Source organism: Lissotriton helveticus, chromosome 8 (assembly GCF_964261635.1).
Source record: "Lissotriton helveticus chromosome 8, aLisHel1.1, whole genome shotgun sequence".
In the NCBI taxonomy this organism is placed as follows: Eukaryota; Metazoa; Chordata; class Amphibia; order Caudata; family Salamandridae; genus Lissotriton; species Lissotriton helveticus.
Window position 1 is genome coordinate 1187042547 of NC_136069.1, and position 72089 is coordinate 1187114635.

Here is a 72089-nt window from a genome sequence, read left to right on the forward strand (position 1 = left end):
GATTTTACTGGGGAAGGCAGGGCATTTTCGGATTGTACCATCATTGATTTAACAGGAGAATCAAGGCATTTTTCAAATGTTGCCATCTTTGAATATACAGGGACAGCCAGGACGTTTTTTCAGATTGTACCATCATTGATTTTACCAGAGGAACGAGGGGCACTATCATTGATTTATCAGTGGGAGTATGTCATTTATTGAATTGCACTATCACTGAGTTTACTGCAGGAGTCACAATTATTTTTTAGATCATACCATCATTGGTTTCAAAGGGAGAGGCAGGACATTATTTTCCATTGCACCATCAGTGGTTCGATAGGGGGAGCCTGGGCATTTTTTACATCGCATCATGTGTGCTTATCAATTTGAAGCCAGGGCATTTTCAGATTACGCTATCAATGAATGGGTGGGAGGGCTGGGGTGGCAGCGGCAGACGGACGACTTGTTTCGGGGAGGCGAGGGGGGGATATGGCGGCCAAAGGCCCACTTGTTCGCAAGGGGATGGTGACAGGCACGACTTGCTCAACTCCGCTGCCCCCAAAAACAGTGCCACCCGGCATGGACCGCCCCCCCTTAGCTTCGCCACTGGGTAGGCCACACACTGAGCTCAATGATACACTCCCTTATTCAGGACGCTCCTATTGAGCCTGTGGCCAGGACCTGGAGCCAATCACACCTGCTCAGGTCTGAGGCTGTGTGCTAAGGGCATTGGCCGCACCTTGAGGGTTGGGCATGGGTTCTGGCCGTAGTCCCAGCCCTGCAGTCAAGACCCACTGCGCATGGCCAAAGGCTGTGTGCAGTGCGGTTAGGCTGCTCCACATGCACGGCCTGCTGCTGCTCCCTCTATGCATTGGTGCACTTTTGACTGCCATGCGCACATGCACTCACTTGCGACTGCATATTATCCTGCCCTATTGGTAACTTTCTGTGTTATCAAGAGGCCTAGCACAGTGAGAACTGAAGCGCTCTCAAACCTAAAATGGTAAATGATATTATAGGCCTTAAGTTTTTACAGTAGGCAACTCAGCAAGGGCAACAGTAACAATGCAGCAATCTTTCTCACTCTCTCTTTCTCTTTCTCTCTCTCTGTCTCTTTCTCTTTAGTGGCGGCTCCTTTGATAAGGTGGAGGAGCGTCGCCCCACTGCTCAAAATGAAAAATCAAATGATAATAACGTATCATTATTATTTTATTTTTCCTATTGAGTCAGTGGCTCTCAGGCGGGGCTGGCCAGATCAAGGAGAGGGGTGGTTTACACTCCTTAAGTGCGCATGACTGCTTGGCCGGCCCGAGAACAGTCATCCGTACTTTGCATCTTCCCCACCAAGCTGCTTTAGACAGCCTGGGGAGGAACATGCAATGCCTCCCATTCCCCATCCGCACGCCAATCCACTGCGCTCAGACCAATGCATTGCAGCATTGTGAATGGCTACGGGAACCTGGGAGCCCGGGAGCTTTCTGCTACCGGTGGAGACAGGAAGAAAGGGACAGAGGAAGGAGACGGCGGCTGGCCAGCCCAAGTAAGTGTTTTTTTTTCCTTTATTTTCATTGTTAAACAACTCCCCACCACCACCCTCCCACTCCTGTCCGGCGTACTCTCACTCTCTCTCTCTCTCTCTCTCTCTCTCTCGCTGTCTCTGTCTCAATGGCAAATGAGGGCATTTCGGAATGTTAAGTCGTGACGCGCGCATCTTACATTTCAGAAACCCTGATAGCGCCACCAATCACGCGCCAATCCTTACAGGATTATATCTCTCCAGTGAGGTACTTACTCATGACTGCAATGAGAGTGAGTATTGCTTGTCGGCTCTTGAAATACTAGGAGGGTATCATTTGGCATGTCAGCTGAGTTCTGAACAATGATCCTTTCTGTGACATGTAACCTCTCACAGGCTATTGATTGTTTGCAGTCTGGTATCGATTACTGTGACGTAGCAAGTAATGATTACTGCTGAGAGGTCTTAGCTGTGCGTTCCCTTGGTAGCCGGCTCAAGATGTCGATGTTCTGTGCGCATGACACCCGCCACAAACGTTGGCTCGAGACAAACAGCCATCACTTAATACCACAACACTACAGTAGGGTTTGGGGCATGACATAAGCCTTTTCGGGATGTGGAGACAAAATTTTGAAAATCAAAAACGAGAGCATTCCACAAACATGGGAGTAAGATTATAATTTTACATCGATTTATTTGACAACGCTAATCAATTCAGAAAACACTTAATGCCAATAAAATTAAACTTCTCCACACAGTATCACTTGTGATGATTACATTGCTTTCTGGCAAGGACAGCTAAAACTATTCCTGCAGTGAAATACATAAAAATGTGCTTCCCTCTGTGTTCAGTCTGTCAGCTCTGAAAACCAGGACATGGCATAATTTTACTAACATTTGTCAGCATAGGGGGTGAAAACTGGGACCCCCCCCTGCAAATCTGAGACGCTTGATTATCCTTCTCAAGCCCCCCACCTTTCAAGGGCTCACAATTCAGGCCAACTTCTCTCACCACATTTTCCATTATAACATTGTTTTCAGGTCCACTGGAATTATGCAATTGTGCACCTAATTATAGATTTGCCGCATTTGCCACATAATCCATCATCTGCTGCACCATCTGCAGATTTAACAAAAAACTATTTTGTTTCTAGCTTAAACAGGTCAAAGGTTACCAAAAAGGCAGCGCAACATTTTGCCGCACAGTGAAGGCCTGTTGCAAAGGTTGACTGGTCACCTTTCTATAGCTTTTTACTACATTTGAGTGTTAAACTGGTACTAATGAGGTGCACCCAATGCCCAGACAGTGTAAAAAGTACAAAATAATGAAGCAGTACTATCAGAAAATGTGCTGCCTTGTGTCTCATAATTTGCCTTTTCTTGATGCATACTTTATTCAACCCTGCCGGTTAATTTGGCCCTCCCCTGCTGCATAATTACAGTTGCAATGTGCCGTACTGGGTCCTTGGGATTGTTTATCTAGTCAACATCTCTACTTCTGCTGCAGGACTACAGAAAAGGTACACAATGGTGTGTCCCTTCTGAGGTGTTACAAACAGAGTGAGAAAAGACATGAGCTCCCAATCAGCAAATGTTATTTCACTTATACCTCATAACTGGTCAAGATGACGTCATCTCAGGGTCGCATTCCATCTGGTTCTGAAAGATCCCGGCATCAAATTGCTGGGAGGAGGCTTCAGGTAAAATATTAGGACTTCATTTAGGCCCTAATTTAGGGGGAACCAACCGATTAATTTGTCTCAGTTTAAACAAGAGAAGGCACCGGCACTTGTTTTGGGGGAAAACCAATGATAAATTGTCCTTATCATACTTCGAGCCAGGCAAGAAAATTAAACGTGAGGAGAGAGAAGGAAGAGAAATAAAGGGGAAACACGATAAAAGGAGAAAGCAAGAATAAAAACAGAAACCACAACTCCAAGCATGTCACAGCTGCCAGTGTATTTCTCTTTCAATAACAAACTCTTACGTTGGGAGCTTGTTTTTGATAAATATAAACTTAGCTGGGCGGGTACCTTGAATATGGCACCTGAGCAACACAGGTTCAGTGCCCCCGTGTAGCTGCCATAGCACAGAGGCGTAGTGGTCTCCCCTCGCTTGACAGGGCTCTCCAAATATCAAATATGGTGGGCTGTATTACGTCACGGCAGGAAAGCAGATCCCTCCGCTGACCTGGTGGAACGGCGTAAACCGCCAAACCGTACTTAATTCACTTATGTACAGGGCACAAGTCCTAAAAAAAAGGGGGGTGGGGGCTGTCACCGGAAGTGACGTCGCGACATGAAGTGACGTCACGAAAGGTGCCGAGCTCCTCGTCCCAGAGAGGCCAAAGAGTGAAGTCCAGCTGTTTGGCAGGGGGAACAGCGTCCCCCCGGTTAAATAAGTAAGGGGGACGCCGTCCACCCACGTGGTACCCCGACTCGAGCCCTGCTAGGTACATTAGAATGCCGCTACATACAGAGCCATTTCTCACAAAACACAGAAGCAAACAGCTTCCGTCTTAGTTTGGACACTCTTGTGCACATGAAAAGCCCTACAAAAGTAGTATTTTTAATTTTTGCACAGTTTAAAATAAAGTTCAAATGATGAGGCAAAATGACCGTCACCTTCAGTTCTTCCCCACACTGAATGAATGCCTGTTTTTGCTCACGTATACATTTACGATGCGTTTTTAATGTAACTAGAAGGTTATCTTCTGTAACCCTCTGGTCGCTCCGGGTGACCCCCGTTCCCCCGTTCGCCCTCTGGTGGAGAGACCTCTGAAGCTGCAGGCAGTGTGATATCTCATGACGGCGCCTGCCGCCTTGTAAATGGGGCCTACTTTTATTTACTGATAATTCACTCAGATACGAACGGAGCCTGACCAGAGGGATGTTGAATTAGCTTCATCGTGCCCTTCACTGTCAGGGGGAGGTGAGTTATGAGCGATAAATTACTGCGGCTGAAAGAGTTTCACGAGTTTATCTCCGCGGTCGTACGTCACGAGCCGAGGGCGGGCGGGAGGAAGCTCTCGCGCTTTAAATTGAGTTTTTATTGCGCGTCTCCCACGATAAAGCATTGAGCGCCATAACGATTCCGAAGACCAGGACGCAATTACAAGGATGTGGTAACGAGCGTAAATGACAGCGCTCCTTTTACACTCTTGGCAGATCTGCCCATTAGCGCTTCAACATTGGGGCTTAATTATTCGGTGGCTAGACGCCCTTCGATACATTGAATTGGCACCGCAGCTCGTTGACTTTCGCATTCATTCATCTACTCACTTATCCATTCACTGCGACACTCATTCATTCAACAAGTCACCCACTAAATAAAGCTGTTCAAAGTGGCGAAAACTCGTTGCCCCATAAAACTGTGGGGTACATTGTTTCTGTCGAATAGATAGATATATGTATATAATTTATCATATATATTTATTATCTACATGGCGTCCGCCAGTAGGTAGTTATAGTTAGGACCAGGGCTCGAATCAGGGTACCACGCGGGTGGACGGCGTCCCCCCACTTATTTTACAGGTTGGACGCCGTCCCCCCTGCCAAACAGCTAGACTTCACCTTTTTAGCGTCTTTGGGACGGGATCGGAGCCACATTTCGTGACGCCACTTCCTGTCATAACGTCACTTCCGGTGACAGCGTCCCCCCACTTCTTTTCTATATCTTTGGTGCCATCTGACGAATGTTCACAAAAGTTTCCAAAACAAGTGTGCTGGTGATTCTAGTTGTGCATGCAAGGTGTAAGGGTGATCTGTCAAGTGGGGGCCCAAGAAAAAGGGGGGCCAAAAAAGGTTTGCTACTCATGTTAATTCCCATAGGAATTTTGAGCACGGCTACAGCCCAAAGTGCTCAATGGACTTACATCGAATTTGGCAGAAAGCTAGCTTTTGGTATTCAGATTTTGCTTTTGTTATTTGGTGTAAATCGGTTCAGTAGTTTTCGAGAAATTAAAAGAAATTTAAATTAGTATTCTGTGATCGCAGTGAATTCGCGAATAATGACAAACTCGTACAGGAAAATGCAGAGCTCTGATTGGCTGCCAACACTTCAACCAGGCAATGATGACAGCCATCTTGGGACTCGAGTCCTACAAAAAAAAGTGAAAAAAATAAAGGGGGCAGGGTAGGAATACCTTAACTCCCAAGCCTTGGTCTTGGGGTCCTAAACAGGGCCCAAAATATTTTACTTAAAGAAAATGTTGCCGCAAATTCATGAAATATGCGGCAAAAAAGAACCAAGTGCGGGCTCCTGCACTTGTTATGCGAAGGGCCCCGGGTGGGCCAGGTCCTGGGGGCAGCACGGGGCCTTCCTCCTGAGGTTCTTTAAGCCCCCGAGACCTCCACCTCCTTGGGGCTTATGTTAATATGGTGCAGGGATCCCCCAAATGCCAGGTTCCACCTCTTTCCCTGGGTTTATTTATTTATAAGGAGGGGGGGCCGCAAAACCCCCCTCTGGACCTTTCTCGGCTATGGGAACCACCACCTCCCCGGGACGGTCAGTACAAAGAGAAGGAGGCGGGCCCCCTTCCTGGAGCCATGCATGGCCCTACGAACCAACACCCCCCTCCCTGCCCCCCAGGACCAGCTCCTGCTATGACTCGGGGTGCCCACCCCCAGGACTTAGCTGTTTGTTTTTGCTTGGTGGGAGATTTGAGAACTCCCACCAAGAAAAAGCAAACACTATGGTTGCAGTGGGAGGGAGCTGTCAAAGTACTCCTTCCCATTGGAAGAACAGTTTTAATCTCTTTCCCTGCCTGTAGAAATACAGACAGGTAAAGAGATTAAACGATTGCTCCTGTACGGAGGGCTAGGCATTTCTAGCAGCCCCCTCTGTGTAACAGCAGTGCCAGCTCCTGCATGAGACGGGAAGCCAGCTGGGACCGTTGGGGCTTTGAGACTTCCCCCGTGGTTTCCCCCGTGGTTCCGGGGAAAAGAGGCAAATGAAAGTTGAGAGGCAAGCAGAAAGAGGCAGAAAAAAGGCCAGCAACGAGAAGAAAGAGGCAAGATACAGGTGAGAAATTAACAGAAAGATGTTGAATAAAGGTCAGAAACAAGCAGAAAGAGGCAGAATAAAGGTCAGCAATGAGCAGAAAGAGGCTAAATAAAGATGAGGAAACAAGCAGAAAGAGGCAAAATAAAGGTCAGCAAGAAGCATAAAGAGGCAGAATTAAGGTCAGCAACGAGCCAAAAGAGGCAAAATAAAGTTCCACTATGAGCAGCAAGAGGCAAAATAAAGGTGAGAAACGAGCAGAAAGAGGCAAAAAAAAGGTCAGCAACGAGCAGAAAGGGGCAAAATAACAGTGAGAAATGAGCAGAAAGAGGTCAAATAAAGGTCCACAATGAGCAGAAAGAGGCAAAAAAAGGTGAGAAATGAGCAGAAAGTAGCAGAATAAAAGTCAGAATTGAGCAGAAAGAATCAAAATAACGGTCAGTAGTGAGCATAGAGTCAAAATAAAGGTGAGAAATGAGCGGAAAGCGGCAGAATACCGGTGAGAAATGAGCCGCAACAGGCAAAATAAAGGTGAGAAACAAGCAGCAAGAGGCAGAATAAAGGCCAGAAACAAGCAGAGAGAGGCAAAATAAAGGTGAGGAGTGATCAGAAAGAGGCAAAATAATGGCCAGATAGAGCACCGAGAGGCAAAATAAAGGCGAGGAGTGATCATAAAGAGGCAAAATAATGGTAGAATACGCCGAAAGAGGCAAAATAAACGTCAGAAATGAGCAGCAATAGACAAAATAGAGGTCAGAAATAAGCAGAAAGAGGCAGAATGAAGGTCAGGAGCAAGCAGAAAGAGGCAAAATAAAGGGCAGAATGTGCAGACATAGGCAAAATAGAGGGCAGGAGCGAGCAGAGAAGAGGCAGAAATACAAGCAGAAAATGAGTAGAGGAGGAACAAAACCAAAGGTAGGAGAGGGTAGCGGACTGCAGACAAGCTGGACAAGAAGACTGTCACAGGGGGAGCTGGTATGAGAACCTGTTCCTGCTTGCCCATGCACCCACTCACAGACCCACTCAGAGACTCACACACCCACTGACAGAAACACTCAGACACTCATTCACTCACTCACAGATCCATTCCAGCACTCATTCACCCACTCACAGACCCACTCAGAGACTCACACACCCACTGACAGAAACACTCAGACACTCATTCACTCACTCACAGATCCATTCCAGCACTCATTCACCCACTCACAGACCCACTGTGAGACTCACACACACACTCACAGATCCACACAGAGATTCACACACCCACTCACAGAGCTACTCGGATACTCACACACCCACTCACAGATCCATTCAGACACTCACCTACCCACTCACAGACCCACTCAGAGACTCATGCATGCTCACACTCACAGACCCACTGTGAGACTCACACACACACTCACAGATCCACACAGAGATTCACACACCCACTCACAGAGCTACTCGGATACTCACACACCCACTCACAGATCCATTCAGACACTCACCTACCCACTCACAGACCCACTCAGAGACTCATGCATGCTCACATTCACAGACCCACTCAGTCACTCATCCACCCACTCACTGACTCAGAGACTCATCCATCTACTCACAGACCTTCAAAGACACTGATGCACCCACTCACAGACCCAGACAGAGACTCATGTACCGACTCATAGGCCTACTCAGACACTCATCCACCCACTCACAGATTAACACAAGCACTCCTACAGCCACTTACATAGCCATGTACAAACCCATACAGTAACTCACACACCCACTCATAGACCCATACAGGCACCCACACGCACACTCACCTACCTATAAAGCCACTCACACACCCACTCTCAAAGGTTACAGGTTACAGTTCGGGAATAGCATTTAAAAAAACGTTGAAATTCACTGAAAAAACCAAAGATTAAAGGGAAGTTACAGTTAGGAAATAGATTTAAAAATAAACATAGATATTCAAAAAAGAAAAAGTTGCTGGGAAGCTATAGTTAGGAAATAGAATTTAAAAAACCTTAGAAATTCACTTAAAAAATTAAAGGTTACAGGGACGTTATAGTTAGGCTCAGATTTCACTTGTACAAAACCAGTGAAATTCAGTAGTTATCATTATCTGAGCTAACTATAACTTACGCCTCTGCAAAGCACTGCTTATGACCTCACATATTACATCACTTATGACATGGTCAATGACATCACTGACAACGTCTATTGATATCGCTGATGACATCACTCACACACCCACTCACACACCTGTACAACCTCTCATACACCCATTCACACACCCACAGAACCACTCTCATACCCATTCACAGACCCATACAACTGCTGACACACACTTTCTCACTCATGCAGCCACTCACACAACCACTCACTCACCCATATAGCCACTGACACACCCACAAAACCTCTCACACATCCTTACAGCAATTCACATATCCATTCACACAGCCACTCACACAACCACTCTCTCACCCATTCAGCCACTCACACAACCACTTACTCACCTATACAGGTACTAACAGAGCTACTCCTTCACCCATACAGCCACTCACTCATCCATTCACTCATCCACAAAACCACCTACATACCCATTCACACATCAATATAATCAGTCATGCACCCACTGACTCATCTATACAGCAACTCTCACAAATACTTACTGTGCAAAAACATCCACTTACACACTCACTCACTTTCTCATACACCCAGTCAAACAGCTACTCACTTACCCATACATCCACTTACATACTTCGTCACTCAACCATAGAGCCATTAACACAGCCACTCAGTCTTTCATACAGCCACTCACAAACACACTCATCCACCCATATAGTCACTCACACAGCCACCACAGTCACTGATACAGCCACTCACACATGCATTCACCCACCCATACAGCCACTCACAGTCACTCACTCACACACCCATAGAGCCACTCAGATACCCACTTCCACACTGCTACAAAGTGCCACTATGATGACATACATTAGAAACAACATCACTCATTAGTTGTACAAAAGGAATAGTAATTTAACTTATACAGTAGTTTAGTATATATCTTTGCTTCTCAGAAACTTTTATGAAACACACTCACTGGATGACATCATCAGTGATGTCATTTAGGATGTCATAAATTATGTAATCTGTGCTGTCACTGACCATGTCATGAGTGATGTAATATGTGAGGTCATAAGCAGTGTATTGTTATAGTTAGCTCAGGTAAATATAAATGCTGAATTTCAGTTGTTTTGTATGAGTGAAATCTGAGGCTAACTATAACGTCCCTGGAACCTTTGTTTTTTCATTGTATACACTGAAAAAATCAAAGGTTACAGCGACGTTATAGTAAGGCTCAGATTTCACTCAAGGATGTATGTTTTTACTTTTGCGTTCTGTAGACTTTGCACTGTGTCAGCCTGCATCATATGTTAGAGGGCTTGGGTGGTATTGTTTCTCCTTTTAAGTGTAACTTCTTCTCTGTTAAGCACCAATCTGATGCACATCACACACATTTTATTTCTGAAAACAGAGATATTTAAATTCACCAAAGTCATTGTCACCATTTGAAGTTACACCCCCACTATAGTGCATGTGTTATAGCGAAAGACAATAATATTGCATCCACTGCATTGTCCTAGCAATCTCATCTCAAAGTAAGTCTTAGGTAAGAAGATGTGAAGATAAGAATACTGGCTATATACTTGGCATAGTGTTGTAGTGGTAAGTGATATAGCGGATGCAATGTTGTTCTAGGTCATTATCACTCACTTCGATATACTGCCATACAACCATTAGGACGTGCACACATCTGGTTTAATTCCCTTCATTCCCGCTATGAGGGATGTATGACGTTACAACGCATGCTTTTACCACGCATGCTGTTACAACACAGTTTTTACAACGCAAACCTTTACAACGCATAGCACTTCGGGGTGCTGGATAGTGAATAGTTTAATTTACTATTCCAAAATTCAGTCCCCGTGGACACTAGGGAAGGTGTTGGATAGTAAATTAAATCTATTCCCTGTCCTAGAGCGCCCCCCAGCGCAATGCATTGTAATGGTTTCGTTGTAAAACCTGTGTTGTAAAAGCACTGCGTTGTAAAAGTTTCGTTGTAAAGGATGTTTCCCCGCTATGAGACCTGCACAGATGCTAGGGAACAAGACAACTTAGGGGAAGGAGATGTCTAAGGAGAAAAGGTCACTTATGGATTATGATGGCTCCTGATCAGGGTGCAGCTCAAGGGAAAGGGTCTGCTCAGATGAAGGGACAGGTAAGGGGGCCTATCAGAGGAAGACACTGTAGGTACCATTAGCAGTGGCGTCAATAGAGCTCAATGGAGGTGTCGGCTCATGAGAAGGGGCAACCTGAGGGAAAGAGGTGTTTTTACTGGAAGGACAGAGCTAAGGGAAAGAGGAATTTTGGGGAGGGCACCAGCTCACAGGAAGTAGACGGGTCTGGTCGGGATACGACATCCAGGGAAGGGGTCAGCACAAGGGAAGGGGTCAGCACAAGAGAAGGGGACAGCTAGAAAAGGGGGTAAGTATGCTTTAGGAAATGGAAGAGCTCAGGGAAAGGGGTGCAAGGTGAAACCACTCACGGCCTGGGGTTGCTCACAGAGAATGACAAGATCAGGAAAGAGATGATGGTTCAGGGAAGGAGAATAAGCCAGGGGAGGGGATGATGGCTCAAGGACAAGTACAGGAAGGTTTCAGATTAAGGGCAGGTAGGTGAACAGCTCTGGTGTGTGGGTTACTCAGTGGACAGCACCATTAGGAGGGTGGCCCATGGATAGGGATGTGTAGCAGGGTTAGGACTGGTCAGAGAAAGCAGACCTGACAGAGGAAGAGTACAGATCAGTAAAGGGTTGGATAGACTGGGTAGCTTATTGGATGGGGCTAGCTCTGTAGCTGAGGGATCTGGGCAGATGGATCAAGCAAATCTCTGCATCAGGAATGGTCAAAGGGAAGAGGGCAGCTTTGAGGAAGGGCCAATATAAGGCTTAGACAAAGGTCACGTGCAGGGGACTAGCCGTAGACATCGGGGGATCCATCTGAATCCCAGATGTGTTAGCAATTTATTAAGCAGGATCCGGGCCAGCCTTAGTGAAATGGGAGCACTTGGTCTTGGAGAAATGTGCTGACACAGTGGCAAAATCAGTGGCATTTGTGTTCAAAGCAGCCACTTGCAGTAGTAAGGAAGGTCTCTTACTTCCAGTTCCAGATGGCCCTACACAAATACATCAATTAATGGCCCATCAGCACTCCCTTTGTGCAAGTTTCATCCAGGCTGGGAGCTAGCCGGAGCTGTATCATATTGATGCCAATGCAGTTGAGGAAAAAAAGGCATTCAGCTTGTCACGTTCCAAGTGCTTGAGCTAAACTATGAGTTGGAGGCAGGATTTTCAATGTTCCAAGCGCTGTATGTTAGCGATATGCATTAATTGCAAGAAGGTCAACTATATCTGTGCATTTTACACTAATAACCATTTATATAGCACTTGCTAATAAGCCTTTATTACGACCAAAGGGAACGTTTTAACAACAGTAGAATAATGTAAAATCGTCAAAAAAAACAGAAAGGTCTCAAAATTATGCCTTGCAGTTTGCATGCAGCTCTTTGATGAAGGTTCATAATTCACAGAGATATAGTCCAAGAATGTAGGGGCATATTGCCAACAAATAGCGATAATTATCGCTAAATAGGCTTAGCGACACATTTTTTATTGCTGCCTATCGCTGGATATGTTAGCGGAGAAAACATGCTATTAGCAACGTTTTTCTCCATTGTGCTAAAATATCCAGCGATAGCGTCGAAATGCGTGAATATCGCTGAGAATACAGCGATATTCACGCATTAGCGACGAAATGCTCTTAGCCATGTTATCCACCTCCCATTGGATAACATGGCTAAGAACTGGTCAGAGCAGGCGTTAGTTTTTGGCGATAGCGGGAATATTTCCATCGCTACGTCTGCCTTGCTAATAGGCGATAGCAATGTTAGCGACTGCTTTCAGTCGCTAACAGGTTGGGTACGCCCACTTTGCATGTCATTAGCGATAAATATCGCTGACATGCAAAGCGGGACCCAAACCGCTCTCATTTCTCCTGAAAGCTGTCGCTAACATCAGTTAGCGACATCTTGCTAATAGAGCGGCAGAATTATCGCCGCTTAGCGGCCGAAAAAGGCAGGTAAACCGGCGATAATTGCCTATCGTCACCCTTGGTAATATGCCCCTTAGACTTTTTATTAACAATTCAAGCGGGAATCTCTGCAGCAACAGCAGTAACACACTGAGCTGTCTACATAAAATACAAATCTGTAACCTGCATGTTAAACATTATACTTTATAGAAGACACACTAACCCTCTATGTCAGTGATTCCCAAAATGTTTAGAATGCGACCTAACTTTTAGAATGACAAACTTTCGTGACCCACCTACCTTTAATGCATATGAGGTGGGATGATTTTTGAATGTGACTAAGGCATCGATTGATAGGGCAGTGGTATTTACAGACAGCACATTTTTAATTGAAATGGCCAATAATTTTGCAAAGACACACAATTTACTGATGAAACATTGTAGCATACAAATGATAATGTGTGGACATCAGGTTTCTGTGAATATTTCTCATTGTGCATCACCAAGTAAAGTCTTTTGATTTGTTTTGAGCCTATTAAAATCTTTGAGTCCACCACACTTCAGAATTTCAAAAAGAATTGCTTCATTTTTGCTTTCCTAACTGCTGAATGCATACAGTTCATTTACAGGTATTTATATTTTGCGTGTTGCAAAAATATGGTAGTCTTTCCTTTCACGCTCACTCTACTCCAGCAAAATTGCCACATAATTCACTTTAAAAACTCCTCTCACTTGGCAGTCAGAGAACCAAAGTAAACATCAATCCTCATATTAATTGAATAAGCAGCAATTTGTCAGAAGTTATAGCTCGACATATGATCTCTGTCTTTTAAGCAATGGCAAATGTAACAAGATAAACACACATTTTAAAAGAATCCTAATTTATTGCTCGGACTTTCCCAACCTAGCTCACCACTCACCAGAGGGTTACGACCCACAGTTTGAGAAATGCTGTTCTATGTTATTTTATGATGATTCAAACCTGTGACTAGACTGCCCACAGATTTTCCCACCAAGTGCATTAACCACCTGAGTTACCTTATTGCTATTATACCCTAGGAATTGCTGGGTACACTAGGATCTCCACAGCAGGTGTCTTAATCTGTAAGATATTTTAAAATGCCACCTGCGAGCAAATATATGAGGCAGCACGGATTTGCTATTATATTTTTCCTTGCAGCCAATTGTTTGGAGCAGAGTTTGAAAACATATATATGTAAGTTGACTGTCAGACTCTGCTCCCCATTACAGCCCAGAGCTCCTTGTGACTTAACCACCTTTCTGCTGCCATCCTTTGATCACTAATTTGTAGGGATTCCGGAGTATTTTATTTTCTACTAGCTTACCCGTCGCGCGTTGCTGCGATTTCAGAAGAAAGGAAATTTAAGGAAACTTGTTATGATAACATTCAATTTACATTGTGTCATTTTTATTGAAACTTATTCACTTTAACATGGAAAAATTTTCAAAGTGTTGTTTTAATTCTGTTTTTTTATTCGAGTGCTTGTGGATACACGATATTTTTTGTTTTTCCGTCTGGTGCGTAGACGAATAAATCAGAAGGTTTTCCGACGCGTGAGCTGGCCACATACAGTTGTCCATGTGAGAAGCACGGATTCTCCAAATCTAGTCCACACACTTGCAGCGATTGTCCTTGTGCTTTGTTGATGGTCAGTGCAAAAGCGAGTCGCACCGGAAAGTGTAAACGTTCAGTATTGGAAAGATTATGAGGGCCCTGGGTGGCCGGGGGGGCGATATTTACATTTTTTTTAAAGAAATTTAGCCAGAAACCTTCGCGGGAGTGTACTCAATAACTTCCCAAAGTTTCATGCCGATCGGACGAATGGTGTAGTAATGCATAAAGGACAAACGGACATACTTTGGTTTTTATATATATAGATTATCAGAACCTCTTGGGGCAGATGTGAAACATGAGGGTCAGGACAGTGGCACAAACAAAGTCTAAGATTCAGTGGGACCTCCTTCAGGAATGACAATACTATATTAAGAGAAGTCAGGGCCAGGCATTCAACAAGGAACCTAGCATGGGTCTTGTGAAACCCACCACATTGAAATTACTGCAAACCTCTCCATTATAGCCAAGGCCACTGGAATTGAATGCTTTTGTGGCTGTTCTGTTTCCTCCATAAATAAGAGTTTGCCGCATTTGCCACATTACCCACCATCTGTTGCATAATCTGCTGATTTTAACATACAAAATGTTGTTTCTAGCTCAAAGAGATCACAATTTCCTGCACACTCAGTAGAAGGCCATTTGCAAAAGCTGGCTGGACCCTTTTTAGTTGCTTATCCTGTGTTTGAGTTTTAAACTGGTACTAATGAGGTCCAACCTTTGCGCAGACAGTTTTAACCTGTATAAAAATATCAAAACAGGGAAGTAATATTATTACAAAATGTGCCACCTAGGCTGCATATTTTGCCTTTTCGTGCCACATAATTTAGTCAACCATGCCGCATAATTTGGTCCTCCTCTGCCGCATAATTCTAGAGGCCCTGATTATACCTCACACCCTTAGTTTCTTTTGAAATACCTCTTCTAGAAACTCTCCTTCGCTGTACGCCTGAAATCCTCAAATGTTTCCCCCGACCTCACATCAGTAATATGAAGGACATTAAAATGATATCCATAGATCAATGTGTCCTGCCTTTGAAACCCAGGAGAGTCCATGTGAAACTCTTACTGCCAAAGAAATGCAATTCATTTTACAAGCTGGCCATTTACTGGGTTTTACGCGGCGGTGGGGAATCACTGTAAATTGAAAATGGATGTGAAGATCCCATTTCCCACCCACATAAAACACCAACATCATGCCTTCCTGGCACAATATCTAAATGTACTGCTATGCACTGTACTTTAATAACAGAGCACATTTCTAAAGGTACCCTACGTATTTTGCACTTCTCATGTCACCCCTAGCCTTACCATCCCTCTATGTACATAAACTTTCGTACTTTATCCGTTTTTCTTTAATGAACTATGCATGTCATTAACTGATCCTCTTTGCACTAAAAATAGCTATTATTACCAACATTTAGCCTATCTATAATCAATCCTAGTTTGGCAGATCTGAGAACTAATGCACAGGAAGAACAAGCATTGGCAAAGACAATAGGCCTGCATTGGCTGCCAGCCTTTTTGCCATTCTTGTTTTGTTTTGACATTGTTTTTCTAAAATTTTATTGTTCAGGAAAAATGGCGAAAGACAAAAGCGTTTTTCTGGTCTCGCAAAAGTACACATTACCATGGTACACCCAGCACTGAAGGGAACTACCTTGTGTGTGCATGTGCTCCTTGTGAAAGGGCAATGCCATAACTTCTAGTGAAGTTAGTCAATTTACTGAAGTCAGCTAACATTGCCCCTTGTCTGCTGGCGTGGGCAGAAGAAAATGTGAATGACACAATCACAGACTAATGGATGAAGTCCGAAAATCCCTATATGCATCTATGTTATACATACTTTTAGTAAACTCAAAAGGTCGTCGATAACGCAGACCTAAAAAACAGGCATTTGCAATGCAATAGGTCTCGCATTAGGAACGTTTGAGCTATTGGTATTGTAAATGACAACTTTTTTATTTATGTTTTGTTTTTGAAAATAGCGAAATTAATAGCTTTGTCATTTACAATGCCAATAGTTATAACTTTCTCAAATGTGACACCTATAGCACTTGTAATGCAATATGTGTTGTATTTACGTGTCTTACATGTATTGATATTACAAATAACAATGGCTTTTAATTTTTTTTCAATAATTAATACTTAAATAAAAGTTATTGTAATTTATAATGACAATAGTTTAGAGTTTTGTAAATAACTTTTGTGAAGATTATGTTCAGTTTATTTTATTGTGACGAAAATCCAAGAACAGAAGTGAAATATTAACATCTTTTTGTTACATTTGTAATAAAGCTTGAAACATTGAGAGAACATATTTGAACCAGGTGTTGTTGAATGGTTGCACAGACTGATGCTGTGGTAGCGCTGATTGATGTTGTGATGGCGAACGAGTGGTGCTGTGGCGTTCAGTGATGCTGTGGTAGCGCATAGTGATGTTGTGCTGCCCCTGAGTGATGTTGTGGTGGTGCGGAGTGATGCTGTATGCTATGTTTTGTTTTGCTATCCTATGTTTTGTTTTGTTATGCTATGCTATGTTTTGCTATCCTATGCTTTGATTTGTTATGCTATGCTATGCTGTGTTTTGTTTTGTTATGCTATGCTATGTTTTGGTATGCTATGCTATGTTTTGCTATGTTATGCTTTGTTATGCTATGCTATGTTTTGTTATGCTATGTTTTGTTGTGTTTTATTATGTTATGCTTTGTTTTGCTATGTTTGTTATGCTATGCTATGTTTTGTTGTGTTTGGTATGCTATGTTTTGCTATGCTATTATATGTTTTGTTTTGCTATGCTATGTTTTGTTGTATTTTGCTATGTTTTGTTATGCTATGCGTTGTGTTTTGTTATGCTATGTTTTGTTATGTTATGCTACCTTTTGTTATGCTATGTTTTGTTTTTCTAACCTATGCTTTGTTTTGTTATGCTATGCTATGTTTAGTTTTGCTATCCTATGCTTTGTTTTGTTATGCTATGCTATGTTTTGTTGTGTTTTGCTATGCTATGCTTTGTTATGCTATGCTATGTTTTGTTATGCTATGCTGTGTTTTGTTGTGTTTTATTTTGCTATGCTTTGTTTTGCTATGCTATGTTTTGTCATGCTATGTTTTGTTATGCTATGTTTTGTTATGCTATGCTATGCTTTGTTATGCTATGTTTTGTTATGCTATGCTAAGCTTTGTTATGTTATGCTATGCTATGGTGCGTTTTGTTATGCTATGCTATGTTTTGTTATGCTATGCTATGTTTTGTTATGCTTTGCAATGCTATGTTTTGTTATGTATGCTATGTTTTGTTGTGTTTTGTTATGCTATGCTTTGTTTTATGTTATGTTATGCTATGTTTTGTTATGTTATGCTGTTTTGTTCTGCTATGTTTTGTTGTGTTTTGTTATGCTATGCTATGTTTTGTTATACTATGCTATGTTTTGTTTTGCTATGCTTTGTTATGTTATACTATGCTTTGTTTTGTTATGCATATGTTTTGTTATGCTATGCTATGTTTTGTTATGTTTTGTTATGCTATCCTATGCTTTGTTTTGTTTTGTTATGCTATGTTTTGTTTTGTTATGCTATGTTTTGTTTTGCTATCCTATGCTTTGTTTTGTTATGCTATTCTATGTTTTCTCTATCCTATGCTTTTTTTTGTTATGCTATGCTATGCTGTGTTTTGTTATACTATGCTATGTTTTGTTATGCTATGCTGGTGAGAGTGTGAGTGTGTGTGAGGGTGAGTGAGGGTGAGGGGGTGAGAGTGTGTGAGGGTGAGAGGGTGTGAGGGTGAGGGGGTATGTGAGTGAGGGTGTGTGAGGGTGAGGGTGAGGTGGTGTGAGGGTGAGGTTGTGAGGGTAAGGGGGTGTGAGGGTGTGAAGGTGAGGGGGTGTGAGGGTGAGAGTGTGAGGGTGAGTGAGGTGGTGTGAGGGTGAGAGGGGGTGAAGGGGTGTGAGGGTGAGGGTGTGAAGGTAAGTGAGGGTGTGTGACTGTGAGAGGGTGAGGGTGAGTGAGGGTGTGTGAGGGTGAGTGAGGGTGTGTGAGGGTGTGTGAGGGTGAGGGGGTGTGAGGGGGTGTGAGGGTGAGGGGGTGTGAGGGTGAGGGTGTGTGGGGGTGAGGGGGTGAGTGTGAGAGGGTGTGTGTGTGAGGGGGTGTGAGGGTGGGGGGGTGAGGGTGTGTGAGGGTGTGCGGGTGAGGGGGGTGAGGGTGAGGGGGTGTGAGGGTGAGGGGGAGTGAGGGTGAGGGGTGTGAGGGTGAGGGTGTGTGAGGGTGAGGGGATGTGTGAGGGTGAGGGGTGCGATGGTGTGGGGGTGTGAGGGTGAGGGTGTGTGTGAGGGTGAGGGTGTGTGAGGGTGAGGGGGTGTGAGGGTGAGGGGTGTGAGGGTGAGGGTGGGTGAGGGTGAAAGGGTGTGTGAGGGTGAGAGGGTGTGTGAGGGAGAAAGAGTTTGTGAGGGTGAGAGGGTGGGTGAGGGTGGGTGAGAGAGTGGGTGAGGGGGTGTGTGAGGGGGGTGAGGGTGAGGGGTGTGAGGGTGAGGGGGTGTGAGGGTTAGGGTGTGAGGGAGGGTGAGGGGATGTGAGGGTGAGGGTGAGGGGATGTGAGGGTGAGTGGATGTGAGGGTTAGGGGATGTGAGGGTGCCAGGAGGAGCAGCTGACGAATGGTAAGCAAAGAAGCAAGAATGACGTGGGAATCTACCAATAGTAAATAAAGGAAGTAATGGGCGGGCTCTAAGCTCCCTTTTTAGGATAATTGTTTTCGCTGACAGCGCATGCTCTCTTTAGGTGAAACCTAAAAAAGGGCGAGGCAGCACTGAAGAAGGCTTAAGAGGATAAAGAGAAGGAAAGACAACAGAGGAGGTGCAGAGCACAACAGAGGAAAGAGAGCAGGGAAAGACAATATAAGGGAGAGAGAAACAGGAAGACAACAGGGAGGGAGTAAAATCACCTCGAAGAACAGAGAGCTGGGAGAGAACAGATCCGTAGGAGAGAGAAGGGAAGACAGAGTGGAGCACACCGGAAAGAGGGGGAGGAGAGGCAAGGTGGGCGGTAGAGAGAAGAAAGACTGCAGAGAAGGAATGGAGCTCAGCTAAGGACCCAGAGCTGGGAGAGGGCAGCCCTGTAGGAGACAGAAGGGGTGGACGGAGAAGAAGGGAGAGACATACCTGTAGAAGACAGGGAGGAGGAGACAGCAGGGAAGAACTGAGGGATCTTAGAGGAGAAAAAAAATCAGAGAGAGGTAACATTACGAGGAGAGAGAAAGGAGTGAACAGGCAGAGCGCCACAAAAGACAGAGGACAGGGACAGACAAAACAGCTGGAAATAGAATGAAAGACAGCAGACAAGCAGTGGAGTAACAGATGAGGGAAAGCAAGGAGAGGCTACGTGGGTAGTCAATGCAAGGACGACCGCAAGAAAGACTGCGGCATGAGAGCACTGAGGAAATAAACCGAGAGGAACTGCAAGATTAAGTGAGAAAGGAGAGTCGAAGAACAGAAAAGTGGAAAGAGGAAGACTAAAATAAATGAATAAGGAGGAAAGAATGAGCTAGAGGCGAGGAGATGAAAGGAGTGAGTGACGGACTGAAAATAAAAGTGCAAGGGAGAGAACGGAGAAGTTAGAGAAAGTAGGCAGAGGACGTATGGAAAAGAGAGAGGGGTGATTGAGCGGAAGGTGAGAGAGGAAACAGGAGCAAACATTGTGCAGGAGCAGAAATACTGGCAGTGCTGCACAAATCAACGTTACATACAAGTGTGTCACAAAATTACATAACGTTGTATAATATAACAACATAACATAAACAGCACAACATGGAATGTTAGGAGGAAAGGTGGGGAAAGGAAGCAAGAGAGAGCGGGGGAAGTGAAGACAGAGTAGGAAGAACTTAGAAGGGATTGAGGAGAAATAGGAAACAAGTAAATAAATGCTCACGAGAGCGAGGCCAGCAAGTTCGGGAGCGCATTCCTATGAAGTCTGATGGGGGGGCAGGGGAGCGGGGGAGCGGCTTCCTTTGAAGTCTGATGCCGAGGCTCAGACAAATGGTGGTGTGCGAGCGGCTTCCTTTCAAGTCTGATGAGGGGGCGGGGGAGCAAATGGCGAGCGCGCGCCCGGCGCACATGCACTGGACATAATCCGCATTCCAAAGCCCTCTGGCAGGCTTTCCTGGAGCCCCTACATAATTCTCGCGCATTGGCTCAGCGAGACCTAAAAAACATTGGGCTTGCATTGGCTGTCAGCCTCCCCTTTGAGAAAGAAGGCAAGAAAGAGAGGAAGAAAGGAAGCAAAAAATTAAGCAAGGCAGACAAAAAAAGGAAGAAAGGCAAAAAGGTAGGAAGAAGGGCAAAATGGAAAGACGGGAAGGAGGCAAAAAGGGAAGGAAGGAAGGCAAAAGGAAGATAGGAAAAAAGAAGACAAAAGGAAGGAAGAAGGAGAGAAAAAAAGGAAAGAAGGCAAGAAAGAAAGAAGGAAATAAACAAAGAAAACAAAATAAGTAGAAAGGAAGAAAGAAATAAAGGAAGCAGAGCAAAAAAGAAAGAAAGAAGGAGGGGAAAAAGGAAAGAAGGCCAAAAATAAAACAAAGGAGGAAAGTAAGGAAGAATGAAGCAAAAAAGGCAAAAATGTAAAGAAAGAAGGACAAATTAATAAAGAAGGAAAAAATGAAAGAAATAAGAAAAATCAAAAAGAAAGGAAGAGGGAAAGAAAAAGAAAAGAAGGAAAAAGAAAGATGAAAGGGAAAAAAGGAAAAGATATAAATAAGGTAAGAAAAAGGCAAAGAGGCAAAAATGAAAGTAAGAACATAAGAAAGAAAGAAAGAAAGAAGATAAAAAGAAAAAAAGAAAGTAAGCATGAAAGAAAGAACGAAAGAAAAAAGATAAAACTTAAGAAGGCAATAAATGAAGATGCAAAAAAGGAAAGGAAAGACTAAGGAAAATGGAATGAAAACAAACAATAATGAAAAGAAAGGAGGACAGAGATAAGAAAAGAAGACAAAAAAGAAAGAAAAGGAAAAAAGAAAGTAAGAAGGAAAGAGCAAAAAAGAAGGGAAGACAGAAGGTAAAAAGAAAGAAGGTAAGATAGAAAGATGGAAAGAAGGCAAAAAGAAAGAAAGAAGGAAAGAAAGAAAGAAAGAAAAAAGAAAGAAGGCAATAAATGAAGATGCAAAAAAGGAAAGAAAGAAAAAGAAATGAAGGTAAGAAAGGGAAGAAAGGAAAGAAGTCAAAAACAAAAAAGAAGCGAAGAATGAAAGGAGAGAAAAAGGAAAGTAGAAACAAAAGAAAAAAGAAGGAAAGAAAGAAAAAATGAAAGAAGGCACAAGAGAAAGAGTGAAGGAAAAACGTAGGAAAGAAAGGAGAAAGAAGGAATGATTGAAAATAAAATGGAATGAAAAAGGGCAAGAAGGAAAGAAAGCAAAAAAGTAAGAAAACAAAACAATAGAATAAAGGTAAACAGAAAAAAAAGGAAAGGAAGAAAGAGAAGGAAACAAAAAATGGAAGTAGGCAAAAAAGAAAAAAGAAGGAAAGTAAAAGGAATGGGCAAAAAGAAAGGAAGAAGGAACAAAAGAATGAAAGAGGGCAACAAAAGAAAGCTGTAAAACGAAGGCAACATAGAAAGAAAGAGGGTTCACAGTGTAAAGTATTGCCTATTAATAATCAAATTATTCCCTCACCTATGTTTAAATACAACTGTTACAAGTGTGCTGCAAATTAAACACCATAAGGTTTGTGTTTTTTTCCTGGGTGAAGTTTATTGATGTAATGTAAGGTGGATTTGTAGAGCTCTACTTGTCACCCGTGAGGGTATTCAGGTGCACAGCAGGGCTGGACTGGCCGTAGTGGATATCAGGTTTTTTCCTGGGAGCCTGGAAGGGTGGGGGCCGGTTTTGCAGCTGTGGGGTCCGTCTGTTTGCTACTGGTGGCCCGTTTTGCAGCAGTGATGCAATATCGTCCCCCAGTAACAAAAGCAGCAGTGCTTTACACTTAGTCCCCCCTCCCCCACAAGGGTTCTACAAAAGTGCCAGGGCTGCCTTGGGTTCCCAGGCCTGCCCTGGTGCTGAGTAGGTGAGTAGGTAAGTGTAGGCATGTGCCGAGGCAGGACCTGTGTACAGGCAGTCTTGGTGGTCCCGCAAGATGACTAATTGAAAAGTCAGGTGTTCAGCTTTTTGCAGAATTTAAGAAGCGAAGAGCAGGCCCGATGTGTTTGGGGAGGTCGTTCCAGGATTTGGCGGCTGGATAGGAACATGAACCATTAAAGAACCATTGGTGAAAGAGAGTCCAGGAGAACAATAGTGTATGGTGTGAAATAGCAGCAATCCATTTCAAAAGGGATTTACTACAGCATTGGAAGGTAGGAGACTAAATTCAAATGCGTCCTACTATCACATCAGGCATCACTGGCATAAAGGGAGCTCCTTGTGTGCAGATGTGCCCCTTGTGAAAGGATAACATGCAGTCACTCAAAGTAAGATTAACCAGAGACTTAAGTAGGCTGAACCATTTGAAGATGCTGTATGCTGTAGGGGGTGAAAGCAAAATGGGAATGAAACAGCAATAGACCAATGGGTGAATAGAGGTGGTTGAAAGCCCCTTTAAGTAAGTATTTTATACGTATTATTTTAGTAAAAAGCTCAACGCCAGATCTAAACAATGCTTTGCCCAAGATCACACAATATAGTCATGCAATTGTGCCAGGATCAGAATTCATGTTGTGGGAAGAGGTGCTGTCTAGTGACTAAGTTGCTTACTTTGGAATCCAGAGACCCAGCTTCACATTGGATTGTAAATAAAAATCAAGTGATTCTGTGCAAATCACTTGGAGCCATATCCACCAAGGTTAGGCCGCAAACCAGTTGGTGTTTATTGCACACTGACATGTTTTTGACTTGACCATCATTTTGCGGATATATGACGTTAAAACGCATATTTTTACAACGCATACCGTTACAACGGGACTTTTACAACGCAAATACTATTACAACGCATGTATTTACAACGCTTTTTTTTACAACGCAGGTACCTTTACAACGCATACCATTACAACGTAAGTATTGGTAAGTATATATATATTTTTTAATTGTATATTATTTAAAATTAATATAATTTAATGTAATTGTATTTAATTTAATTTAATTTCATTTAATTAATTTAATTTAAATGTAATTTTATTTTATTTTTACCCTGTACCCCTGTATCCCAAAAACCCAAAACTGACCCTGAACCCTAAAAATACCCCTTTACCCAAAAACTGAAAACTGACCCTAAACCCTAAAAATACCCCTTTACCCAAAAACTGAAAACTGACCCTGAACCCTAAAAATACCCCTTTACCCAAAAACTGAAAACTGACCCTGAACCCTAAAAATACCCCTTTACCCAAAAACCCAAAACTGACCCTGAACCCTAAAAATACCCCTTTACCCAAAAACTGAAAACTGACCCTGAACCCTAAAAATACCCTTTTACCCAAAAACTGAAAACTGACCCTGAACCCTAAAAATACCCCTTTACCCAAAAACTGAAAACTGACCCTGAACCCTAAAAATACCCCTTTACCCAAAAACTGAAAACTGACCCTGAACCCTAAAAATACCCCTTTACCCAAAAACTGAAAACTGACCCTGAACCCTAAAAATACCCCTTTACCCAAAAACTGAAAACTGACCCTGAACGCTAAAAATACCCCTTTACCCAAAAACCCAAAACTGACCCTCAACCCTAAAAATACCCCTTTACCCAAAAACCCAAAACTGACCCTGAACCCTAAAAATACCCCTTTAAAAAAAACCTAACATATAACATTTTAAATATAATTATATACTTACCAATACTTACGTTGTAATGGTATGCGTTGTAAAAGTACCTGCGTTGTAAAAACATGCGTTGTAAATAAATGCGTTGTAATGGTATTTGCGTTGTAAAAGTTCCGTTGTAATGGTAGTGCGTTGTAAAAAATGCGTTGTAATGGGTGTATACCTCATTTTGCACTGCGACTGTTCCAATAATCACTCTAAGTGCAAAATGCCCATTCACATGAGATCATTCAAATTCATGCTTTTTTACAACCATCTGTGAATGGCTGCCTATGATCAACTATTACAAATACTAATTTCCCTAATAGAACATTTTCACTCGAGGCCAAACCTCTGTAGGTTAGACCTAGTGAAACAAACACCTGAGTAGATACATACAAAAAGATATCATCTAATCTAATTCAAAACACAATTTGTTATAATATTATCTTGATCAGGATTTAGGATGCTCTCAATTTTCCTGCTTCAGTTGTCTCTTGAAAGAATATTTTTTATCAGTTCACTTTTTAGGATACATTCCAAAGGATTGTAGTTAAGAAATTTAGGGTTTCATAATTCTTTTTTTACAAATGCTGGCCTTTCATAACTCTCCACAGGGGCTTTGTGGTACAGAAGTGCCCTATATATTTTCATCCATATTGCATCAAAGGTCATAGCTCTATATCTTTGCCTGAGTCTAAGAAAGAGTAGAGACTTAGAGTAAATTTGTGCTCAGCACATCTCAGCACTACCAACAGCTACTATGATGTACCCTCTGTTTCATCCGCTCCTCTATTTTACACTGACCAGCAGTAGCGACAACTACCTTCGACTAATGATTTGTCTGCATAAAAGTACTCTACATGGGACTGACAGAACCTTAAATCTCCATCCATTAATGGTTAGGAACACAACAAGAAGACTGGACGTCAGATGAAGGATTCCTTCTAAAGGTTGTGGAAACCCACCCTCGGATACCCGTCAACACCAAATTCACCATCGAGACCTTTGGCGTATTGTGTCTAACATGGATCCAGGAGCGTTGGATGCTTGTCAGGTTTTCAGGCTATCCACCTACAATACAATAACATACAATCAATCGCAATGTATATCATTTACGCAGCAAGAGTCTGTCCTGACTCTTTGGCATGGATCCGGCTGGCCTTGCCTTGATGGATGTTCATACCGCTAAACAAAGGCTCCAAAGTACAGCACTAGAACACTACATGCCATTTATTAATGTACAAGTATCTATCCATTAAACTAACTGAAATGCATTCAGGTTTTTTCATTAATTAAGCTAAATTTAAGGGGCACTTTACAGAAAAACAAAAGCCCGAGATGAAGCCTCAAGAGTAGACATGGATCCTGTTTGTCACATTATATATGGGTTTGTAAGCCCTTTGGTTGAGGAAGCTGTTGACACACAGTATGTTCCATCGATTTAGATAATCATTAAGAAAGACATGTATGAGAAGCTGATAAAGATGGCTTGGCCCACATAAGGGGCTCATTCTCTGCTGTCTGTCACAACACTGCAGACTCTTTCCAGCTCTGCATTTACTCTAATGATACAATTTCCTCGTTGGTCTCATGATTTTAGGTCTGGCTTTGACAGCATAGCTGTCTGCAACACTTATTGTTATCAATTCCTTAAACTATACTCAGGTTTGATTACATTCAGAGTATTGCTCTCTCACCTCATGGTTTTGGCTATTTGGTTATCATTCCACTTTTCAGGAAGTGCTTCCATTGGAATGCATGAGGGACTATTTTACTTCTGAAAAGTATGCTCAATCATCACACTGTTCCATTCAAATCTTTATTTCCTATTCACACTTGAAGCAACCCTTTTTTTACTATTTTTCCCCAGCAGTGGCAAAGCCAATAGGACAGACTTTAATGTGATAAACAGAATTATTGAATATAACACATGTAAACAGTTATGAACGCCTATGTTCACAAACATTGGCACGTTAACCCGTTTGCCGCGGCCGCGATTCCGCGGCAGTGCGGCACTTCTGCAAAACAGGTGGGGCTGCGTCGGCCGTTGGACGTGCGCAGCACTACGAAGGTAGTGCTCGCGACGTCCAACGGCCGACGGCAGCACTTAAGGGGTTAAAGCCAGATATATTGGCTTGGGCAATGTTTGTCAAATGAGGCAGGAATATTGTTATAAAAATACTGAGTGCTACTGTGGTGTTCCATATTTCTATAATGGCTTCTCAATTGTATGCTTTCAACTCCTCCCTCAGACAAAAAAGTCACCTAGCAGGGCATAAAAAGTGCATCATGTTGAAACAACATGGCACACACATCAAACACACTGCACTGACGTCTGAATTCTCCAAGGCACATCCATGGGAACGCACACATTTGTTATACTGTTAGCTGTACTCAATGAAACAGAATAACTGAAAAATTATAAAATAATGTTTCTAGTTTGAGCAGGGCACCTAAACAAGGTGAAAAACCCACATATGGTGTGTGACCACCTTCTTCCAGGTCATTACAGACATTAGGCCAGATGTATGACCAGCAATTTTGCGACTCGCAATTTTCTAGTCGCAAAACTGGATGTACAACATTGTGTTTAACACTGCTTGCGATTCCCAGTGGGGTTGCAAATTACGAGGCTTATGAATATTAATGAGCCTCTCGCAATTTGCAAGCCCATTGGGAATGGCAGGCCCTCCCAGGTATGGTCAGCAGACCACCATGCCTGGGACTGCTTTTAACTAAAGCTGTTTTTTGTTGTTGAATGCAGCCCGTTTTCCTTAAAGGAAAACAGGATGCATTAAAAAAAATATTTTTATCGTTTTTGTTTTATTTTTTAAATGCAAGTAGGGGCCCAGGGACCACTGCCTGTAATATTTTCAGAGCCTCTTCACAAAGGGGAAGAGATACCCTGGGGACCCCTTCCCATTTGTGACTCCAATATCACCCTCTTGAAGAGAGTGGTCATTTGTGAGTGTTTTTGTACATGGGTTAGAGTCGCTATTTGCAAGGGAACGCCGCTTCCAAATGGCGAGTTTCTAAACACTTTTTTGCGAGTCGCAATTCATTTGCGAGTCAGAAAATTATGTTAGTACAAGGCCCTTCCGATGTTAGCATGCACAAATGGGCCATTAACCTGTTTGCGGATGCTAAAATTGGTCGTACCTCTGGCCCATTGTTTTACGTCCTGGAACTTTGAGTGATATCCTAATACATTCTCACTGTTGTAGTTTTGTTTTCTTGTTTGGTCGCGATTGAACCAAATAGGCTAAAGCTCCTGAAATGAATTATTTATAGGGTAAAGGTTCAGCACTGTTTTTAATGAGCTGGGGTGAAGTGATCACCCTACCAATATGCCACCAGGTCCTAGACAAGCAGCAATGGGTTGTGTGAATGAAGATAGGTATCTATATTTAATATCCATTCAGAAAAAGCTTTAACTTTCGATCTGCACTTTTTCATTTTTCTTCGTCTACGAGCAAGGGGGGTCTGAGAAATTGTGAATGAGAGGCTTTTCATGTTTGGGGATGGCAGGAAATGATTGTTGAATATGGTACTCGATCAAATCCATTACTAGGGGCAGCACCAGACTGGGAGCGACCCAACTCCAGAGATTACGCTGCCGGAGAATGTGGTTCTAAATCAAGTGCAATTTGATCATGCGCATGTTCCTTTGTAGTTGTTTATCATCTTAGAATCTTTGAGGAGGTTACCATATGAGAGTTTCCCTAGGAGTAGATCTCAAGGATCATGGACATCTCAGGGATCATGGATAAATTCAGAACATTTGTTCTCCAGTGCGATCTTCCCAGCTCCGGCAATACCACCTCTACAATTAAATTCTTCTTCAGTGCACGGTGGAAATTCTCTAGCAGACATAGATGATGTATGGAATTAAAGAATGGCTTCTGAAGAGACAACAAAAAAGGGGGGTGGTATGGATAGAGCTAACACTGGGAATGCCTTTGGGTAGCATTGTGTTCCATTGTTTTTCACTTATTTTTGCCATTGCAGAATGGGGATAACCATGCACAAGTCAGTGATGAGCCTGCCTCATAGTGTGCAAAAGTCAGAATTGCTAGGAGACATCAATTCTGCACTGTAACACAAGACTTCTGAAGATGCGTAGTGTTAAATTTCAAAAAGCAACATGGCTTCTTTTGGCGTTAATGTGGCCCTTCTGAATCTCAATGTGTGTACAAAAGAGTGCTCTAAAGGGAAGTGCAAATTATTCAGTTATCCTCATCTATATAACCCCAAACTGTATGAGGTAGATGAACAAAACAGTTGTTTTAAGTCAAGCACTCTTGACCTAACTTGTTTCTTAATCCACTATTGTGCAGTTTGAGGACATTGTTTCTCCTCTTAGGGCTTCCATCCCAGATGTCCATGGAAAAGGGCAGTGAAATTAAAGGTGTCTTTCTGGTGGATCTTCAGTGAAATTAAAGGTGTCTTCCTGGTGGATCTTCTTTTTTAGACAAGTTATGTCCTGGCAAGGGTCTAAATTTCAAACCCTTGCGCCCGGATGCTCCTTCCGCCCTTGCATCTTTTGAACATTATTTGTTTACTTTATAATGTGCCATATTTTGAAAATAGCAGCTTCTTGGCACTGATTATGTCATTTTTTGCGAACTATAATTTTGGTCTCCCACCCCTATTCTATGAATCTCTGTGTGAGAGGGCTGCAGGAACTTAAGTGGATGCTCAGAACCAGGAATTGGAGGAGTTCAACCTCAGCAGGTGGGGGGGGGGGTACTTCCTTATTGGTGGGGAGGGGTTAGTCCCAGGGATATGTTGGTGGGAAGGAAAAGCCTCTTCTTAATGTATGTGTGTATGAGAGGTACAACTAGAGCCAAATTTCAGGGGGCTAAGAAAAAATTTCGGGGGGGCTGAATCTTTAAGCAATAGGCAGAGTGGAGCTGCAGGGGTTCTTCGAAGGGGTAAAACAACAACAATACCTCATTAACATGCAAATGGTTTTTAAAGACCTGTAAAGTGCTCGGGTGTGTGTGTGCCTGGGAAGCTGTCTCATCCCGGACTGCCATACCGACGGGGGGGCTGAAGCCCTGTGAGTCCAATGAGCGTTGCACGCTTGGTGTGTATGCATGTGATACTACTACAGCCCAAACCTAGCCAAAGGGTAGTGGAGAGCTGAATAGGTTAAACGCAAGTATAAAGTCAACAAGTGATAAGAGAGGTAGATGGCTTGTGTCCTGATGGGTACAGGGATGTTGGTCCAAATCCTTGGTGAATAGATTGAAAAAGGCATGTTGCCTGTTTTTCCTTGTTCACATTTCCTAGTCTTCAGTCTGGTGCTGTCCTGGTTGCGGGTGTACCCTGAACCACCAGCGGTGGCGTGCTTGTGAACACGGTAAGCGGTGTGCTTATAAATCTTGCCTCCATGTGACTTGTGTTTGAAACTGACCAGAGAGATTCGTTTTCATTTCTGAACCCCAGGGTTCGACTTGATTTATAGTTCATGAAAAGTGATTGTACTTTGGACCATGGCGCTCCCAGGCTTTGAAACTGGTGAGAAGTTTGAAGTGCATTCTCTGAGCTACCAGAAAGCCAATCATGCTTTCTCAGTAAACGGTGACAAGCTCTAATATTTTAAGATGGAAACAGAGTCTAGTTGCCTGATTTAGTAGCCTCAGTAGTTTCATAATCTCTTTGCTATGGCTCCTGCTTAGATAATGTTGCAGTATTCTAGTTCCACCATCATGAAGGCCTGCATCTGTTTCATGCAATGTGGCAACTTGAACAGTGGAATCATCCTTCATAGTCTCCTATGATAGATATTGATTTTTTTACCATCATTCAATTTTGATGGCATAGGAAAGATTTGAGTTGAATCACTGAGACAAGATTTACCATTCTGCTGTTCTCTCCTCGCTTTGCCATCCAGCTGATGAAAGGCCACCTAACATAATCAGAGAGATCCATGTGTGTACAATAAACACAAGGAATGCTTTTTACACAAGGACCACAAATGTTGGGACTACACTATTAGTGTTCTCTAGCTCTTTTCCTTCTCAATGTCAAATCAGATACATTTCCTAATAATCTATACACGTCATCCAAGTGGGAGATGTTATGTGTTTGGGCAAAGCACTTCACCAAGGGTCAGATGTACGACCCTTACATTTTGCAAGTCGCAAATTGCATCGATTTGCGACTCGCAATTTGAATCTCTCAAAATGGAATGTACAACAGTATCTCAGACACTGTTTGCGATTCCTAATGGGGTCGCAAATTGCCCGCCTCATTAATATTCATGAAGGAGGTCGCAATTAGCAACCCATTGGGAATGGATAGCACTCCTAGGGATGGTGGCCTGTTGGGGTCATTAGACCAGCATGTCTGTGACTGCTTTTTAAATAAAGCAGTTTTTTTAATGCAGCTGTTTTCCTTAAAGGAAAATGGGATGCATTTGCAAAAATAAACATTTCTGGTTTTCTTTTTTAATAGCATGCAGTGGTCCCTGGGACCACTGCTTGCTCTTAAAAAATATTTTCGTTGCCAGTCACAAAGGGGAAGGGGCTTACCACCTTTTTGAAATGGGTGGTAAACTGCGAGTGTTTGGCGACCGCAATTGAGATCGCAAAACAATCGTACATTGAATTATGACTCGCTATTAGGAAGGGATGCCCTTGAAACACCCCTTCCTAATAGCGAGTCACAAACCCTATTTTGCGAGTTGGTAATGTGTTACTGACTCGCAAAATAGGGTTTGTATGTAAGGCAGACCTATTTTGCAGTCACAAACAGACCGATTTCCAGTTTGCGAACGCAAAAAAACGATCGTACATCTGGCCACAAGATTGGTGGAGCATTCTTTGAGCTCCTACCACTTAGACATATATGACCCTATTCAAAAAGCTATGTCCTCATTAAAGTGTTGCTCACATTTGCAAATAGCCCTGTTTACAAACGTGAACCACTTTTACAATCAGCACCTGTAAAAAGTTGTGTGAGTAAATTTTATCGCAAGGTCGGGAAGTGTGCACTACTGGCCAAGAATGCTGTGGAAGTTAGTTCACACCCACAAACATAATAGCTTGCGAGTATTCAAAACGTATTTCAGACTAACTCCTACCCTACAAATGGCTGGAGAATGTACTCATGTCAATGGCAGGAGTAAATCCTTTTCCATGTTTGGAATGGGATGGGAACTCACCCCAAATTGGTAGGAATATGGGTAAGGGGTAGCCCATGGGGGATAATATTTCCCATGAGGAGAAAGAAAAGAATAAAAAAGATCAACTCCACTATGAGGAAGGGATTTCCAAATGTTAAATTACACATGCAAAAAGGGCTCTGAATGAGCGTATGTCTCTAGAAGTAGACATGGAAATCTGCAACATCTTTATTGCGCGATGGAAACTATACTGTTGTGCTGGTGCCATTTTAACAAAACATTGAAAACCATATCCAATGTTCTTGAATAATAACAATATTTATTTTATTGCTCTGAGCAGGCATGGCCAAGGCCATATACCACACTGTTGACCCATGAGAACTTTATTGCCCCTATCTCCTAGATCATGCATTGATCCAATTGGTGAAAAGGCTGTGCAGAGTAACCAATATATTTCTATTTAAAGAAAGAGCCCCAAGAGAGTTGAGCTTCAAGAGGGGAGCCAAGCACAATAAATCAACAAAGCGCATCTCTCTTCCTCATGTTGCTATTTTAATTGGAACCCGCTACCTTCTCTCTTGCCGCCGCCAAACAGCCTCCAGCAGATACCGCGGCTGTTTCTCTAAATATCACTTAGAGTGTCTCAGGGAATATTTATTCCTTTTAATCTTCGGCTTCACATGTGTCTTCTAATATTTTGCCCGCTGTAGATATAACAGCACAAATGGTATCACTGCATATTATTAAACTGTGTGGGTGAGCATTTGTATCTGGTAAGTCCTTGAATACAAATGAGTTTCATTAAGCCGAGTCTTATAATCTTGGGCGAGCGATATCTCAAATCCCCGCCTGCATCACTCCCCCAAGGGGGAGTAAACTTCTCCATTATATCTAAGTATTGCCCTCAAGAGGAAAATTACAGTCAAGTGGCCTTTGCAGAAATCTGTTCTTTGTAGCAACGAGAATCAATATCTGTGGAGGCGCGGATGGGCGTACATTTATGGAGGGATTTCAGGAAAATTTATGCAGAACAACTTAAGGAAGGATCACCATCAAATCCTTGTTGACAAGCCCAGCAGATACAATGAAGAACCTAGTTTGTCTTCATTGCATGCTTTGTTGCCGATAGGGATTTCTTCCATTACACACATATGAGCATCCACACCGGAGACTATAGAATAGATGAGCTAATGAGAGCGCAAAGCGAGCAATGTCAAAGAAAGACAAGCAAAAGACGCCGGCTCCAATTTCAAGGGAATTAACCGAATCCAACAAGTAGATGCACGTTAACCACAGGTGCGCCTAAGCACCCTGTCTTGTTTCTATTTGAAAGAGAATGACATGAAAAACTAATGGATAACAAAACTAACACAGAACAACTACGGCATTGTGCCTGAATCACTGACTGAACATCTGAAAATTTGTAAAAAAAAAAAAAGGGGCCTACTTCCTTCAAAGAGGCACACGGCTGTCGGATATAATATAGGATATTGAGGACTAAATATGGTCTGACAAAAATATTGTGTTCTAAATATAATTTATAGAGATATTATTACACTCCAGTTAATAAAAGAAAAGTAACATCAAATGTAGAAATATTTATGTAAAGGATACTTAGGCCACGATATTTATCTCAGACAATATTTACTGTTTCAATATTCTGCTGTGGTGTCCGCCACAAACAAAAAGTGGTGGGGCGGGTGGCAGGGGTGCGGGGGGAGTGCAGGAGAGGGAGCACGGGGGAGGTTTATTAAAAACTACGCTGATGGCCGCCTCGGTCTTCCTGTTCCCAGAAGCCACTGAGACATCATTACAGACTCCCTGTGAAGGTTGGTTTGTCACTGCACTCAGGCACAGGGAGTCCGTGCTGTTTCTCCAACCTGGTTGTGCAATACAGCTGGGTTGGAGAAACCTAAGTGAGCATGTGTGTTTGGCCTGTCCCAACACGGCTGGCCAAACACACATTCGCACTTAGAAGTGTACCAACCAGTCCTCCTCCCCCTCCCATGGCTCCCGCCCCTCCCTACACACGGTGGCTGAGCCAGCAGATGAAAAATAAAATGATGGTTAAATGTAGTTTTATTTTGCAGCTGCTGGCTTTGAGCCAGTGGGTCGATGCTCCTCTGCCATTGCGGAGGAGCCACCCCTGATATTCTGACTCGAAACCTGTCCTTAAGCAGCTTTGAACATGGTTCATCAACATTAGAAGTCTTATGCAGTCCAAACACAAAACTTAACAGGCCATCAGGTCAAATTTGGCCCTGCTCCGGTTGTTTGGTCCTTGATTTGGAGAATGCCTTTGACTCCCTGGAGTGGCCGTATCTCTTCGAGGTGCTGAGGGGATATGGACTGAGCGGCACTTTCTTGCATATGATCGGGCTGTTAAACGCGCGGTTCTCTGTCAGAGTACGGATGGGACGATTGACATCAGACAGCATCCGTATAGTCAGAAGCACTAGGCAAGGCTGTCCTGTGCCACCGCTCCTTTTTTTCACTTGCTATGGAACCCCTGGTGACGCAACTTCGCAGAGAGGGGATGGACTGGGGTATTCGGCTAGGAGACGACATACATGCAGTCTCTCTATACGTTGATGATCTACTACTATATTTGAGGGATCTCCAAGACATTCCCCCTGCTATCGCCGCTACTCTTCGAGACTTTGAAAAGGTCTCGGGTCTCCGGGTGAATAGGACAAAATCGGGATTGTACTCCTTTAGGGACGATACTGTTGACCTGGAGGTCCGTACAAATGATGTTTCTCTCCGCTGGCACCCATCCATATTCCGTTACCTTGGCATCTTCTTGTACCGGAATCCCGCCGATATCCTAGAGGGAAACTTGATTAGGGCTATATCGGCCATAAAGGCTCAGATTTAGTTCTGGAAGTCGCTTCCACTGATTGTGATGGGCAGAATAGCACTGTCCAAGATGGTGGTATTACCAAAATAATTGTACTACTTTTCAAATCTCCCGTTCTATGTCCCGGCCAGAGTGTTCCATGACCTTAACCGAATGACCCGGGACCTCATCTGGAATGCGAGTCTGCCCCGGATAGCACTTTGGAAACTTCATGCTCCCCTAGCAAGGGGGGCTTAGCGGTCCCTAACATGAAGTTGTATTATCTAGCGGCGCAATTGCAATGGGTGACAAAATGGATGGCAGGCCTAGGCCTTGAAGACACAGCTTCCGCACAGCCACCGTGGTCCCTATCTCAGCTATACCACTTGTTCCATCCCATTGCTCATCCACCGCGTCCCTCACAGGGACGGTTGCCTTAGCACACCTTTGCTATAGGAGGAGTCTATTCCTCACCAGGAACACGGTCCCTTATGCCCTACTGCTGCCACTTTTGGGGATGCCCAGGGGTAGGGCGGGCACTTCTAATGGGGCATTGACACACTGGCACACAGCAGACTTATATACTCTGGGTGATTTATACGCCGAGGGCACCCTGAAACCGTTTGAGACCCTGATGGAGGAGTATGATTTACCGGCAGGACAATTCCTGCTCTATAACTCCATTACGAGATCGCTCTCTAAGGCATGGGGCGACCACCGCTGAGCTGGAGATGCACCCCCTGCTGCAATACCTTCATGTTATGGGAAAAGGGTCTCATATTGTACACTGGCTGGCTGGCGGAAGCGTTACTCACACACACAACGCAGTCTATGGTGACCCTCCATGCGAAGTGGGAGGCAGACAGGGTAAATCCATGGTCAGATCGTGAATAGGATATAATCTTAGCCACCCCTACATAAATACCACAGAGTACCAGATTTAGGCTCATACAGACATATATTATGCACAGAGCATATCACCTCCCGGACAAAATGAACAAATATTTTCACATGGCCACCTCTGCATGTCCACGCTGTATGCAGACGAACATGGACCTCCTCCACATGCTGTGGTCCTGTGCCTCCTTAATTACATACAGGCAAGAAGTCACTGCAGCACTCGCTACATGCACTGACAGAACACTGCCACGCACATGGGAGGCGTGCATCCTGGGGCAGTGGCGTAACGAACCTTGAGGGGGCCCCCCTGCAGGGTACGTGAAGCGGCCACCTCCGGACTCAATCTAGAGCTCCCCAGCAGAAGTGCGGTGCTGACGGGGCCCCCCTGGAGGGTGAGGGCCCCCCCTCACACCGCGGGGGCTGCAGGGGCCTGTGTTACGCCCCTGTCCTGGGATTTTACCCCAGGCAGAAGAAACACAAGGTTACATCCAGATTTACTGACATAGGCCTCATAGTAGTGAAAAGACTGATCGCTAAACGATGGAAACATGCAGACCCCCCCTGCTGTTGCCAGCTGGAAAAACTCACTCCTAATATGGGAGCGGGCAGAGAGTGCGTCATTACACAGGGTGTAAATACCCTATTGCGCAATTTTGGGACACAATACTAGCGGACCTGTGGCACACGAACGGGGAGGCTGGGAGCAGTTCCTCGCAGGTGGTTGACATGTGGGACACAAACACCGACCCCTAGGTACATGGTGCCCTGGACACGGAGTGGATTGGGTGACGTCATGAGAGGAGGAGACATTTCCAAGGCACATGTGCGCCGGGGAGGGTGAGGCACAGCAGTTATCCTTTTGGACACTAGGAGGACAGGGCAATGAGCTTAATACAACTTAGCTAAGACAGCAGCACATTTACCCTACATACCCTGACCCGGGTGTGACACTTTGATGATGGTTTGTCTTTCGTTTTTTCGTTTGATTGTTGGATTATATGCACTGTGCAAAGTTTGCTTCAACTTTATTCTCCAACCAGGACAATCGGTGACAGGCATACAGGTAGAGTGTCATCTGGGCACATGGACACAGCATTGACACCAGATTGAGGCACGGCAAACGCTCTCTCTCCCAAACGAACATGAAGGTGCAACACTCTGGTTGTATCCTTACCTGTTGCATGGAACTAATAATGGTCATGATTAGCTGTTGTTCCCGCGAAATGTAATGCAACCCTCGTCACATTTGTATTGGTCAACTGTCTATGCCTCATATAAGATTTCCTTTATATCTTTTCTGTTACCTGCATGTTTGACGAAATGCAAATAAAAATATTCAAAAGAAACAGGGCATCAGGTGATCTGAGAAGAATCCCAGGATAGAGGGGACTGGAAAATAAGAGTTTTTGTCCACTTCCTGATCAACGCAAAGCAGCTAATTTCATGTGGGTATTATGGGGAACAAAGGGGCATATTATCAACAAGTAGCGATATTTATCGCTAACTAAGCGTAGCGTCATTTTTTCTATCGCCGTGCATGGCCGGATTTTATCGCAGAGATAACGTGCTATTAGCAACGTTTATCTCAAATGCGATAACATTTCCGGCGTTAGCGGCGAAATGCGTGAATATCGCTGGCAGCAGCACGTTAGCAAAGCCACAAAAGGAGCTAATTTCCAAATCAACACACTGAGGAAAATTAAACCCTTCCTCCCTGCCGAAGACTTCCGAACTGCCGTACAAGCCTTAGTCATCCCCAGAATCGACTACGGGATTGTGGCCCTCAGTGGACTCCCGCTATCCACAACAGCACCCTTAAGAGCCTCCCTGAACGCTGCCGCGAGACTCATTACTGGCTCAAGAAAACATTCGCATATTTCCCCAGACCTAAAGTCTCTAAAATGGCTGCCATTTGAAGCCAGAATACAACTAAAAATTGCAGTTATGACACACGCGGCCGTGCACCACAATGCACCCAACTACCTCGCGCAAAAGTTGTCTATATCAGGAGGTTCTAGAGCCAATAGAAGTACAAAAAATCTACTCCTGAAACCTTGTAGATTTCGGAAAGAGAAAACATACAAGCGCTCCTTCTCAGGAATGGCACCCAGGATCTGGAATGCGCTCCCTCCTGAAACTAGGCTTATCTCCTCCACTGCACTCTTCAAAAAAGAGGTGAAAACCTTCCTTCTGGCCAAGATCTCCTGAACATTATAGGTACTGGATCAGAGACTCTGCATTGTTTTGTATCACTGTTCACCTGTCCATTGGCTCTATACTTCTACTGGATGGGGACACTCCTACGCTACTCTCTTACTACAGACCAATATATGATTCACTGTGGTTTACTGACTCGCTCTCCCGATGCCACCACTCAGTGTTCTCTCTATACTACGACATTGGTGTGAACCATCCACACACCCAGGGTGTACCTGAACACCTCTGTAGTGGGATCAATGACTTATGCCTTCTTATATTACTTGTTTACCTGATTGTATATTGATATGTTCTATGTATGTTATTATTATTATCTTACCATGGTAGTGACTATTATACTGCTCCCATTTTCTCTGTTCTTTCCTACTGCCCCTACTCTGTCTCTGTGAAGCGCTCTGATATCTGTAAGGATCTTGTTCGGGCTATATAAAACTTTGAATAAATAAATAAATAAATAAATCCAGCGATATTCACGCATTATCGCCAATGGGGACTTAGCCAGAATATCCACCTCCCATTGGATATAATGGCTAAGAACTGGTCTGAGCAGGCGTTCGTTTTCAGCGATATTCACGCTTAGCGCAAATTTTTTTATCGCTACGCCTGCGTTGATAATAGGCGATAGCGATGTTAGCGACTTCTTTCAGTCGCTAACAGGTTGGGTACGCCCACTTTGCATGTCATTAGTGATAAATAAACTGCTGTTAGCGACATCTTGCTAATAGGGCGATTAAATTATCACTGCTTTGCGTCCGAAAACAGCCGCTAAAGCGGCGATAATTTCATATCGCCCGCCTTGATAATATTCCCCAAAGTTCTATAAGGCTCTAGCATGTACCGCAAAGGAGCACCCAACTGCTCATCTTATTACTCTTCATATTATTATCATCATAGGTTGTTTATTAAAAAAAAATAACCAAAGTGAACATATTTCCGGGACCCTCACAGAGATCAAGCAGCCTTAAAAAAATATTTGTAAAAAAAAAAATCTCCTTTTACAATTTGTATATCCGAGAGTAATTTACCCACCAAACACAATATGCCTATTGAGGAAAAAAGTTTGAATCGTTTTTTAGATAACCACGATCATGAATATGAATGTTCTTGTGAATCTATCTTAAAGTCATACATTTGACTCATGTTTCTCCCAGCAGCCAATGTAAGCGCCTACATTTTAAGGGTTATAAGCTCTCTGCGTGGTAAATTAGATACTTCTAATGCTGCAGAATGTTGGATTATTTAGAAGTTTCTGAGATTTTTCTAGGATGGTCCACTCAGGAGGGCAGTTATATAATCAAATTAGAAGCCCACAATTGTCTCGTAATGAAGAGGTATACACGAGTTTGTCTGTCCAAGGACACATTTGGGTCAAAGTTATCTGAAAGACTTGCACATCAATGTAGGTAGTAATTCCAGATGAGATTCAAATATCTATTTGTGTTTGTAGGATCCAATAAGAAGGGTTTTAATCAAAAGTTCCCCGTTTGAACATGACCCCGATGTGCTATGCCTTTTAGAGGTTGTAAAGCATGCGATTTGCAAAATCACAGGCTCTGTAACCACAAAAATGCATGTCGCAATGTACAATTGAAACCTTGTGATTTGGTAATGACTTTCCCACTCACAAAACCACATTTGCGATTGAGTGCAAATAGGGGGGATGGGGTATGAAATTTACTTTCGTACTCACAAAAGCGCATTCGTGACTGATTGCAAATGAAGACATGGGGCATGAAAGAGTCGTCCGCTCCATTCTAATTAATCACAATGAGGGAGTCCGGCAACTGGGTAAGGGGTCCCGGGCCTTTACTGGCTCAGGCAGGGGGACCGCGAGGCCCCTCCATGTTAACTTAAGTTTGGCCCCAGGGAATAGGGTCCCTAGTGCTATATATATATATATATATATATCTATACTACTATTATAAAGGAAGAACTTTGAACCTTTGAGGCGGGTAAACTCGGGAACCACAGCACCAATCCACACACCCGATGCATTGTTGTAATCGTCAGGGTGTGCAGATGGACATAGGCTATATAAAGTTAAAAAATATACGTTATTAAAAAATTTTGCGAAAAAAAAGTAGTCCCGTGGAAGAAGCGCCGGCCGCGACCTGCGTGCTGACATCAGGAGCACGGGGAGGAGCGGCGTCCAGGAGCACGAGGAGGAGCGGCGGACATGGCGCGGGGAGGAGCGGCGGACAAGCGGGGAGGAGCGGTGAGGAGCGGCAGACAGGCGGTGAGGAGCGCCGGACAGGTGGGGAGGAGCGGTGACCAGCGGCGAGGAGCGGCGGAGCGGTGAACTGAGGAGTGCGGGGGAGGAGCGGCGGCTGAGGTAAGGCTCCGGGGGCAATGTCGGGGCAGGCGGGGGACGGGGCGGGCGGGGGCCCTGAACACTCATGGCGGGGGGCGGGCGGGGGCCCGGGCGGACTGGGGCCCTGAACACTCATTTCGGGACGGGCTGCTATGTCAGGGCGGGCGGGGGCGGGAAAGCCTGATTGCTCCCGGACAAGGTCGGGGCGGGCTGCTAGTATATATATATAGAGAGAGAAGTGTATATAGTCAAGGGGCATAAATGTGGAGTTAGGAATAGGAAATCGTTGCAAAGTCACAAGTCTCCATGTTAAGTTCAAGAACATGAAAGATTTGTTTGACACTACACCACGAGCATAGTCACCCCAAGCTAGGCAGCAGTCAATTGACACATCTCAGAATGCCAGCTCTTCATAAAGAACATAGAATACTTACAAACATTCCAACTCCTTCAGTCAAACCCAATATAGCATATTCTCTTCCCTTGTTTACACAAATGATGCCATGTTTTTGGTGATAATGTTGGAACAGGCATTTATAAAAAAAAATAAAGACTTTATTTTGTACAATCAAATTCACTTCTAACTCACATAATCATGTAAAAATACTGGTGGTTTACGATTCCTAATACTTTTTTACTAAAACAGGACTCTATACTGAACACTTAAGCTTCCGTGATCTCCCCTAGCCATGGACGCAGAGTTTTTAGACCTGCGTGCTAAGTAACACAACTCATCATCATACATTAACATGAAACTGCTAAATTTCTCCTTTCTCACATTGCAATCACCCCTTTGATACAATGCTGCCATTCTGTGATTCCATTTTACACTATCCTCAAGGACAACAGAATATTAACCCATCCAGATTTAATCTTAAACCAATCATCTACTCTGAAACGGCCTTGAACTTTCATATCATACTTTTCTCTTCTTCCATCATGCGAAACTCACTCCCTCATCCATGGTGGAACCAACCTCATTCCTGGGATCCTGCCTTGCATCATCTCAACGGGAGATTTCCGGGTAACATCATGCTCTGTAGCAAAATATGCTCATACCAGGTCTGAGACCAATCTCTCTACATTTGTGTGTAACTCCACAAGACCCTGTAAAAGTCTGCATTTCTCTGGACATCAACCGTGTACCATTATAGTTATAACTACTAAAGGAACACCTTCTTTGATATCATTTTCTTTAATAGTCGAATACTTGACTTGGATGTGATGTCCCTCACAAATTTCACAATTAGCCACTTTGTTTGAGTATCCACCATCACCAGTGCAAATGTCTAGTCACACTTAATTTCATTCAAGAGCTCTATAAAATCCATGCGCAAGGTGTGCCACGGCTTACCTGGATCACTAATATGAATCGTTTCAGATTGTATTCCCACTCTCATTCTCGTCTCCCCTTCTTTGCGCACTCTAAAACTCTCTACCCACAAATTGACTTTCTCATCCATTCGTGACCACCACAGCTCCAAGTTACGTCTTTCTTTTTACAAGACTGAACTAAATGACCAATTCAATTAACTTTGAGTGTAATCCTACATTTTTCACTTCTCATCACTAACATTTCACCACTCACTGTAATTTCATGCAAACCTTATGTAAGGCCTTACTGGAGATGAAACATTACGCTCTCTCCTATTACCTAAAGGAAAGAGACGCTTCACTTCCTTAAAGGTTAAATCCACTTCCTTCTCCATCATCCACTTCCCAGCAGTGATAGTACTGGCACCCTAAGCTATGGCATCCTGCCCCGATGCTACTGCACCTTTGCTTTACCATGCCATGACGGAAGGATCATCCACCATACACTAATCAACTGAACCTTTGCCTGCAGCACCTGGAAGTAAAATCTTTACTAAACCTTTATGGTCTATGCCTCAGCATTTGCAACTTTCATTCTTGATGCTCTTGAAACTTTATTGTTGTTCAATACCCCGCTCAAAATTACAAGCTTTTCTCAGCAAAGCCCTTATGTCTTTTCAGAACGTGTCTTAACATAGTTAGAATAATATTCTATTAGATCCATGAAGAATCACAATTAATCTATCAGAGGGTGAGAGTGCTAGCTTAATGGCATTTAACAAGTTTACTTTAGGTTTAACTTCTGATGATATAGTATAGCTTAACTACTTTACTTGTTCTACTGTAAAACTTGCATTTATCGTGTCTAAGAGTAAGTCCTGCCCCATCAATCTGCATAAAATTTGTCTAAGTACCAGATGATGCTGTTCAACCATCTCTCAAAAAAACAAGATGTCATCCTGAAAATACAGAATGTTGTTCATCCCTTTTGAAACCTCAATCTTCATCATTTGAAAATAACTAGTCAATGAGCACAGGCCAAACGGCATATATGTACATTGAAAAAGTACCTCCGTAGTAATCAAAGCTGTCAAATATTTGAAGTCTTCATCTAGTTTGATTTCGTGATAAGCATTCCTCAAATCCAGTTTTGAAAAATACCTACCACCTCCCAACATCAAAATCAACTAATTTATGTTTGGTAATGGATAAGTATCCACAGCAATGTTGTGATTTGGAGATCTATGATCAACACAAAATCTGAAGCTATCCGATTTTTTAATTAATGACCACAAGAGAAATCCAACTGGACTGCTCAATAGGTTTGATCACCACATTCAAAATAATTTCATCTAGCATCTCTTTCATTGCAGCCAGAGCTATTAAGGGAATTTATTTATTTTATTTATTTTAAAGGTTTTATATAGCGCTGGCTGGACCCAAGAGTATCAGAGCACTTTACAAGATTTGGTAATAACAGAATAACAATTTTAATTATGCTACATTGGGGTGATGAGGCAGGGCACTTTGATAAATTTGAGAACGGGTAAGTAAGTTAGAAAGGCCTAAGAAAAGTAAACAGATCGAAGCAAGAAGAACTGGAGGACAGCGGAGATTATAAAGTAAGTGAAAAGGGGGACGGGCGAGAAAGTGAAGGACAATTGTGGCAGGTTAGGTGTAAGGGGAAAGCAGGTAGCATAGAGTGGGTAAAATCCTGAAAAATAAAAGGGGGGAGGGGGTGGTCGGAAAGAGAGAATAGAATGGAAAAGGGAACCAATATTAACAATGTAACGAGGAAGAAATTAGTAGTCAGTGACCAATATATTAGGAACCCCAGTATTTATTGAGAAGGAGCAGCTTGAGGTCTTTTTTGAAGCAGGGGTAGGAGGGGTTGCCAAGAAGATCTTTGGGAAGGGCATTCCAGACGGAGATCGCATTTCCATAGAAAGAGCGAGACTGTGTGGATTTCTTTTTTAACAAAGACCTCATTGTTCTAGTGCAGCCTGCTTTGTGGAGTTTGTCAGAGAGGTAGGAAGGGGTATTTTGGTGGAGGGCTTTGTGTGTGATGCAGGCGGTCTAGTAGGTAGATCTGACTTCGATCGGAAGCCATTTAAGGTTTTTGAGAACGGGGGAGATGTGATCAAAGCGCTTACAGTCAGTATTAAGCCTGGCAGCAAGGTTAAGAACAGATTTGAAAGGGGCTAGGTGGACTAGAGGAGTTCCAGCAAGATTGGTGTTACCGTAATCAATTCTGGACAGGACCAATGATTGTACAACTGATTTAATGTCATCTGCAGGAATAAAGCGTTGAATTTTTTTCAGATGGTGCAGTGTGAAGAGAGCACCTTTGGCCAAGTTTTTTATGTGGGGAGTAAGACTGAGGTTCTGGTCGACGCTGATGCTGAGGGACTTGACCGAGCTAGAGATGGCGAGAGAGCAGTTGAGAGCTTTGATGTCAGAGATCCAGTGTTGAATAGGGAGCGGGTTGTTTTTAGGGGAGAATAGAATGATTTATGTTTTTTTAGGGTTTAGTTTAAGATGGGTGTAATGGAACCACAATTGAATCGCAGTTAACGTATCATTAAGATGTAAGAAGTCATCATGGGATTTGATCCTGTAGTAAAGTTGTGTGTCATCTGCATAGAGGTGGTAACTGATTCCCACTTGTTTAAGAATAAGGGTGAGGGGTTCCATGAAGAGGTTGAATAGAGTGGGGGAGAGAATAGAGCCCTGGGGGACGCACAAGGTGACTGGCAGAGGTTTAGAAAGGCAATCACAAACTTTAATTTGTTGGGTTCTATGTTGGAAATAGGAGGCGAACCACTTGAGAATTGCACCATCCAAGCCAAAACAGTCTTTGAGAATATTGAGTAAAGCTAAGTGGTTAACGGTATCAAAGGCAGCAGAGAGGTCTAGAAGAATGAGAAGAGAGGATTCACCCTTATCTAGGGAGCAGTGGATGTCATCAGTAATTTTGAGCATTGCAGTTTCATTTCTAGAGCCCTTTCTAAAACCTGATTGTAAAGCATCAAAGAGATAGAATGAGTCGATGTCTTTGTCCAATTGAAGCAGGGCACATTTTTCCAGGGCCTTCGATAAGAAAGGAAGGTTAGAGATAGGGCGTAGGTTGTTTAAGTCATATGGGTCGGCTGTGATGTTTTTGATGGTGGGGGGGGGGGTAAATTGGCCTAGTTAGAGGGACGCAGGGACACAACCAGGAGCAAGGGAGGAGTTGATAATAGTAGTCCTATATGGGGCGATGATGTGTTTTAGTTCTTGTACAAGATATGCCGGGAGGAGATCTTTGGTATGTGAGGATGGCTTAAGCTTGGTGATGATATTGAGGACATCTCGTTCTGAAACTGGGCTAAAGTTATTCCAGGATGCATTGTTTTTTAGCTCGGGGACGGTGTAGTAAGGTTCTGAAGGGGTCACAGCGAGGGGGTGTTGGGCAGAATCAGGGGAAGTGGTGGGAGAGGATGGAGACACGGAGGGGAGGTTATGGAGGGGAGGTTGGTTATATAGAGGGGGGTTAAGACGAAGGATATGTTGAACTACTAAAGGATTTGGTTGTAATAAAATCTCATAAACATAACCCGTCAAATACCCTAGACTTTCTTTAAAAACTGCATGTGCTTCTTTTAAAATGTCAGATAATGAAATATCTTTAATTATAATCACATGATGTGACACTCTTGAGTTTATGATGAATTTGAGTTCATATTGATGCATCCTTCCGGAAATAGGTGGACCATCTTTGGCTACATACACCTTACCTTTGATTTCTCTCTCTTCAAACTTGATGGTAGATTGCATAAACTCAACCAGCTCAATAGTCTCCTCTTCACACCCACCAGGATTAATGCCCTTAGGTAATAACATGGCATTTGGCTATTGCTCTTCAGACATAACTTTCAGAACAATTGTATAGATGGAACAGGAATTCACCATACATTCCAACACTTTATCATTAACCACAAATGTAGCTTTTGGTCTACACTTCCTTCCTTTCTCCTGTTGACCGTTACAAGCACTCAAATCTCTATCAATGGGTAACCCTGTGAGATGTGCATCATTCACCACTGCTACTCTGGTTCTGCTTCCTTCCTTGCACCCATTTGCAAAGTGACTTCTGCGACCATACTTCCTGCAGTCTTTGTTAATTGCAATACATTTTGGAATCTGAATTTTTAAACTTAATACAACATAGATGACAACGTTTAGCATACTATCTATTCTTGAATGATCTATTGCTGGAATTTAACACAGCAGACACATCTGAACTGCTTTTGACAACACTTGAAATATTGTAACAATATTTATCTTTTTTCCATTTCCTTCATGCAAAACTCTCATTGTTCCACCACTTTGGCTATGTTGAAAGCATATTTAAGAGTGTAATTCATTGGCGTCCAAAGTCGTTCCTGCATTTTCTTTTGCATTGAGCAATTAACTGGTCATGAACCAGTTCATCAGTCATAGCACCAAACTTGCCCTTCATCACTAACTCTCTAAGTCTAGAAACAAATTCATCAACTTATTCAGTACCGTTCCGTGGATGAGTGTAAAATATTTATCCAGCCATTACCTGATTTACTTTGTTAGCAAATCTAATTTGAAGCTTATTCTTTGCTTTACTATACTCATCCTGAATAGGTTGACCATTGGGTTCCAAAGCAGCAGGTAAGTATTCAAGTACATGCAGGCCTTCTTATGTATGTATATATACTAGCAGCCCATCCTGACGTTGTCGGGTATGAAATTGAATGTGTGTAATGTGTGTATTTGGCAAGGGCAATTTATTTTAAAATCTCGCGGTAGACAACATTTTTTGTTTCATTCGAATAGGGACGGAGAAGGCCCAACTGCCGCCCTGGTTGATGTTAGCAGGCGCGTGTAATTTGTATAGTGAAAAGCCGCCGAGGCCAGCTACAGCCCTGGTTGATGTTAGCAGGCGCGTCTAATGTTGTTGAATGAGGGAGTTATCAGCCGCGGGTAAATCCGTTTAATGAGAGAGTTGAGTGACAGCGAGTAGGAGAGGCTGCAGTAATTGTCCCCGCAGACACGCTCATTTGCGTGTTCCCCCGCTTGAGGCCCAGATGCAGGCCTGTTTGATGTTAGCAGGCGCGTGTTCCCCCGCTTGAGGCCCAGCTGCAGCCCTGGTTGATGTTATAAGGCGCATGTAATTAGTGTACTGATCTGCCGCCTGAGCCCGGCTAGAGCCCTGGTTGATGGTAGCAGGTGCGTGTAATTTCGTTGAATGAGAGAGTTCAGTAACAGCGCGCAGGAGAGGCTGCAGTAACGTTATTTACCAGGCCTCCAGTTGAACGCGTTTGTCTTGCCCCCAGCACACGGCCACAGCAGACGATCTTCTGATTAATGTACGACCCACATGGCATGAAGGGTGGAACGTAGCACACGCCCGAGAGTTTCTCACGCCCCCAGCGTGCCCCTTGATGCGGCGCAATTGCGTTCACATGGCATGAAGGCCGGACACACGCCCCCAGCATTTCTCACGCCCCAAGCGTGCCCCTTGATGCTGCGCAGCAACGTAATTGGCGCTTGTATGTACGACTCACACGGCATGAAGGGCAGACACACGCCCCCAGCGTTTGTCACGTCCCCAGCGTTTCTCACGCCCCCTGCCCACGCCCACAGCCCACAATGTGATGGTTGTACCACACGCCCCCAGCGTTAGTCACGCCCCCAGCCCACGCCCACAGCACATCGCAGACACGCCCACAAGGGACTACTTTGCTGGCATGGTTCTTTTACCTTTTAAATGTATAGAGGAGTTGGCCTAACGGCTAAGGCGCTCGACCTCGGACCTGGGGATCTGGGTTTGAGTCTTGGTAACGACGCCAAACATCCTGTTTCTGGGCAAATCACTTAATCTCTCCATGCCTAACAAAAATGAATGTGTGTCCTCATGTAACATAACTGGTGATATGTAAAGCGCTCTGATATCTGATTCAGTTCCCGTCAAGTTCGCGCTATATAAAACTGCAAAAAATATATATATATATATGTTGGCCGTCTGCATAGGCTATGTCCTTCTGCTGCAACTGCCCTTTAAAACGCTGTATTGGGTGTTGTGATTGGTGCTGCGGTTACTGAGATTACCCGCCTCAAAGGTTTGGGCTCTCTCTTTATAATATTAGTATGGATTGTTCTCCACAACAATGTTTCTTTTCTGGAAGAACCAGAAATCTGACCATTCAGTGCCTTAATGTAATTTTCAAACATCCCTATCTGGTTTTCCCACTCTATGGGCGGTGGTCCAGACTGCCACAAAAATAAAAGAGGTCTGATGATGGAGCTATGCATCTCTGTAATGACAGTAAATGTCTATAAACAATGTATCTTACTTAAATAGAGTGATGACTGGCCACTCTATATTGCACTTAATAGACCATAAAACCAAATTAAAATAGTTATCAATAAATCTGTGTGCATCACTAACGATCAGGAGAGTAGGTTTTCATTAATGAGCACATAACACAACAGTATCATCTATCGTTCTTATAATCCTTACGGCTGTGCATATCACAGATAACCAGAAGGCGCATGCTCCACTTTTGCCAGCCGACGTGTACATTGTAACACTTCAAGCTGTAATGAGGTGCGCATATCGCTGTTGAGAAACCCAATCAAAGATGGCGCTCACGTTGATATGTCAGCACATAGCGTGCACATGTAATGTAATGCACGTCTTCCTATACCCTGCCTCACAGTGGATGGACGCTCCAAACCAGCCTTGGATCGGTAAGCTCTAAAGCTGCTACACTCACTCAGGATATTTGGAAAGAATAGTGTGTGCTGAGCGGGGCTTGCATTGAGTTTTAAAATGTCGATAGTAATTACGCAATTGTAAAAAAAAACGATTTTTACCGCTGTCCTTGAAGAGAAAAATCATTCTACTCAGACTCTTTCCACAGGCACCCTCCACTTCAATAACAGCGCTTATCCTATGGTGTGACAATATGTTATCCTAGTTGTGACAAAGTGGCACAGGGATGTGAAATTCCTATAGCCTGACGTCTGGGACATATTATTTGGGGTCAAGGGCAGCACGTTTTTATGAGTATTTTGTCCTTGGGACAAGTAGGCCCAACCCCTACAGCACAAACGTCTTGGCTGCCAGTTTACAGTATAACATTATGGATCAGTGAAAGGCATTGCCTGCAGTTAATGTAATATTTGTGCCCATGTGTTATGCTGTTCAAACTTGTATTGATGGTTCATTAATGCAAAGCCTTTATTATTTGGTTGAGCTCTCTAAGTAAATGTTGTAAGCTCCGCCTGCACTACTGACATTGGTTACAGTATTCTCACGGAGGGTGAGACGAGGCTGAACATTGTCGGACCCAGCGTGTGGAGTGCCTAGGCGGCATGCGCAGCTGGGAGATCGATGCGTGTAACGTGAGTGCAGCGGTGGCGGCTCGGGACGAGGTGAGCGCGTAGTGAATAGCGCAACCCGGCGTGCACCCCCGGAGCACGGGAGCTCTGCTACGTGTCCTACCCTCCACAATAACTCGGACTGGGCATGTGAGGTGAGCGAAAGTAGAGGTACGATCTGTCCTATATATTGCCCCTCATTATGACTTTCACTGCAGTTCAGCAGGGCTTGGCTTACTCCAGGCATGGCCTTACGTCTTGGAGCTGCCTGACCCCTGAAGCTGTCTGCCTCTGTATTGTCGCCTTCACTGTGCGCCCCTGCAGGCTGAGAAAAACGGCGATACAAGCTGCCACGAGGGCTCAACACAGCTGGCTGCCTTTCCTGACTCCGTGGTCGGGGAGGCCGCGATCCCGGGACGTGCACTGGAACTAGACCAGTGATAAGGGGGGCGTAGCACGCCGATTGAAGACTCCAAAGAATCAACTCCACATAATAACTATATAATAATGGAAACGGGGGGGGTGGTTGTGAGGCACTGATCTACAATACATGTCATTAATTTTTTCACAATGCCTGACCCTAAGATGGCGGGCGCCCCCAAGAGGCCCCTGTGAGTCATTGATGTTACCATGCCTAACCTTAACCTGGCACCCGCCCCTGAAGAGGCTTTGGGTCTGTGATTGCTGGCAATAAAGGGAGCTACACCATGGAGTGGTGTCTGAGAACAGCAAAAGGTAACCGTAATCAACTCATAGATGGCCTCCCATTCCGAGCGCTGGAGTTCAATGATTTGTAGATCGGTCTCAGCTCCCACTGCTCATCTCACACTCAAACCCAGGAGTCAGGAACACCGGATGCTTTCGACGGACCTATGATGACGCCCCATGGGTGGATCCAAAAACTGTGTTTTCCTACCGTGGAGCTCGAGCAACCTTGGCCGATGCCCGGTGGAGCTGTCCTATACAGCTATAGAGGAGTCTGGCCCCTTGACCATCACCTACCCAACTGGTCATCTGACATTCTTTTCCTAGTCTCCCCTTTTGTGTCTCCTTCCCTCCCCTTCCTTCTCCCTCTGTTGATCCTTCGATTCAAACTGATGTAACTATGTAACCTGTAACTCGCTGATTCAACCGATGTAAATAACAAAACTGTTTGTACCTACCATGGAGCCGGAGCAACCTTGACTGATGCCTGGTGGAACTGTCCTATGCAGCTATAAAGGAGTCTGGCCCCTTGGCCGTCACCTACCCAGCCGGTCATCTGACATTGTTTTTCCTCGTCTCCCCGTTACGTGTCTCCTTCTCTTCCCCTTCGATGGAACAATGACGACGCCCCATGGGCAGATACCAAAACTGTTTGTACCCACCGCGGAGACCGTGCAACCTTGGCCGATGCCCGGTAGAGCTGTCCTATGCAGCTATAGATTAGTCTGGCCCCTTGGCCGTCACCTACCCAGCCGGTCATCTGACATTGTTTTTGTCCTTGTCTCCCCGTCTATGTCTCTTTCCCTCCCCCTTCAATGGAACTAAGACAACGCCCCCTGGGAGGATACCAAAACTGTTCTTACCTACCGCGGAGCTGTCCTACACAGCAATAGAGGAGTCTGGCCCCTTGGCAGTCACCTACCAAGCCGGTCATCTGACATTGTTTTCATCCTCTCCCCATTCGTGTCTCCTTCACTCCCACTCCCTCTGTGATTCTTTGATTCAAATGGTTGTAACTATGTAACCTGTAACTCGCTGATTCAAATGACATAACTATGTATCCTGTAACTTGCTGATCCTCATGTAAAGCGCTCTGATACCTCTGGGTCTAGCCAGCGCTATATACAACTTTGAAAATAAAAAATAAATAAATAAAATGTTTGCAAAGTTTACAAGTTTATAAGCCTATGTATACTGCTCCCAGACTGCTCTCTGATTAGATGAAAATATTTGCAGAAGCTTGATAGCAAGATAGATGATTCTTTGCTTTCAAAATAAAATGCTCATTAAAAAATTCACAAATATTTTGCTAAACTACTGAAATAATTTAGGTACCATTTTTTTGCAGCATCATTTGGTAAAATGTGTTGATGCATGCTAGTTAGTTAGTTCGCACATACTTAAAAGGGCATTCCAACACTGGAACTGCTGCTTATCCTTACTTTCAGCCCCAGTAAGTAGATTTGTGGAAACGTGGCAACATAAGGGATTTGCTAGTATTCAAACCCTACAATGGAAGGAGCCCTGGCATAATCAGAGAGACTATTTAAGAGCTCTTATATAATGAGACTGCTGCCATAATTTGTCGCCGCATTACATGGCACAAATGGGACAGCTGGATTTTGTTACAGGACAAGTAGATGTATGAAGCAACCTGCCCCATGGGCAAGTAGATATTTTATTAAATTCCACACCCTGAAAAGTGGGATTTTCGATTCAAGACTACTTCCAATGGTTGTAGGTATTCTGACTGGCATCCTCAATGTCAGTTTCTGTAGTGAAGTCACAAGTCTCCAAGTTAAGTTAAAGGGCATAAAATGTATTTGACAGTACAACACCCACAACACAAGCATAGTCATCCCAAGTCAGTCAACAGTCAACTGACACATCGCGAAAATGTCAGGTCTTTATAAAGAACATAGAATACTTACAAACATTGCAATTCCTTCAGTCAAACCCAATATAATATAAATCTATGCTTACCTGGATATACTTACCTGCACAATATTGCAATAGTGTATATTCCGGATATGACATTATAGCAGGGTATTACTTTGTAACTTGATATTGTGAAATACATAATTTTGTTTCATTAAAGGCGTTGCATCACATTGAATTCCGGGAGTGAATGTGAAGGGGGTGGCTTTAACAAAGGCATTAAAGCAGAAAAGGCTTTTGTAGATAAAGGAATCAATGTTTTGAATTTGGAGACTTTTTTGCAAAGCAAATGGATTTCTCTCAGTGGTCAGATGCATTCAAACAAATTACAGTACAAGGGTAATGGCTTTATGTCTGCACTTAGCGTACTGTTCTGTGATTATTATTACAATTGCTCCGCTCTCGCGTAATGGCTTCAGTCCCATCAATTTTATACCTGTGTGCGATGAGGCAGCAATTCCCTATGTGAAATATCTCTTTCAACAGACGTTCTTTGAGCTCCAAGAGACTCGTCACGGCGAAGGATGATATTAAATCAACCAGCAGCCCATAAGTTATCACCGACAGAATAAGCGCTCATACCCTTGGGTGAACGCCATCTTGGTGAAGGCAGAGGCAGCCAAGTAATGTAAATAAAGCAATGGAGCTTCTATAAACTGGCACGACCAATCTCCATTGTCCTCAGATGTTGACACTCAGTCATAACCGGAGGAAACGTTAACTCTCACGCATCCAAAATACCCAAGGATATGAGGTAAAATAGGATTGTAATACCAGAACTGAAAATTAAAAGGCCTCATTTATGAAAATTGTTGAATCGCTGCAGTAAAACAACGATGCAACACTTTTTCTTGCACCCTCCTTGTGCCACCATGGATGCGCCGTATTTACTGTATGGCGTGCCATGTCCCTAGGATTGACAGATTTGTCAGGAATCCTGATGTATCTGTTGGCGCAAAAATGGTTCATTGCTGGACAATGTCTGGAAACAGACGTAACTCCAGCAATGTATCATTTCACATGAGGCAAACCCCATTTGAAAAGTCCTGCGTCACCCCTTACGCCTGCTTCAAGCAGGCGTAAGGATTTGACGCAGTGAAGCCGTAGAAAAGTTGCAATGAAATCTCTGAGATTTCACTGCAACACTTCTATGAGCCTTTTCTGCGCCGTAACGCCCACCCTGGATGTACCTGACGCAGGTATAATGTTCCGCAGGGGTTTACAAAGTGACGCATCTGCCTAGATGTATCACTTTGTAAATATGGCGCAGTGTGGGGCACTTTTACCATGCTGCAGCATCACATAAAGTGACGCAATGATGGTGTAAGGGCCTCATAAATAAGGCGCCAAGTATTTAATTACAAAACAACTCAGTTCTCAACAATGGTTTGAAAGTAGAAAGGTGTCACTCTGAACAGAGTCTCCCTGTCCCTGTGTCCCCTTTGCCAGTACTGCCCTGTTTCTGTATTTCTGGGAATCTCTAGTCCCAGTGCCTAATTTGTGAGAAATAATAAGTGCAGTAATATAATTCTGCTACTGGTGCCGAACACCAGACTATTGATTACCAAGGCTGACTAGTTTTCATTTCACCGCATGCGTCTTTCTTCCACCACCCTTCGCTTCCTGCCTCGTTATCTCACTCTTGAAGGTTCCCTTTCTTCTCTGCTTTCTCCTACTGTCACTGTTTTCCAAATCTTCTCTACCTCCTTCGTTTTTTAGGGCTCGGCTGAAACGCGCGGAAGCGCGTCTCCGCCGAGAACTTATTGTGGCCGTGTCTCCTTCCCAGGAGACAATCCTGGCCGCGCGCATCGCCTTGGAGGCGATTCCAAACTGACACGCGCACGCGAACGAGCGCTGCGGCCAGGCGCTGTCTCCTGGGAAGCACACACGCCATAAGATGCCTCCCTCCTTTCAATCTTTCATTCGATCCTTCCTTGTCTTTCTAGCACGCCAGGACCAGAGAAGTCGTTGCGGATCCTCACATTTCTGTTCCTAGGTTAAGCCATGCGCGTGTATGTATAGTAGTCTTACTTAAAAGGCTACGCGGCGGCAGTGTGGGATTTCTTTACCGGTTCGCCTCCATTCCATTGTGCCCTGCAGCCACTACCTTCTTTCCATGAGCATTTATATACAGTATCTTTATTGAAAATGCTCATGTGGCAGTGTGGGATCTCTTTATCTGCTCACCTTCATTTCACAGTGCCACACAGCCCCGCCCCTGTTTCCATTGCCGCTAACTCCGCGTTTCCCTCCCTCAAACGAGTGTTCTAATCTCTTACCGGACATCGCCGCTCGATTCAGCAGGATTTTTTTCCCCCCATGTATTTAAATTTATTGTTTAGACCTATAGCCCCATGTGTGCCCAGGTTTAGGTTATTTACCTCACACCTAGCTAGGCTATTGCCCTGCTACTTTGTTTATTCGCTGCGGGCCTGGGTGTGTTTTATTCTTCATCCCTGGCCCCTGTGACCTTCACTTTTCAGTGGAATTTGAGTTAAGCCATGAAGCTCATAATTCATAAATCACTAGGTGGTCTGTCGGGTAGTCCCTGTGCTATGGTAGACCGTGCAAATGAGACACGGGGGTCCTGGAGCGAGAAGGGCCTCTGGTGGGCTCGGCTAAGTGGTAAAGAAGTGCATGAAAGCGAAGGGATGAATGAGTAAACATCTGAGCAGTGCTGTTTTCGAACGTGAGTACTTCTATGCGCTGTAAATAGGTCATTTCAATTAGAATAAAGGAATCATTTTTGTGTTTTAGGTGTTGGTGAACATTTGGATTTCAAGCCGTAATGATTGACTTGTTTTGTAACGAACATTTTGATGGATTTATACACAAATTGTCTGTTGTGAAGAGAACTGATCAAAGTCTGTTTGTGATCACGGTCATTGGCTAACTGCTAATATTTGACCATTCCATTACTTCTGTACATCCATTGCTATTATGCTTTCCACACTAGGATTGTGTAGGAGACTGGCAACAGTTAAGTGTTTGCAAACCTTGCATAGCATGAATCGACTGGACATTGCGTTCAGATGAAGGAGCTGTACCACAAAGCTACGCTGAATTGAGCTGGGAGGAAGTTTTATCTCAGCCGAACGTGTTGAGGTTTTTATGAAACAACGCAATTTAAGTAGAAATTGGTAATTCTGCTATTGTTGCAGAGCGCTACAGATCATACGTCTGATGTAGCGCTTGGTGGCCCTGGGAAGCGCTACGTGTAGGGGGAATTCCACTGGTGGGTAAAGAGAGTGCGTTGAAGGACTTTCTGCCCGTGTGGTCAACCCGAGTTTTCGGTCCTTCGAGAAATGGGGGGATTTTTAATCACCCCACCAACTATGTCCGGCCGAAAACTGCTGGTTTAAATGAACCAATCATTAACCTCCACGTCACCAGCTCAGAGAATGTGGCATAACCACCTACCAGAGGCTCGGGCCAGAACAGCGTATTCATAACCTCATCACTAGCAGAACCAGGCTCTGGGCACCACAGAAAAGGCTGGAACGAGGCCGCACTGCGGACAGCGCTTTGAAGCTATACAGTGGCAGTGTGCGCTATAGAGATGATGATAAAATAAAAGAACAGTCTTACCCCAATGATGGAAAGTGCATGGTGGGGGTACTGGGGGAGGATGTGATGCTGAACGAAAGTGTTCATTTTGCTCAGCGCACAATAGTATTTTTCACACTTTTTTTTTTAGCTCGTTATAAAATAAAAGTTGTTGGGCTAAAAACGGGTAACAAGCAAATGGCTTTTTTTTTTTTTTTTTTTTTTTTAAAGCGTTTTTCTTTGTTGCCATTGTCAGGACACCTCTGGTAACCATGTGATTTATCATTTGTGTAATCAGCCAGTCGATGAATAACCTTGACACTTGGGGGTTATTCACAAACCTTAACTAATTTACGAGTGTAATGTTACTACTTGTAGCTTTTCACATGGATCTCTGCTATTGGCATTGTCAGTGCCATTTATTTATGTTTTAAAAACAAAAAAATAAATAAAAATGTCATGAGCAATGCCAATAGCTCTAACTTTAACAATGCCGAGACCATTGCATTGTAAATGCTTGTCCTTACATGCTCTTCCCTCTCTTTCTCTGTCTCAAAGACTGATCATGAAAAATATGTCTCGACCCCCAAAAATGAGCACCTGTGCCCACCACCTGCAACCACCTGCACAAATTAATCCCTGAATTCCTAAAACTCCTGGGGGCACATTAGCAAGGGCACTATCGCCGCTTTAGCGGGACTGGATAATTTTATCGCCCTATTAGCAAGCTGTCGCTAACAGCAGTTAGCGACAGTTTTTAGGCGATAGCGACCGGTTTGGGGCCCACTTTGCATGTCAGCGATATTTATCACTATTGACATGCAAAGAGGGCGTACCCAACCTGTTAGCGACTGAAAGCAGTCGCTAACACAGCTATCGCCTATTAGCAAGGCAGGCTGTGCGATTACAAAAGTCGCGCTAAGCGGGATTATCGCCAGAACCTAACGCCTGCTCAGACCATGACTTAACCTGTATATCCAATGGGAGGTGGAAATTCAGGTTAAGTCCCCATTAGCGTTAATGCCTGAATATCGCTGGATTTCCAGCGATATTCACGCATTGAGCTGATATCGCCGGATATTTTATTGCATTAGAGATAAACGTTGCTAATAGCATGTTATCCCTGCGATAATATCCGGCGATAGACGGTGATAAAAAAAAATGCGCTAAGCGCATTTAGCGATAAATATTGCTATTTGTTGGTAATATGCCCCCTGGTTCCTTGGTTATATCCTGCTCCTTAACACATGTTCTCATGTCTTTCGCAGGGACCCAAGTTCCTGCCTCTGCGCCAATATACATCCCTGAGATTTTTGTTCAGTATAATTATCTGCCTGAGAAATAGTGAAGTCTTTCCTTGGAGTCTATCATTTCAGGAGAGACACCTTGACTGTTTAATTGTTAACAAAAATGCAGGGGCCCAAGATTTTTCTTAGGAGCCTGCCACAGGTGCTACCAAATCCGAGGGCTGCTGAAAACCAAGGGTGCCTAGATTCGCCCTGATATATCCTTCCGCCACCACCATACACATCTTTTCTCTTTGTCTCACTCTTGAATGTTCTTTTTCATCCTTTCGTTTCCGATTTGTCACTGTTATCCTATGTTTTCCTCCCTTTTTCTTTAACTTTTTCCAGTTTTTCTCTCTCTTGCTCTATGTTAAAATGTTATTATCAAAATTGAGTACAGGTCACCAAACATGAATGCTGGCAAGAACCAACTACAACCACTGATACAAATTAAACATTGGACATTTCATAATTTAGACAATGCACAGGGGTGGTGAGGTCATACTAAGTGATCAATTATGAATAACCAGTTGGGTCAAACGGCCAATCAGCTCTTGGGTATATTCCTTCTTGTTGTGTGCTGGTTCAGACATATTGCTTGTCAGAATGCACTACCTGTAGTTATGGTTCCTTTGTGGGACATCTCAGTGAATGTGTTTCGTAGGAGGCTAGCCCTCTGGTATTCCAGGCCCTTTGGCTCTCTCAACACTGATTTATTTCCATACCCTCGTCCTCCCCGCCTCTGTCAACCCAACCCAAGTCTTCCAGTGCTGGCGTTTGTCCTTCTCTGTATCATCAGGCGCCTAAATCTTCATGTTCTTTCTTTACACTCAAACAATTGGGGGCTGGTTGATTGACTTGATAAATTCAGAGTAACGTAATTCAGTGCAAATCGATGCGTTGTGTTACTCTGTCCCAGGGAGTCCTTCCATGGGCGCTGCATGGGTGTTCTCATGCAACAAGCATGGATTTTGACACATTACCAGATTTACCATTAATGATAGACCTGGCAATGCGGCAAAATGCTACACCTTCCCAGGGAAGGCTTAACGAGTAGAAATATCTTCATATCTTCTTGTTACTTCCTCTTTCTATGTGTGCTGCAGCACACATAGATATAGGAAAATGCCTCAGGGCATTGTTTTTGTGCAGGTGCCCCTTACTGCACAAAATTAATCCTGCATACAACGCAGGCACCCTCACCCTTGCACCATGGTGCAAGGATGCCTGCGTTGGTGTTAAAAAATCCATTGTGCGCCAGCGCTAGGAAAATTCTAGAATGCGCCGTATTGTGATAAATATGGTGAATATGACACTTTACTCCGCACATGTTTACAACGTGTGCCATTACCCCACATTTTTTACTCCACAAAATCTTTTACAACGCAGAGCTTTACAACGCAATCCATAACAACACATTCCCAATTACAACGAAATTTACTATTCAAACTCCACCGGGGCGTTACTTTGGGGAATGCGTTGTAATGGTTTGTGGTGTAAAGTCCTCTGTTGTAAAAGATTTTGCCGAGTAAAAAATGCGAGGTTATAGCATGCGTTGTAACGCATTTGTCGTAAAGGATGTTCATCAAATATGGTGCATTCCCGCCCTTTCCCTGTAACGCAACGGAGCGTTACTTTTGATAAATAATCCCCCCAGAGCACACTGATGTACTCACACAGCATGGAACGATGCAAGACTTTTTTTTGCAGTGCAGGCAAAATTATATTGGATATAAGTAACATCCGCTTATGAGTCTACACAAACACCTTCTTCAGCCGCAAACTCTAATGACAGAAACTGTAAGTAAAATGAGGACATTTAGTACATCAGCTTTCACAGGACCCTTCTTCTGAATATAAAAGGTAAGATTAGCCACCCAAATGATACAAAGTGTGACGTGTGCCATAAGGGACTCATTGGAAGCCATCTTTAACCTCATCGCTGCGGCGCGAATTCCGCCGCAGTGCAGAACATTCCGATCGCGGGCGTGGTCATGATGGCTCCCGGCCGTCATCAGCACACGCCCATCGTGACTCATGACGGCCGGGAGCATATCGTACTGTTTCTCAAACACTTTGTGTTTTTGGGAGGATTTATTAAAAAGTATCGTCTGTACCTGTCAGCACGTAAAATCCCATGGCAACGGTTTATTGGCATTTATTCCATGCGAGCGCACTTCAGATGTTGCTGCACACCTGCAGCTTATCCCCAGATTTCAACACAATAGCGCTGCAGTTTGCCAACCAATTTGATAAGCCCGCGCGATACATTTGTCAATGTATTCATAGCAACGGCTTGGAGACAGATAATCTCCCGCTCTTCGCAGGCTCTGGTACCTGCATCTGTTCTCAAAAGACTGGCGCGAGAGCTTCGAGAACCTTCTAAGCGACAGTGGGTTCTCCAGAGTCCTCTGTGACCTCAGAACCATCTGAGTTCATAGTTCAACAATCTCTGCCATTGGGTAACCGTCACCCTGCTGTAGGACTGTTTTTTTTTTGCAAAACGCATTTTGGGAAAAAAGCAACTTGCTGCTTTTTGGCATCAATGAAATGCATCGATTTGTGGTTTGGGATGTCTCATGGTTTTTTGCGTAGCTTCTATTGGTGCAGCAGGAGCAGTGGCACAGAGGCCTGAAGGGCTCACTGAGCCCAGAATATCGCTGTATTTTAGAAATTAAACAGCAGAGGTGGGTAGGGATGGAGTGGGGAGAGGGCATTTCCTTTTTTGTACTATGGATCATGACGTGCCTAGCAACTGCATGGGAACATAAATCCCACAAAAGCCAATTAAAACTGTGAAATTCCACAAACTCCACCCAGTCGAATAAAATAGAGATTAAGTGCAAAATTCATTCCACGTGTGAAATTTCTCCCATGGATATAGTTTGCGTGTTTCGCCTTTTAGCAGAATGTTTCGCTCATCGCCAGGGCTCGAGTCAGGGTACCACGCGGGTGGACGGCGTCCCCCACTTATTTTACCGGGGGGACGCCATCCCCCCTGCCAAACAGCTGGACTTAACTCTTTGGTCTCTCTGGGACGAGGAGCTCGGCACCTTTCGTGACGTCACTTCCTGACGTGACGTCACTTCCGGTGACAGCGTCCCCCCACTTCTTTTTTCTGGACTTGTGCCCTGCTCACCGCTAACCTCTTTTTTGCATCCACCTCAGTGCTAAAAACCATGGGGCTTATTTACAAGTCCATTGGGCCACCGGTGCATTTCTTTTATTGATGCACCATCAGCGCAACGAGCTTCCCGAAATTCACAAGGCCACGTAAAGTCACCCTGTATGCCCCTTCCTGCACAAAAACAATCATCCCCTCAGCGCAGACACCCTTGCAAAATGGCGTATGGGTGTCTATGCTGGCGCACGGCTGCTGTTTGAAGATACGGCGCATTTCAGTTACTTTTATTTTGACACACGCACGCCGGCAAAGCTGGAAAGCCTGCTGCGCTGCCGTGCATCAAAATGTTGTACATGAGGCTTGATGTGCTCTCAAGGCACATGAAGCCCATCTTCTAATCAATTCAAATGTTTTTAGGAAACTCCATGATATTTCTCCTAGCAGAAAAAACAGAGGGCCAGAGTGACTAAGATTTGAAGCAGTGCAACACTGTGTCAAATTTCAGAGAGCCGAAATGCACCATATCTATTAACATATGGCTCATTCCTGCTCTCTCTACGCTGGTGCACATAATGAAGCCAAGCACCAACGCACGCACCCTTGCACCATGGTGCAGGGGAGCCTGCGCTACAGGCATGATTGTTTTTGTACAGGAAGGGACACCTTCTTTCACAAAAACAATCCTCAGACATACTAATCTGTGAGCAGTTTAAAAAGGAAAACTAAAATGGATAATAACCAATGTTATTATCATTTTAGTTTTCCGTCTCCTGCTTAGGTGCGGCGGGGCTAGGCTGGCCAGAGCAGGGGCCATGGGGAAGAGGGGTGAGCACACTCTAAGTGCGCATGACGGTTTGGCCCGCCGTCTTGGGCTGGCCAAACCATTATGCGCACTTTGCATGTTCTCCACCGGCTGTATTGCACAACCTGGGTAGAGAACATGTGCAGCCTCCCAGTCCCTCTCTGAGCGCTCACGCCAATCACAATGCCGCTGCAAGGCAGTGTTGTGATTGGTTAGGGGAGCCTGGGAGCCTTTGTACTTCCTGGTTCCTGCTGTCGAAGAGGACCTTCTATTTTGAATTTAATTGAAAGTAGGTTGAATACATCTTTGCATGGCTGATATTGAGTATTCTATTATATCCTAGAAGTAGTCAGAAGTCCACAGCTGAATGGCAAACCAAATACTGTTGCTTATGCTGCAGATATATTCATGGCTTGGAGAGATATAAGGTAAAATGGCTGCTGCTGTTTCAGCAGCGGTAGCCAATGATGTACTGCTGTCTTCATGGGTGCAGTGTCTTGAGACCCTCATGGGTGTGTAGCGCGCTATATAAACCCCTGATTGATTGATTGATTGATTGATTGAAGACAAAACTCTTAACCAATCACGGTTTTTCACCTAACGCGCTTAACAGAAATTATTTATCCCACATTTATCACAAGTAATGAAGCTTAAATAGTGATGTAAATGACTTATGATGAATTTTACGCTCACAAATGTAATAAGAAATTACACGTTAAATGGTGAGTATCGCTAGGCTCTGGGTAAAGTGCAGTGGCAATGCTTGTTTAGTGATGCCAAGGCAGATGTCATTAATATTGGATGAATTTCTAAGACCTACAGTATTCACTCAAAATGTATCAGAAGCCATCTCTACATATGTCTTAAGAACTCTCATTTTTACCCCTACAATTTTATGTTATGTTTATAGGGGGTGGATACTGCATTTTGCATATCATTGAAGGACCAATTTGGAACGGTACCTTGTAGTCCTGGTTTCGAAGACTCCATCACAGTCTTGCATTGTTTGTTACCAGTTGTAAGTGGGGAACATCCTTTATGACGCGGATGTTACCCCGCAGTACCGTTACAACGCGCATTTTAGAACGCAAGCCGTAACCACGACTTGCGCTGGAGGGCGCTAAAAGACAAGGAATAGTAGATTTACTATTCCAACACCTTCCCTACTGTACGTAGGCTGGTGTTGGAATAGTAAATTAAACTATTACTAAGTCCGCACCCCTACGGCGCAAGTCATGGTAACGACTTGCGTTGTAAAATACGCGTTGTAACGGAACGCGTGGTAATACCACGCGTCGTAACAACGTACATCCGTTGTAAGTAGCAGGCAATGTAGGGTTATTTGATTTTTTTGTTGCTGATAATTAGGTCTGTTATATGTGGCTCTTTTAGAGAGCCTCTATCATTTACACGTGATCCAAATCTGGTAATTCACTGCTATGATGTTGCAACAGTTGATAAACAAACCAGTTACCCACTGTTGCTACGTCATAAAGGCTTTCCATGCCAGGCTGACAGCCTAGCTGAGAGCCCGTTAGTGCAGCGCTGTTATCTGTTTTGACTCAAAGTATATTACACAACTGCTGTTGGGGAAATGAAAGTAGGGTTAAGAATGACATATATGGTATTTATTTTTCACATTTGGATCAGGGAGGAGAAGCCATGTTATGTACAACTCCCACATTAATAATCTTCAGCCCTTGCATAGCAGTTGAAAGCAGGGGCAGATGATTTTGGAGGCCATACATAACATAAAATGGGGTAAAAAGTGAATTCCAGGACATTTTTTTAACCTCAGGGTTCTGAGTGACATCATAGCTCTCGTTGTCTGTTTGGTGTCACTCTGAACCTCTTGGAGAGACACATCCCTGTAATTTACTGTTATCGATTGTAGAAAAGTGTTTTGGGTTTATCTTTTAGCACATCAATAATAATGATTACCATGCATTTCCATACATGATTTTGCATTTATAGACTGAACTAACATAAATTGTAATTGAAACAAATTTCTTATGATGTACAGAAGTGAATGTTTTACTTAGGACACATTTCTGTGTAAACCTTCCATTTTGAATAAGATGGCTGTCATATCTGTCCCTCACTCCTGCCCCTGCAGGCATCCTCTCCACACAGGCTTCACAGAGCACAGTAAAGCTGATGTCATAATAGTTAATTTCCATCTGTAAAGAAATACATTTTGCCAACTACACGAGTACTCAAACACAGACGTTCTATCAAAAACATTGATGTTTCATGCCCAATGGCCAGGCACTATCACAACACGAACAGAGCAGAAACTATGGAATTTTAGGGAATTGACATGGTGGAAAATTCCAAACCAGGAAGAGACAGGACCTTGGAACTGAGATGCCTTGAATCTAAATATATTATAGGAAATTATAGGAAAAAGAACTAAGTTCCCATATGGACATAACCAGGATGATGAACTGTTTGTGAATTCATAAATATTGATAAAGATTGAATTGACACAGAATTCAAATGACAAATCCACCAGTGGGCATGACAGCATTTAATAGTCATGAAACATTAATTGCTAAGTGCAAAAAATAGGTACAGAAAGCATATATCAAAAAACTGTCAAACAGAGATCCTTATTAAAATTCATGATGTTACATGAGGCCAGATGTACGACCACTTTTTGCAAACAGAGAATCGGGCCATTTGCAACTGCTAAAACGGCTGTCAGCATGTACCAACCCTATTTTGCGAGTCAGTAACCTATTGCAGACTCGCAAAATAGAGTTTGTGAGTCGGTATTAGGAAGGGGAGTGCCAAGGGCCTCCTTTCCTAATAGCAAGTCACAGGGGCATGTATGAATGCTTTACAAGTGGAATGTGATTGCAAAACATTCTTATATTACCAACTCTGTGAAGGAGGGGTAACCCATTCGCAAACGTGAAGGTGGTCCTAAGGGACCCCTTCACCTTGGTGAATGTGGGTGCCAACATTTTTAAGAGCAGGCCTCCCCTCTTTCCTGGCTCCTCGTTGGTTCCTGTGCGTGCTACTTACCTTTTCTCCATTTTTATTGGCTGTAGCGTATTTTCCTGCATTTACCAATGCTTGTTCCTTGACGGCTTCTCCTATCAGTTTCCTGCCATCAAAATACTGTTAACATCCACTTTGGTGGAACTATATTTTCATAAAGTGTTGCCTTTTACTCTTGTAGCATATTTATGAAACAATTTATCACCTAGCGAGATTAAGTGATTTGCATAGAATCACAGGATGTTGTGCAGCGCCTCAGAGACTCGAACCAGGATTCCCAGTTCTCGAGCAAGGAGCTCTGACCACTGCACTACATCCTCTCCATTCCTGTGTCATCTGTCAAGGAACTCTTTCCTTCTCCTGGACAATGATTGATGAAAACAGCTCTAGTTTATTCACTACATAGGCGAACCTGATGATTTACCTATGCTTGTTCTTTTTTACTGCTCATCACCTCCAGAATATACCTGGCAGTGAGGGACAGTAAAAAAAAAAGTAAGCTGATCGTCCACTATAAATACGGCAGATGGTTGGAAGGTTTACCTCTAAGGACCGCTACTCTGATGGGCTGTCAGAGGAGGTTTTACATCGAAGAAGTAAAGTTTACTTCATCAGCGTAAAGCTTCCAATGCGCACAACTAAAAATCAGGTGGGCGGACCTTGAGTTTGGGGGACAGGGTATGCCATCGCTTTAGCAATTGAGTACCTGTCCGTTAAACTCTAAATCCGCCACAGTGGCCCAACTAATGCAAGCCAGTAATGACCCTACCATCAGAACAGTCCATCCTGACCCTCAGTCTTCTCACCCATTCTCCCAGTGGCTCAATACCTTTTTAGTTGGAAACTTTGTTTAAGGCTGCATTGTGATTGGTCAGGGGATTCTGGTAGGCTGGGTGCTTCCTGCTGGAGAAGATGCGTCGGCTGCAACGGCAACCTCCAGGTAAGTTTTCTTTTCGTTTCTTTTGCCTAACCACCCACCCGCCAGCATCCCTACCAGCCGCAACTGCCTAAATGATAAAGCAAGCTCCAATTCTGACCTGATATCTCCTCTGCATTCCTTCTGCTTGAACATTTGCATTTGATTAAGCAGCTGGTGGTCAGGTTTTTGTTCCCATGGAATGTCTGTTTCTTCAATAGCTTTTCAGACACGAAATGCCAAGCAAGATTGAAAACCTCATTAAAAAGCTGTAAAAAAGATCAAACATTCTAAAAGGGTTATTTGGCACCGTTTCCCTAAACCTGCATCCTGGAGGAGCAATCAAGTGAAAACAAGACAACAGTTCATAGGAATAAGAGGAAACAAATATTAAACAAGAAAGAACTAAGAGCAGCCAACTTGAACCAAAAGATCTAGGTCGCCAGCAAACCGTTTCTAGTCTCCAGGGGAGATGGTTTAAATGAGGTAACTCTCTTAATTAATCAAGCCTGGCTATGCAGTTAGCATTATATGTGGTGCAACAGGACAATGGGCAGAGTGCCTCATTAATCAACTCTTTTATCCCTTGTGAAATATCATTATTCTGGATTGTGGGTCAATCTGTAACCCCAACAGCCCGAAAAGTGATGGATAGAATGCTTGCATGAATCTCAACAACTGGTAATCCTGTGGGTCACATTCCATTCCATTGTTCTTTTTTTTGTGTGGAGTTTTATATATCACAAACTGCACCCAAAGGTATCAGAGCGCTTTACATGAGCACCAGTTACGATACAGACGGACACATTCATTTTGTTGGGCACAGGGAGATTAACCCCTTCCGTGCTGCCGTCGTTCATTGGCCAACGGCCGGGCTGCCTCCCCAGTGCTGCCGTCGGTCAATGGCCGACGCGGCCCCGCCCGTTTTTCGGAACTGCCGCACTGCCACGAAATCGCTGCAGCGGCAAACGGGTTAAGTGATTTATCCAGAATCACAGAATGTTGAGCGTCCCTGCCGAGACTCAAATCAGGTCCCTCGGCTCCGAGGTCGAACGTCCTAGCCATTAGGCCACATTCTCTCCCCGAGAGAATTCTCAAACTCACCCCTGCTGTCTTAGACATGGACTAACCATGCACAAATCAGACCTGATTCTACTCCAACAGGAACAGTCCATCACGAACTGTGAGACTGTGTGCCCTCTGAATGGGGGCATTGTAGCTCACTTGTTTGGGATTCTGTCAAGCGAATCATGTTATAGAACCCATTACCCGGGGGTGTCCACAGCAAGTCCAGGAAGGCTGGATCCGAAACCGTTTACAGGATGTCCACATAAGATCAAGGTTCATTAAAAGCACATTTCCTATGGTGAATGCATAATAACAGCACACCATGCTATACAATTCCACATATGTTACTCTACTCCCAGAGGTAGCCTGGAGATGGTGCAGGGTGGAGAATCTCTGGAAAGTTTGGGAACACTGATAAACTCATGCGTTTCTGAGTATTTGAAAACTACTTAACGACCTCTTTGCACCCTAGAAGCAGTCAGAGATGTACTGCGTTCAAAGACAGGAATAAATCAGTCTCCACATTCGGACTAAGAGGAAACAACAATCTGTTCCCATAGAGAACAAAAAATAATATCGCAATCTAATACAAATATATTTTGGCATCCACAATCATATAAGTACAAATGGGAAAGCTAAACTGCCTTCTCAATAACGCAATCGGAAATTTGAGGATGTCTTCTGGAAGTACGGGTGGAAGCCTATGTGATTTCTAAGACATTGCAAATTTGCACCCAAAAGTAGAGGCAGAATTAAGAACTGAGACTAATGGAAATTATTTACATAGTCAATGATTATCCTAAAACTCTGGTATGGGACAGGCTCCTAAGGACCCACGTTGGACATGAGCCTACTACAGCGAGTCGCGTTTTTTCAGGCCCTGTTTCCTGGAATCATCTTTCCGCGTAGAGTGAGCTCCTGCTTGATACATATGCATAAACTCAAACCTGATACGTATGTAATCCAGGCAGGCTGCATGAATCTTTAACGAGGCGCTTCAATGAAACTGCTCTCTGGCTCTTTCGCTAATGATAACATGATATTGGTGAACTGTAAGGCACAGGTCGTAGGCTGGTGTAAGCGAGGCTTACATTGATTGCGCTGGATCGGTCCATCACCTCGCACCATAAATCGCCCAGATGTATCTAACGCAGTGGTGCGAGAAGCATGCACGGTTACACCTGAATTAATTGTATGGGTACACTGCACCAAGAAACCAATGGCATGCAAGAGACCGCGTGAGATCGGAAAGCGATACCCTTCTGTGGTGAAAGTAGAGCTGTGGCCACATGTCAATCAAGGCAAATGGGGCGCTTTTCCATTGGTTGGATAACACTTGCAGCACTGTCAGCTTCTCCCCTTTTTGATACAATAACATGACTTTCCAACTCACAATGCTCCCACCCTGTGTCACACGACATAAGCTCCTGTCACATTGTCTCCAAATGAAGAGCCAATACCGCACAGTGGAACATCAAAGTGAGCTGAAACCCCACTGCAGAGTGGGTTTCCAGCTCCTGTTCATAGGCTCTGCACAGCCGATGTCAATTCCGTGGTGTAAAATCTCCCAGGGTCATCTGTGGTAGCCTCAGAAGTTTTTTTTCGTAGGTGAGGGCGTGTAGAAATATCCCAAACTATGCTCAGAACAATGCCCCCCCCCCACCTTCCACCACCCAACTGCTGCCTCATAGGGTCAAACATTTTCAAAACATGGCAGGTCTTAACCCGTTTGCCGCGGCCGCGATTTTGCGGCAGTGCGGCACTTCCGCAAAATGGGCGGGGCCGCGTCGGCCATTGGACGTGCGCAGCACTACGAAGGTAGTGCTCGCGACGGCCGACGGCAGCACTTAAGGGGTTAATAACACTTGTCAATGTGCAACAGCAGCAAAATTTACTTTTCTCACTCTTGTTCTACAAGGTCGGGCTGTACTATAGGCATACCTGTTAACCTGAAGAATAATCTCATTGTGTGAGGAGGGGGCGGGCCTTGAAGGGGACAGGGCCTCGTGCAGAGAAGTACCTACGAGGCACTTTTGAACCCCACCCCGCCCCCAAGCCCCCACCTCTCAAAAAAAAAAAAAATCTTGCTGAGGCTGTTGCTGATGTCCTGGGGTGTTTTCACACCCCATAAATGGACATTGGCAGTTCAAAGCCTCAGAAAATTAGCTGAAAAAACACTATTTACAATGGTTTTCAGCTCGCCAACGTGTGATATCGGCTCCTCACTGAGAGACCGTGTGATGGGAGCCGTTATCATGTATCACACGGTGCCACAGTGTGAGTTGGCAAATATGCATAGGGCTATCAGGCAGTGCCTGATGGGCTGGTCTGACAGATCAGTGTGTGGGCCCGTTTTTAGGGCTCGGACTCCTCCCCACTGTAAGTGGGGGAGGAGTTTCGAGATCCTAATGTTAGAAGAAAAAAAAGAAGTATCTCCTAGGGCCTTGGCGAGAGGAATTCCACACATTCCTTAGCGTTTTCTGTCATCTGGCCAGTGATTCGTCTTCCTTGTGTTTTCGTTTTAATAGGCTTGAAGTGATAGGGTAAATGTAGTTTTGTTCCGCCATTTTGGGCATATTTCGTTCGTGCTCGCGCAAAGAAGTACATAAATTATAATTAGGAGCTGTCAGGGTGCCTCCGTTAGTGAATCCAGATGGCCGGGCGCGTTCACAATTCTGCAGCGCTCAGCGCGCAGCTTCCTTGTTCTTGTTTTTTTTACAATTGGATCGCTTTCGCGATCTGTGGTCTGGCGTTGTGAAGCTTGTTTGTTCGGGGATTCTACGCGCGTTCAGTTTTTCATCGGAGGTACATGCCGAGTTGTTATGAAGTACATGGGAGCAGTTTAACAGGATGTGAGCACTCGGATAACTCTATTGTGCGGACCAGGCATGTGAGTGAGCACGAGCTTATTGCCAGCGCGCCGGAGATGCACCTTAACCCTGCGTGTAAAGAAGCGTCGCTGTGTCAGGTACCGAGAACTCCGACTGCTCTTCCGTGGGCTTCTATCCTGACCCCCCGCATCCTTATCATTGTACAGGGGCGCCATAGCTCAGGCATTGGGCCTCAATTCTGATTCCAGGGAAGCCACTCCCTCTGCTCTTTCTTTACTAGGCGCGCACACCACAGCTGTCGGTGCACCTCAATCCCGACCTGCCACATCGTCTGCTATTTCAGTTCCGGAGCGAGCTTAGCTCCGGCAGTGTACCTCAATCCCGACCTGCCGCATCCTCTGCTATTTCAGTACCAGGCGTGCACAGCTCTGTCAGTGCACCTCAATCCCGACCTGCCGCATCCTCTGCTATTTCAGTACCAGGCGTGCACAGCTCTGTCAGTGCACCTCAATCCCGACCTGCCGCATCCTCTGCTATTTCAGTTGCGGAGCGAGCATAGCTCCGGCAGTGTACCTCAATTCTCACATGCCATGCACACTGCTCTTTCAGTACAGGGGTGCACAGCGCCATTTTTTCCTGTTTTTAGGTCCGGGGCGCACACAACTCGGTCAGTGTACCTCAGTCCTGAACTGTTGACCCTCTGCTATTTTTGTACTGAGGCGCATCCTACCCACCTCAATCCAGACCGACCGCACCCTGGGCTCCAGCAGTCCCGGAACGCCGCAGCTCTGCCAATGTGTCTTAATGCAGAGCTGCCGCCCCCCCTGCTGTGCAATACAGGGCGCACTCACTTCAGCCAACGTATCTCAGTCGGGACTAGCACAGCATCTGTTACAGCACCACCACACTGTGCCAAAGTACCTCGACCCAGACCTTGGCAGCCTCTGCTGTTACACGACTGACGCACACTCTGCTCTTCCGATGCACACCAATCCTGACCCGCCGCAGCGTCAGGTATTACAGTACTGGGACATACTTAGTTCTGGCAGTGCCCTCTGTACAGACCCGTCGGACCCTCGGCTCTCACAAGCACACACTATCTCTTCCCTGTGGCTCCCCATCTTTTTCAGGGAGACACCCACACACTGCAGAGTGTGAGTGCAGAGTGTGAGTGCAGAGTGTGAGTGCAGAGTGAGAGTGCCGAGTGAGTGTGAGTGCAGAGTGAGTGTGAGTGCAGTGTGAGTGCAGAGTGAGTGCAGAGTGAGTGTGAGTGCAGAGTGAGTGTGAGTGCAGAGTGAGTGCAGAATGCAGAGTGAGTGAGTGCAGAGTGCAGAGTGAGTGCAGAGTGCAGAGTGAGTGCAGAGTGCAGAGTGAGTGCAGAGTGAGTGCAGAGTGAGTGCAGAGTGAGTGCAGAGTGAGTGCAGGGGCAGAGTTAGTGCAGAGTGAGAGCAGGGGCAGAGTGAGTGCAGAGTGAGTGCAGGGGCAGAGTGAGTGCAGAGTGAGTGTAGAGTGCAGAGTGAGTGTAGAGTGCAGAGTGAGTGTAGAGTGAGTGTGGAGTGAGTGCAGAGTGAGTGCAGAGTGAGTGCAGAGTGAGTGCGAGTGTAGAGTGAGTGCAGAGTGTAGAGTGAGTGCAGGTGCAGAGTGAGTGCAGAGTGAGTGCAGGTGCAGAGTGAGTGCAGAGTGAGTGCAGAGTGAGTGCGACTGCAGAGTGACTGCAGAGTGAGTGTGACTGCAGAGTGATTGCAGAGTGAGTGTCACTGCAGAGTGACTGCAGAGTGACAGTGACTGCAGAGTGACTGCAGGGTGACTTCAGAGTGACAGTGACTGCAGAGTGACTGCAGAGTGACAGTGACCGCAGTGTGTGTGTGCAGGGTGAACAGTGTGTGAGAGTGCAGGGTGAACAGTGTGCAGAGTGAGTGTGAGTGCAGAGTGAGAGTGAGTGTGAGTGCAGAGTGCAGAATGAGTGCAGAGTGCAGAGTGAGTGCAGAGTGCAGAGTGACTGCAGAGTGACAGTGACTGCAGAGTGACTTCAGAGTGACAGTGACTGCAGAGTGACTGCAGAGTGACAGTGACTGCAGTGTGTGTGTGCAGGGTGAACAGTGTGTGAGAGTGCAGGGTGAACAGTGTGCAGAGTGAGTGTGAGTGCAGAGTGAGAGTGAGTGTGAGTGCAGAGTGCAGAGTGAGTGAGTGCATAGTGCATAGTGAGTGCAGAGTGCAGAGTGAGTGCAGAGTGAGTGCAGAGTGAGTGCAGAGTGAGTGCAGGTGCAGAGTGAGTGCAGGTGCAGAGTGAGTGCAGGTGCAGAGTAAGTGCAGAGTGAGTGCGAGTGCAGAGTGAGTGCAGAGTGAGTGCAGAGTGAGTGTAGAGTGAGTGCAGAGTGAGTGCGACTGCAGAGTGACTGCAGAGTGAGTGTGACTGCAGAGTGACTGCAGAGTGAGTGTGACTGCAGAGTGAGTGTGACTGCAGAGTGACTGCAGAGTGACTGCAGAGTGAGTGTGACTGCAGAGTGACTGACTGCAGAGTGACTGCAGAGTGACTGCAGAGTGACAGTGACTGCAGAGTGACAGTGACTGCAGTGTGTGAGTGTGCAGGGTGAACAGTGTGTGAGTGTGCAGGGTGAACAGTGTGTGAGTGTGCAGGGTGAACAGTGTGTGAGTGTGCAGGGTGAGCAGTGTGTGAGTGTGTAGGGGCAGTGTGTGAGTGTGCAGGGTACGAACACTTGAACTAAGTCCACCACACACACATACATAAGACCACACACACATCACACACACACCACATACACACACACACACCACACACACACCACATACACACCACATACACACCACACACACACACACCACACACACACACCACACACACCACACACACACACACCACTCTCTCACCACCACACACTCACCACCACACACTCACCACCACACACGCAACCACACACACACACCACCAGCCGTCAGTGCACGCTTTCACCAGGCACAAACACCACCAGCCATCAGTGCACGCTTTTACCGGGCACAAACACCACCAGCCGTCAGTGCTTGCTTTCACCAGGCGCACTCACCACCAGCCGTCAGTGCACGCTTTCCCCAGGCACACACACCACCAGCCGTCTGTGCACGCTTTTACCAGGCACACACACCAACAGCCGTCAGTGCACGCTTCCACCAGGCACACACACCTCCAGCCGGCAGTGCACGCTTCCACCAAGCACACACACCACCAGCCATCAGTGAACAATTTCTACAGGCACACACACCACCAGCCATCAGTGCACACATCAATTGTTAACGCATCCACAATAAACTATTGTAGCAATCGCAGTATGGTGCACTTTACTTTTAAACATATTCATCTAAAGCGCAGCATGTCACCATTGCTACAATTCCAATCCAACCCACATAATTCCACTACACACCACATGCATACACTCCATAACACATGGCTAAAAGACATTGCCATTGACAATGCCATTAGCTCTAACTCAAATAAATCCGAGACCTATTGCATTTCCAATGCTTGTTTTGGCCGGTTGTGGGCCTGTTTTATATTCTGGTGGGCCCGGTGTTTACTGTTGATTTCTTTGACAATACCACAACCTTTGCCTGTAGCAAGCACAAATGCATGCAGTCTCCTGCAAAACACCTATAAAGCCTTTTGCTACCAGGTCAAAACTGCCTCAATTTTCAACATGTGACACTTTTTTAGCTATTTAAGGGGCATATGTAGGTAATTCACATTTTTTACAATTCTCAGATAGCATTTTTTAAGGAATCGCTATTTGAGAATTGCAAAATGGAATTTAGGTAAAAAATCGCAATATTTTTGCGAATCTCTAAAATTCCTTAATTGCGATTAGCAAATTGCGAATCGCAATTAAGGAATGAGTGTCCCATGCATTCCTATGGGCCAAGAGGCCCATAGGAATGAATGGGGATACATTCTCAAATTGTGATTTTCTATGAGAAAATCGCAATTTGAGAATCGCAATTCCAAGGGTGCCAGGGTGTCCAAAGGACACCTGTTGCACCCCTGGAATGTACCTGTAAGTACATGTGGCGCACATATATGCCCTAAGGGCATGTCTGTGTGCCACATGGCACTTTGAATTTTTTTAGAAAATGCATTTTGACAGGAAATCGCAAAATACCATCTACTTGAAGTAGGTGGTATTTTGCGATTCCTTAAGCCAAAATCGCAATTTTAAAGGCACCCCTACATAGCATTTAAGGAATTGCAAAATTGCGATGCCTTAAATGCTTGAGCAAAATAAGGAATCACAATTTTTGTGATTCTTTATTTTGCTAAGTGGCACCTACATACCAAAAGGCCGTTTGCGATTCGCAAACGCCGGAATTCTGATAATTTCAGCGTTTGCGAATCGCAAACGCCTACCTACATATGCCCCTTCATCACTAACGGGGTCTACTTTTATTTTGATGCTCAGGCCTATTTGCTGTACCATTCTGACCCGGCTGTTCTCCTCAGTGCTCTACAAAACTCCCAAATAAATAAGTAAACATCTTCACATTGAACATTCGCAGATGGCCTGAGTTGCGTGTGTCCTTTCCAGGATCCAATGACAGGCCACCAATGGCGCGCTGCCACCGGGGAAAGCGCTATCAAGATTGAAAGACTTTAAAAAAACACCCCAAAGAAGCCGCTGAAAGGACAGATCCATTAGCAGAAGCCGAACACAGCATGATTTTCAAAACT